This window comes from Artibeus jamaicensis, unplaced genomic scaffold, assembly GCF_021234435.1.
Source record: "Artibeus jamaicensis isolate MK-2021 breed Jamaican fruit bat unplaced genomic scaffold, CSHL_Jam_final contig_444, whole genome shotgun sequence".
In the NCBI taxonomy this organism is placed as follows: domain Eukaryota; kingdom Metazoa; phylum Chordata; class Mammalia; order Chiroptera; family Phyllostomidae; genus Artibeus; species Artibeus jamaicensis.
Window position 1 is genome coordinate 4,653,273 of NW_026521831.1, and position 72,089 is coordinate 4,725,361.

The following is a 72,089-nucleotide window of genomic DNA, read 5'->3' on the forward strand; positions in this document are numbered from 1 at the left end:
CCTCATCTGTACAGCGCCTTGGGTGTCCACCACCCAAAGTCAGTCTTCATCTGTCACCATGGATTTGACCCCTTCACCCTTTACTCCCCTCCCTGCTCTTCTCTCTAGTAACTGCCGTACTGTTGTCTGTGTCTATGAGATTCTGTTTGTTTTTCTTGTCTGTTCATTTGTTGCTTTCAGTTTTATATTCCACATATGACTGAAATCATATGGTTAACTTTGTCTCTCTGACTTATTTCACTTAGTGTGAGAGTCTCAAGGTCCACCCATGTTGTCACATGTGGCAGTAGTCTACCTCTTCTTCTGTCTGGGTAGGATTCCATTCACCGTATGAACCACATCTTTATCCAGTCACCTAACAAAGGACACGTGGCTTGTCTCCATGCCTTGGCCACCACGAATAATGCTGCAATGAACATAGGGGTACATATGTCTTCGCGAGTAAGTGTTTTCAAATGTTTCAGGTAGATGCCAAGAGGAGGGCCTGCTGGGGTGCCTGGGAATTAACCAAGTGAAAGGATAGAGGGGAAAGCTGACCTTGACAGGAACGTTTTATCTTCATTGCACAAGCAGGCACACCAGGGCTGCTAGCAGTTGGAGTAAGTGTGCAAGCTGACCTCACACAGGGGAGAGCTTGGCACGTGAAGGCAGGTCTGCCCGAGCCCGAGGTCGGTGACCTCTACTGCAGCTGCCATCTTTCCCCTGGGAAGCATCTTCCTCCTTGTTGGAGGGGCCCGTGGTTTGGGTTCTCGATAACTCACCATGTGTGCATCTGAGAAGGCCTCTCTTCATGGGAAGGACAACGTGCACTGGAACAACATGGCCAGTTACTCTGTTCTAAAGTCAAACGCGGTTTGCAAACACCCCCAGTGCACTCAGAGGAAGTGGGTCTGCAAGATGAACTGCATTGCACGGGAACATGACCCCACCCCAGAGGGTCAGGTTAAAGCCATGCCTCCCCCACGGAGCTATCCACCCACCTAGAAATGGCTTTTGGCTTTGACTAATCCTAGCAAAAGTAGGTTTGTAACTGTATTTGACATTACCTGCTTAGTAATGGGGCCCTAACTCACCCAGTTCCTTCCAACCTCCTCTACAGCTTCTTCCATGGTGGCTGCTCCTTTACGAAGCCCAACCATGCTGCTTTGTCATTTCTTCCACTTCCCCGTCTCTTTGCTGCACTAGGGCATTTGCATTCCCTGCCTTGTTGCCCAGGATGCACTTCTGCCCTCTCCACACAGCTTCTTGTCCTCCTACAGGTTTCAGCCTAGCTCTTCCCTCCCAGCCCAGTCACCTGACCTGCCCATGAGCTTTCCATAGGCATGGTCAGTCTCTGCCACTGGTCCACATGCTCACACTCTCCTACCTGTGACCTTCCTGACATTTTAGGCTTATTTGTGTGTGTGTGTGTGTGTGCTGAGCTTCTATCTCCGAGTACAAGGAAGCATAGAGTTTGACTTATTTTTACTGGTTCTTCAGGGCCTAGAGCAGTCCCTGGCACGTACTAACTCTTTAATCAGTATTGATTGGGTGAAAGATCAAAAGAAGGATGATTATGACCTGGGGCAGTTGGGGATGAATGTCTTATCTGACTCTTGTCCCACGTGGTAAACCCCTGGAGGGCAGGGCCTTTTCCTAACATCCTGAACTCCCAACCAGGACTTACCTGGGTTGGGTTTGCCGCCAGGGACCGAATGACGCCAGACTTTGTGCATCTTCCTTCAGAGCAGGCTGCCTCTTGGCGCTGGAGATGAATTTCTTCTTGTCAATAGAATGAACACTCCTAGTTATTCTCCCCACAGAGTGCAGTTTTGACACCCAGACCCTTACTCTGGAGCAGTTGATAAGTATTTATGGTGGCGTTTTATGCTTTCATACCACTTTAGATATCATCGGTGCCACCCGATTTATTTTCCTCTGTTTCAGTGACATCTGTGTTGTCATCTGTCCCAATGCACAGGTGAGAACACTGAGTTTCACCCGGTAGAACTCTGTAGGGCTTCTCGTTCGAGTTTAGTTCCTTTCGGCTCAGCCCTGCAGGGCACAGGGGTTCCCAGGAAGGGGAAGGTAACCACCTTCAAGGGACTTACAGTTAGCATAGCTGACATCAGGTGAATATTTAATACATGACTGTAAGAAAGTGGTAAAATAACACAGCACTGATTTGTCTGCTATGTTTTTGTGAATCTCTAAAATGGCAATAGGAAAGGACAATGACAATGGAAGGACCAGTAATTAAAAGGTTTTAATAAAGATCAAAGACTAACATGGTGCTTTGGATGCCTTGATTGAGGTAATTCCAATGAGGTCAACACAGGAGGCACTTACCAAATGGAATCGTGTGCCTATGTGTAGTTGACCTTTAGAAATGTAGTGCTTGCTATTACAACAATGTCTGCTCCAAACCATTGTGAATGCTTTGGGAAATTTAGTTTGGCTCCAGTAAGGAGAGACGTGAGAAGAGAATATCATCCTCTTCACATCTTGTGTGTTTTTAGCAGATCTCTCCAAAGTTCCCTGTTCCTCTCTGCCCCGTAGAAAGATAAAAGTGCCTCATGACCTCACACCACCTTAATATTTAAGCTGTAGGACAAGATAGAAGCAGCGCTGGGGGCAGAGGACTTGGGTCAGCATACCGTGGGGGAAGGGAGAACGGGTATGATGTGCATGAAGCTGACTGGCCATTCTGGAAAATGAGCCAGATACCGTTTCGATTTGAAAGGCAGGAACCAGGCCATTTTCTATTCACTTAACTAATAAGTGGGTATCTTTGGACTAAATTATAGGCACTTTGATCCTGAATGAGTTATAATCGCTTTCCAAAAATAAGAACAAACAGGAAAGCCACAGTGCGTCGAGTGCTGTAAACGGTGAAGAGTTAAAGGGCTCATTTGCAATCAGCATTCATTTCACATTCTTTTTAGATTTTAGAGAACCCAGTGAAAGAGGCATATTTCTGCCCTGTGACAAGAGGATCCTCTGTTTAGAAGCTTTATCAAACACCCGATCTAGTCCTGCTGGCTCAGCAGACCCGTGGGAGGAGGGACATTCGGTCCCCCTTGGGTCCCGTAATTCATTACCTGGCAGAAGTAGCAAACACATTTCATCTGAGTTTATTCACATGTTGCAGGGCATCATAAAAAAACCCTTTTAACATATATTATTGAAAATCTCTATTATGGTGCTGCGACTTAGCGAATTTGATTAAATCTCTGCGACAGAAAATAAGGCATTGTCACCTCTGCGCCCGTGTGGTAAAGGTCCTATTACGGCGTAGGCCTGTGAGCCTTATTATATAAAAAATGAATGGTCCCGGGAAAATAATGTAGTGAGAGATGAACTTAGAAGAGCTAAAAGCATTTAGCGCTGAGCAAATTACCAAGTGAAATTGCTTTGCTATGAAACTTTGGGCTCATTGTCAGAGGCCTTTCGCCTGCCCGAAACGCTCAGTTGAGGAGAATGCCCGTATTCGGAGAGACAGTCAGCTTCTACGGCAGGGACAGGAGAGCCAGCTGACTCTGTGAGGGGACAGATCTGGGCCCCAGAGGACAGCGAGTCCGGACCCACCTCTGCAAAGCCCTGGCTCCAAGTGCAGGTCCCAGGTATGCAGAGTCCCATCCCCATTCACGGTAGATCACAGCTCACTGACCCTCACGATCACCGGCTGCGTGGACAGAGACTGGCCCTGCTGATGGGCATTTGCTGCAGCCTTCCGACACCATGCCCGGGATTGACCTCGGGACACCGGCAAGTCTAGGACCAGCAGCGGGTACAGAGCACGTGGCAGGATGACAGGTGTTTTCTCTAGCCTGCACTTTCCAGAGATTTCATGTCACTTACGCAGAGGAAGCATTAGTCCTTAATGAGGAAGAAATAGATAGGCTCACCCAGCTCTCTGGTAAGTCCTAGGCCTTGAGAGATCACCAAGGGCCAGACGGCACATGCTTTTAGATGGGAAACAGAGGCCCGGAGCAGTGAGACGGAGTTAAAAGGACACTTGGGCTCCTTGACTGGAACTGGGTCTCCTGACATCACAGTCAAGCCTGTTTACACCAAAGCCTCTTGGTCTCAGTGAAGAGGTTGTACACACATGACTCCACGTTGCTTCTCTGGGTTTTGCCCCCAGGAGGCAGTCAGACCAGGCATTGCGGGCGCCAGTGCACAAATGGAGAAAGGGAGGCTGGCCGGAATCCGCAGGTGGCAGAGTAGGGTGTTGGTATACAGTCCCCCAACTCCACAGTTGGGCTCATCACCGTACAAGTGCCCAGAATAGAAACACTTACAGTCAAGGATCAGGCTGACTGGTGTGCATTTCAGAATAGCCGTGACACGCTGTACGCCTCAAAGAGGTGAAGCTACCACCACCTTTGGTCAGGATGTCCTGTCTATTGCCTTTTTTGGTATGAGATGACATTGCCAAGGTCAACTGAAAACCAGAGGGCCTTGAATAGCCAGATGGCTAGCATGGGAGATGACATTCTGTAGCCTGGCCTGCGTCCCCGAGTGATGTGGCTTGATATGAACTGTAGTTTAAGAAGATTGAGTGTTAGAATTGAGTGATAACCATAGACATTGGGCGAGATCCAGAAAGGTCTAATCGAGACAACAGGAAAGCATTAGAAGTTGCTGCCTCACTGCGGTTCACCTGAGTGTTGAGGAACTGTCGAGTTCAAATTGCCTTGAACTAGAGGGAGCAACAGGGCACAGCACACCTTCCCAATTGGGCTCAGAGGCATCGCTCAGAGGCCTTTCCCAGTGGCCCCAAGCCGGGGTTGGTGCTCTCACCCCTCAGAGCCATTATGATACCCAGCACTTACCCCATCCCAGCATCATAGCACATGTGACACCTCACCTCGCCCTTTGTCCCACTTCGCAGATGGACCCTGAGCACCTAGAGGCAGGTCTCAAGTCTCATGCATGACTCAGTGGCTGGACTCAGCACCTGGACCCAATGCCTGGACCCAGTGCCTGGACCCAGCGCCTGGACCCAATGCCTGGTATGCAAGGCTAAGACCCAGGCCTCTGAGTGCTTGTTGAGGGAAGGAAGCTAAAAACAGGCCGCGTTACCATTTTTGTCTCAGTAAATATTGACAGAGGCACTCTCCCTCGTCGCAGTCTGGTGGCACTGTGTCTGCTGTCGCTGTATAAATGTGTGTTAAGCTGGCAAAGTCTCACTGGCTGCCGTTGTGTGCGGTGTGTGTCTGTGCGTGCCTGTGTTTCCTCTTTAGCTGTATAAAAAGCAAGCATCTCCATAAATCTCCATACTGATCATGTGCATAAACACACACACATACACAACTCAACTTCTGTCCAAATTCTGAAGGGAGTGTGTGCAAAGCATCGGGGTGTGGAAAGAGTTGGAGAAAGGAGCCAGCCAACCCCTGCTTCTTGCAGATGAAGGAGGAAAAGCCCACACAGCACAGGGTCTCCCTGAAGCTCCCGTTGTTAATTAGGAGCAAAGCATTTACTGCAACCCGGGTATCCTTATCCCGGTCTATTATTCACCCTCCAGGAGCTCCCAACTTAATTGATTTAATTTGTCACTGAGATGTCATACTTAGGATGAGACCAAAAACTGAAGCTGGCTATGTCCACAGCAAGGAAGAGCAATTAGCAGATTCACGCGTTGTGCTGATTTTTATCCTTTTAATCTTGGGGCCAATTATTACTTTAAGTAAAGCCAGAGGTGGAAGGAGAGATACAGAGATGTGGACCCTTTTCCTGATTCTAACAAGGTGTAATTGGCACCTTTTCTTAGAGGCCTTCTGGGTGATCTATGTTGGAGGGAAAGCTTGGAGTCAACTACTTCTTTCTCCGTCCCGTTGCTGTGCCCTCTCTCCCTTCTGGACACTGTGGTTGAGTATTCAAGGCAGCATGCAATATGCTGTTTACAGATATATTACATCATCAACCGTGAAGTAATATTTCCCACCAGAATATTAATGCATCATGATGGGTTGTGCTCTATCCCCTCCAAAAAATAGGTACAAGTCCTAACCCTGGTATCTGCAAACATGACCTTCTTTAGAAATGAGGTTCAATTGGATCTCAAATCAACTCACACTCCTAAACCAATATCTGCAAACATGACCTTCTTTAGAAATGAGGTCTTGCAGATGGAATTAGGATCTCAAGATCAACTCATTCTGGATTTACAGTGGGACCTAAATCCAATGACAGATGTTCTTATGAAAAAAAGAGAGATTTGAGACATGAAGACACAGGGGGAAAGTCCACATGAGGATGAAGGCAGAGATGGGTGGGATGCGTCTACAAACCAAACAATGGATGGATAGATGGCAGCCACCAGACACTAGAAGGGGGCTGTTGTGAGCAGGGTTGGTTCTCCTGAGGCCTGTAAGGGAGAGTCTGTCCATGCATCTCTGAGCTTCTGACAAACTTAGGTGTCCCTTGGCTTGTAGATGGCATGGTCCCTGTGTCTTCATACTCTTGTCCTTCTATGCATGTTCATTCCTTTGTCCAAATTTCCCCTATTTATAAGGAACAGTCATATTTCACTGTGGTCTGCCCTGATGACCTCATTTTATCTTGATCATCTGTAGAAGTCCTTTTTCCAAATAAGGTCACATTCACAGGTACTAGTGGTCGGGAATTGATAACTTTGGGGGGAACACACAGTCCAACCCATGACAAAAGGTATGGAACAGATTCCTCTCTAAACTCAGCTGACACTTTGGCTTTGTAATTCTGGCCTCTGGAACTGGGAGAGAGTAAATTCCAGTTATGTTAAGTCGCTCAGTTAGTGGCAGTTTGTTCTGGAAGTCCAAGGCAATAAAGGCACACCTAACAAGGTCATCCTTGTGGGTCTTTGCTTCCTTCCTGCTTCTCCTTTGCTGTAGACTCATTGCTTCTATATACCAGCATTCAGTCTGTGAGTTGATTTTATTTTAGTGTTAGTTACAAGAAATTTATACTCCATTTTATTATGTCATAGTTACTCATAGTTACTGGGGAGGAAAAACCTCTTAGCAGAATGATAGCTTTGACAATAGATGTATGGCTGGAAATGCATTCTTGATCTTCCATACCGAGAATACACCATTGAAGTTCAGTTGTTTCCAGTGGTGCTGCTGTTCCAGGCTGGTGTCTTTGTGGTTCTCTTGACTGTCTCTTCTTGGTTGCAAGATGACTTTAGAATGAGCAGCATCGGATCCTTGCACGCTGCATTCAAAGTCGGGAGCAGAAGCTGACACAGGCATGGAGTGTGTCTGTGTGCCTTTTTTCTGATTAGGAAAGAAATATCTTTCCAAAATTCCCAATAGATCCACACACACATCTCACTGGCAAGAATTCAGTCTCATGACCACCTCTAATTGCAAGACTGGCAAAGAGAACAGCTAGCTCTCTGAGTCTGTGTATGGAGGACAGATGAGAGAGAAGGGGTAAGTAGCCCACAAACAACCTCTGCTGTGGACCCCAGTGGTGTCAGTGACAGCTATGGGGACTTTCACATGCATCAGGAAACTGACGGCCTTGGTCTGGTTAGTGATCCTCGAATGTGACACATAAGCCCTGTTCAGAATAAGTCCAACCAGTGTTAATACAACAAGAATGGTTTGCATGGCATCAACATAACCTGGCAGCCAAGGAGAGTGGACTGGAATGCACATATGTGAACAGTGGCAACTTCACTGTACTAGCCAGTGGGGGTGGTAGACATCCGTGAGTGAGCATGTGTTTGTGGGTCTGTCACATTCAAAATTGCTGAGCAAGTAGAGCAAAAAATCTTCATCAGATTTCGCATGAAGCTTGAACAGTCTTCCACAGAAACAATTTGGATGATTCAGAAGGCCACAGCTAGGGGCAAGTGGTGATTGGCAGCTTCATCGTGACAAGGTGCCTGCTCATGCATCACATCTTGTGCAGTTTTTTTGTGAAACATCAAATCACACAGGTGACTCAGCCCCTCTAAAGCTCAGATTTGGCACCCTGAGACTTCTGTTTTTTCCCCAAACTAAAATAACCTTTGAAAGGGAAGAGTGTTCAGACTTTTGATAAGATCCAGAAAAGTAGGATGGGGCAGCTGATGGCGATTGGGAGAACTGTGTGAGGTCCTAATGTGCTTACTTTGAAGGGGACTAAGGTGTCATTATCCTATGTACAATATTTATTATAGCTTGTGTCTTCTTCAATAAATGTCTCTATTTTTTGTATTCCTTGGCTGGATACCTTCTGGACAGACCTCATGCCTCAGAATAGCCCAGAGTATTTGTTAAAGTACAGATCCCTGGACCCAACCCCTAGAGAGTCTGATAGACCACCAAAGGGTGCTGAGGATGCTGGTCCACATTTGGTACTCTTAGCTGGACTGGTCCAGCATCATGCTTGGAATCAATGACATCATTAATTCTCAAGGATTATAGGAAAATTAAGAGTGGTCAAAAAGCTACATATTTCATGCTATTATTGCTACTACTGCTAAAATTTTTTTAAAAAGAAGAGACAGAGTAGGGTTCCCAATTGTCTTTTGGTGGGCAGTGACTTCATCTGTTGACCTGTAGTCAAAAGTCTTGCCCAAATCCTGTTCTGCCATGACATGGCCATGTGACTGAGGACCAGTTACTGCTCCCATGTGGGTCCCATCCTCAATGAAGTAGGAGTGATAAACTGTATTTACTATCACTTTTTTCTTCTCTCATTCCTATGATTCACTGTTTTGTTCACTTAGCAAAGCTTGTTCTCTTTAACAGATATTTTCAAGCACCTACCCTGGGTCAGGTCTTGTGCTGGGAGCATCATGTCCCTGTGTTTGCTCCATGAAAGGGATTTTCAATTCTCCATTTTGCAGAACTAGGCATCAAGGTTAAATTATCAGTCTCTCTGTGTTCAATGGCAGAGAAGTTATTGAATAGAACACTCAGTTTGTCTTGACAGCTGATTAGATCACCCTTCAACTTGATGTACCTTGAAGGACCTGAGTGGAAAGACTCCATGTTCCTGAGCTCAGATGCAAGAAAAGACATGCTTCTTCTGCCCAGAGGATATGTTTGTTGTCTTTTGTAAATCAAAGTATGAATAGTTTAATGGATTTGGCTTTCCAGTTTTAGAATCTTCATACACACATACACACACACAGCAGAAAAAAGGTGGAGAGAAAAGAAACTGAAAACCATTGAGTGTGGTAGCTGTCCACAGACTGTCTCCCACAGAGACATGAGTAATATCAGCTCTGAGCACAACAGTTTGCTCTGACTTCAGCTCTGACCAGAATGAACAAACTTCCCTCCCAACGACTTTTGGGTCCTTCTTCACTCCAGGGAGGTAGCTGTCCTGTATAAGAGCGAAAAAGCTGACTTGCTGTGGACTACCAGTCCAGCGCCTCATGCCAACTCTCTGCATTCCAGAAGAATTGAATAATTACTGGGGCGGAGGCCCTGCTGTCACAAACAATTTTGAATGCATTCTGTTAGAAAGCAAAGGTCTCTTCATGACATCAGAATAGGGTGCCAGAGGCTCTTTCCAAACCCGGACTGTTGACCAATTGGAGTGGGAGCACAGACAGTGACGCCCCCACATGATGCCACACTCAGCTGCTCTGTCAGCGCCTGCCGGCTGGAGTTCAGGCTGGAAGAGAGGCATTCTGGAAAGCCTGAAGTTCCTGTCGATCCAAGGACCGTCCTTCTTTCATTTCCCCTTCACGCTCTTTCATCAGGCCTTTGCACGCTCTCACTTGACCAGGGATTAATGAGATTGTTTGCCTGAGCCAAGTGGGAAAGGCCCTGGGAGAGGCACAGCCCATGGATGCCACTGAGCCTGGGTCCAGCTTTGAGGATGAACTGGCACCCTACAGGACCACCAAGGTCGCATTTACATGCTAAGTCTTAACTTGGGGAGCTGCCCCCAACCAGCTGGTGTCCCTTCAGCTCTCCTGGCTCTTCCTGAGAGAGGAAATTGGGTTTCTCGTGTCAGGCACACCAATTGGTGTTTCTTAGGACTTTTGGGCAGGGGACCCTGTGAACACTGCTGTAATTTTAGATCTGATTACCGTTCAGTTGGCACTGAGTCATGGGAGCACCTTTAAAAATTTGCTTTTTGACCCATTGTCAGTTGATCTGATTATTTCCTGACTTTGCCCTGGGTTGCTAAAACTATGGCTGTGTCTATAACTGGAGATAATAAAACAAATTAAAAGAATATGTGAGATATCTTAACCAACAGCCTAATAGTTACCACCACTTTAATGCCTATTAGTACTACTATCTTTAATGCTCTTATTATTATTAATTCTACTGTAATGACTACTATTTCTACCACTCTTGTTATTTCCAAGGCTATTGCTGTTGTTGCTACTTCTGACCCTGAAGAGGAGGACAACTACTATTGCTATTATTATTACTGCCACTGCTGCTGCTGTTGGTAATACTACTGTTGCTATGACGACTACTACTGCCATCACTAATATTACTACCATGGCTACTATTGTTACTGCTGCTGCTGCTACCACAGGTCTGTTATAAATGATCGGCATCCGTGACCTCATTCATGCTTCATACTAATCCACTTTACAGATAAGGTTTAGGTCAATTAAAGAACCAAAAGCCTCAGCTAGTTAGTAGTCAAGTAGGGCTTTTCTGTAGGGCAGTTACATTTGATAGCAAAAGCTGTGTTTTTAATGATGCTGTTATACTGCTCCTGATCTCAGTGATGTGAAACAGAGATCATGGTCTAGCTGGGTCTACCAGCCTCCCATAAACTCAGTGATCATATTACAAGCATTCCTTCACTCATGTATTAATTAGTACAAAAATATGTGTAAACCGGAATCCTGACCCAGGCCCTGGGTGGGGACCACAAAGTGATGAGAACACCCCATGGAGACTGGAGATGCTTGTCAAGAGCTAGAGGGTGGGACAGGCACTTTCCCAGAGGCCTTTCAAAGGCCAGTAGATGTGGAGGGACAGATAAAGCAGCTTAGTTCATCTGTGTCCTAGCAACTTTGGGGGGAGCAACATGGGAGCTACGTGGTGAAGCAAGGAAGAAAGAGAGCTGGTGGGGTAGATGAAAGGGCAAGAGTGTCCAGGTGGGGGGCACAGCATGGGCAAAGATGCAGAGGGACCGAAGCAAGGGGGGCTTTAGAAGCTGGTGTCGAGTGTCTGGAAGGTGAACACAGTGGGCCCTGAACACCTGGCTCTCCCACAGGGCTTGTGCCTGGCCTGTATGCACAGGGGCAGGGCTGCTGGAGCTCCCTGGCCTGCCCAAGCCCACCCCCCTTCCTGGTCTCTGTCCTTTCCCAAACTTACTGTGCCGAGCAGCAAACTCATCACTGCACCTGGCTGCGTTCAGAATCTCCCCTTGCAATCTTCTGTACGGCTTGTTGGTTTGATCACTCAATTTCACCCTTTCTCCTGGGGTGGATAGGTCTTCCAGACACTGTTTCTCCAGAAATGGTATTTGGTCCATAGAGCTGTTGATACTCTTCCACCCTCACCCTGAAGCCAGAATACAGTCTATGCTGGGAGCCCAAGAAGGGGTTGTGGGTGGACAGACCAGGGGAGGGGGAGCCATTCCTCATTGGTCTTTTGTCTTTCAATACGTAGGGTAGAGATGCTGAGAGTCTACCCCAACTATATCACAGTGTAGCAGGCAAGGTTTAAAATAAATGTGATGTTATTGTCGAAGCTGTTATTACTGTTGATTAACCATCCACCATGGTCATTTTGTTTTTTGTTTGTTTATTTGCTTCTTTTTTTATTAAAGATTTTGCTTATTTTTAGAAAGAGGAGAAGGAAGGGAGGAAGAGAAGGAGAGAAGCATCGAGGGGAGAGAGAAACATCAGTCTGGTGCCTCCCATATGCTCCCTGACCAGGAACTGAACCGTGACCCTGCACACACTCTAGGTATGTGGGAAAATGCCCAACCCACTGACCCACACAGGTCAGGGTCCCATAGCCACTTTGTAGGAGATAAGCAAGTCACCTGATCACCCTGACTCTGACCCTGGCCCTAACCCCTCCCCTTCTTAGTAGGTAGTGACAAAAATGTCTGTTTTCCCAGCCTTTGGAATTGTCTCTCTTTGGCTGCTAGAGATTTCATGGGTCCTGCAGCCACAAGGTGGCTTTTCTTTGGGGTTGCTGTCTGCCCTTTTGCTTTACAGGTAGCTGGATGTATCTTCTACAGTCAGATTACTACTTCAATCTCAATAAGTCGTGTCAACCTGACGTTTAGGCCACTCCGATTGCTCCCTAGAGAGTGGGGGTGGGTGAGAGACCAGGGTACACTGGCAAAAGAGCTGACCAGCCAGCAGATCTGGACAGGAAGCAGCATTTGAAGGAAGAGTTCAAGGTTGCTGGTCCCCATCCCCTTGGCCTCTTTAATTACACTCCTGCTCCTCACTCAGTGTGATGCCGAACCCGTGGGTCACCCCCTCCCCCGACTTGTACCATATGTGAGTGCCTGGCCCACTTGGTTCCCGAGGGGAGCGCGTGCTCTTTGCCTCAGTGAAACTCGTGTGCAGGGCAGAGGCCGGTTCATGGTGGACCCTGAATAAATATCCGTTGACTGAGTAAGTAAATCCTTAAATATGTTCTGTCCAAGTGTTTACAAGGAGCCTAGCACAGTGGCATCCTGGGTAGAGAGTAGATTTCTCTTCAAACTTAGTAAAAATGCATTTCCTGAAATAATACTTGTTCCTTAAAAATTTTTTTTCAAAGAAGAAAGAAATGCTGGTTTTCATCTATCATTTAAATGCCAAGAATGTTGAACACACCTACTTAGCTGCCTAATATTAATCACACTTATGAATGACTTATTTTTAATTAAGTGCTTGATTGTTAACTGCTAAAATCTATTCACTGCATGGTGAGCATGTTACCCGTTGGGTTGACTTCGCTGAGTCTGGCGGAGGAACAAGGGGTTAGTTATATTGTGCACATCTCCAAGCGCTGTGCTAGGCCTTGATTCTGCTGACCAGCCTTTCTCAGATTGGGCCGCCCCCTCGCAGAGGGGTCCCCGCGGTCGGTGCATAGGCACAGGTCCCGGGGCCTCCTGGAGTCAGGGAACCAGCTAGCCCTGGAATTTCCTAAAGGAATTTTGGGTGCAGCTCTTTCCTCTCCACAGGTAATGCCTGTTATTCAAGGTGTGGTCTGTGGCCCAGCATCATGTCCTTAGGAATCTCAGACTAATCAGAATGAAGGTTTTAACAAGATCTTGACACCACTCATGTCCACATTAAAGACCAAAAAGCGCTTCTTTGAGCAACAGAGAGATCGTGTGACCGCCTGGGACCTTCCCAAGGAGCCTTTGCAGTCAGTATTATCATTCTTCTTAGAAAGACAGAAAAACTGGGGTGCAGAGAGGTGAGGAGACTCGCTCCGTTTCTCTCATCTAATGAGCAGAAGATGAGGCAAGAAGATTCTCCCTCTCTGCTTCCCAATCCTTCCACTGTAACCTAAAGCAAGAATATTAGGTCAGAATGAAACAGCGAACAAGCATCGATATTTCAGGTTCCCAAATAAAACATGTGATCAAGAATCAGAACAAGGGATAGCCAAAACCATTCCGACGAAAGAGGACTGGGGAAGGAGGAAAAGAGACAATGGAAGTGGAGAAGGGAACTCTACCAAGTGTTATGAAAAAAAATCTGGCTTTGTCTCTACCACATAACCCCCTCTCCAGTCAGGTCACGGTGGTCCAGGTCTCCTTCACTAACCACACCCACCTCCAGCACTGTGCTTCGATAATTCCTCCCAAGGCTGATCAATCACGCTCAGACAAACAAAGAAATAAAAAATAAAAGCAAAACAAATGTGTCAGGTGTCCCAGACTCGATGCCCCACAAATCCTCCTGATTTCAGGGTGCCGTCTGTTCTCTGCTGGAACTCTAGCAGGGGTGCGCACCCGGCAATCACATTTTTATATGTTCACATGCAATCCCCAAATGATGTACTTGCATGTGCTCTGTGTACATTCGGACATGCAGATAAATGGGAGGGTTCTAAGTATGCTGGTGGACCACAAGCTTTTTTTCACAAGGTGTTACATTGTCATCTGGATTTTTCCTTAAAGGCTATTTCATTCCACATGGATGCCATATTTTATTTAACCATTTCCATGTTGATAGACTTTGAGGTCATCTCAAATCCCTTGGTTTTGCAAACAACGAGGTCTGTCCAGAAGGCATCCAGCCATGTACTATGAAAAAGAGAGACATTTACTGAAGAAGATACAAGGTGCAGGAAACATTGTACACAGGACAATGTTTCCCTCAAACACTGAACTGAAGGAGAACCTCAGTTTCCCTCAAAGTAGGCACCTTGGGACCTCACAGTTCTCCCAGTCGCCATCAGCTGTCTGGTTATATTTTCCTGAATCTCATCGAACACCTGAGATCTCTTCCCTTTAAAAGGTGTTTTTAGTTTTGGGAAAAGCCAGAAGTTGCAGGGCACCAAATCTGGGCTGTAGCAATCTGAGTCATCTGGGTGATTTGATGTTTCACCAAACAACCGTGCACAAGACATGATGCATGAGCAGGCACATTGTCATGATGAAGCTGCCAATCACCAGTTGCCCATAGCTGTGGCCTCTGAATCAACCCAGTAGTTTCTGTGGAGGACTGTTCAAACTTAATTCAAAATCTGATGCAGATTCTTTGCTCTACTCGCTCAGTCATTTTGAATGTGACAGCTACACAGTACGTGCTCATTCAGTGGTGACTACCACCCCTGCTGACTAGTACAGTGAAGTCATCATTGTTCACACACGTGCATTCCAGACCCCTCTCCTTGGCTGCCAGGTTCCATTGATGTCGTGCAAACTGTTCTTGTTACATTAACAATGGCTGGGCGTTTTCCAGACAGACCTTCGTATGATGCATCAAGCGCCTTGCACAATTCGGCTGTGCACACAGGTCAGTGTGGGTCTGGGCAGCACTTACAACTGGTCTTGCAGCTGTCATCACATGGCTGGCCCAGGTCGTGTGAAACTGTGCTCCCAGATGCCACCAGGACTGTACCCTCCCGACACTGTGGGTGACTTCTCCAACACCAGCGTTATCAGATGGTTTAGTCTTTGCTGGTCTGACACAAGACGAATGGTATCTCATTCTTGTTTAATTTGCATTTCCTGATTATTAGAGAAGATGAGCATCTTTCCCTAAACACACAAGTCATTTGCCTTTCCTCTCCCACTCATAAATTTCACTTATTTCTATTTTCACAGCTTGACTTTTCCACATTGATTTGGAGATATACTTTATGTATTTCGAATAGCAATCCTGTGTTATGTTGCATTGCTTTCTCTCCTAGTCTTGTGTCTGGTGCCCTGATCACTGAGTTGTTTGGGATGAGATTTTTATTTAGGGTTTTGATATATTTAAATGTTACCTTTTCTCTGAGTCTTGTTTTATTCGGCTGTGCATTTTGTTAAGGAAGCCCTCTTAATCCCAAATGTCACAGGCCTTCTCTGGTGTACTTTTAAGTATCTTTTTAAATGATTGGCTATTTATTTCTCCTTGAATTTTTTTCTCTGTTATGAAGCAGAGTCCTATTATATTGCAGGTCTTTTTCTTTATAATAGATAGCCCTTTCTCCCAAGCTACACGTTAAGCAGTTATTTCCTCTACTGTAATGATTAGGGGTTAAGTGCTAACTATTGTAATAACCCTTGTTTCTCTTTGATTTACACAATTCAGTTTCTACTCACTATTCAATGTAGATTATTAGCTTTCTCACCTGGGACACTCCCCCCGTGCAAAGCTTCAGAGATCCGGTTCAACACAACTTGAACTTCCACCATCAGGGGGTCCTTCACTTCCAATCACACTGGGGAAAGGAAATGGGGAATGACCACTCGGGGCAGTTGGGGGCCAGGACTGGAAATGCCAAATGTCACTTCCATGTACATTCATGGGCTCATTCTCAACTCAAGAAGGGGTAGGAGGTGCTGGCTCCCCCGGGTGCCCAGGAGAAAAATGAGCCATTTCTGTCACACCTATCAGTCAACCATCCTTCCTCCATCACGTTCCACAGTCCAGGGAGGCTCCGTCTTATGTGCTCACTGTCATGCTTCAGTGATCTGTTTATCAGTTATCAAAAAACGCCACTTATCAACAATTTTGTCATGTAAGTTTTTAGAACAGGTAGTGCATTCATATCTGCTAAAGAAAATTTATCCATTAATTTTTTCAATTGATAATGTCTTTTTTTGAATATTTGCTCATCCATGTGAAATTTTAAATCAATTTTTTATATACCCTAAAGAATGTTACTTGGCTTTTGACTGGATTACATTAAACTATACATTTATAGATTAAATGTAAGATCACTAACATCTTTTAAATGTTGAATCTTCCATGTTTAATATCATGTTTTTGCTAACGGCTACCCAATTAGATGTAGGTTTCTTAAAACTTGCCCGATTTACTGTTAAATGGTGGATTCTGAGAAAGCCAGCCCTAAAATCTGGTGGGGGTTGGACAGTCAGCTCCTCACACTCAGTCTTCCTTGTGTTCTAGTAAATGCTTCACGACTCTCAGCTCCTCCCATCACCACTTGAGCTGAGGCCCTCAAGGCTTTTCTTAGAGAAAATAGTAAAACAGACCAATAGCAGGTGATAGTGTAATAAACTTCTAGTGTCCCCATCACCCAAGTTCAACAATCGCCAGGATTTTCCCATATTTACTTCCTCTAGTCCTTTAGTCTCAATTGAAATAATTTAAAGCCAACCGCAGACATCATTCCCTATATAATTCAGTAGGCATTTCTTTAAAATACAGAGCATTTTTACATAACTACAAGGCTATTATGAACTGTAAGAATAGTTTCCTTAAATAAAAATCAAATCTTAGTCTCTTTTTCTAAATACATGCATGTAACCTATTTTTATTAATAGTGCTTAGTCTGCATTTAGACATGTGGGGGTGGTACTATTTTGCTTTATTTCTTATTAGTATGCTATGACTTTTTCCCAATTTTGTATTAGAGGCATTTTTTTTCTTTTGTAGGTATAGAAATTATGGATCCACTCTCCACACTTTGTATGGCTGCTCCTGTGTTTTAATACCCACATTTAACTTCTCTTCCTGAAAAAGCCTAAATTCATCCTGGCCATCTCCGGTCCTTTCTGAATGCAGACTCGAATCGCCTTTGACTTGTCTTTGTTCTCTATCTCCACGTTATTTTTTCCCCTAAAATGTATTTGCAGCTTGTTACTGGATGCATAACATTGCAATTTAACGATCATTACTAGGACTTAGTACCACTACGGGAGGACCGCAGACGCTGTCTCCGCAGACTTGGCCAGAGCCCACTCTCCCGCAGCCCCCTGCCTTCCCTGCAGAAGCCCTAGCCGGCGCCCACCGCGGCTGAGAGAGGCTGCGCTGCCTGGGCCCGGCTCTGCACCCGGCGCGCACAGGCAGCAAGGCAAGCGCCAGTCATGTTTGTCTTCAAAACTGATTATCCCAGGTGTAAATTATGAGGTTTAATTAAAAATTAGACCACTCAATGAAACCTGGTGCAAAAGAAAAGAGAGTTGTTTCCATGAAAACCACATTGAATGCTTTGAATGATTCGAAAAAGGTGAGTCACATAAAACTGCTAATTAAATGTAGGTAAGCTAAAGACAAAAGCATGGAAACGTTCATAAAATATTAGGAAGATCCTACACTCAGATTTCTTGTCAAATTAATTTCTTATGCTAATTAAAATAAATTAAAGGGGAAAACACTGGCAATGTAAACTGGGTGTGATTTGTTTAAGAAACAATTTCCGGGATGCCTTTAGCTAAGGCAGACTTAGGTGAAAAAGCCTCCATCCTACCCCAAAATGTTAACAAAGTATCCAACTTAGGAAGAAATTTTATGTAAGAATAAATGTATTTTTGTGGCATCGACCCATCATTGTTATAACCATTTTTCTCGTATAATCTCAAATTTGTAGATAGGAGAGCTTCTGCTGTATTATGTTGTCCTTGCTGCCAATAATTAACATTTGTTTCAGACTCCTTGCACTCTAGTATCTCTTGTCTTTTGATATATTTTTATTTTACTTCAAGCATCTTTTTTTATTACGTCCATTAAGATATTTTTTGGGGGTGAGATTCTGGGGCTGGTCAGTTCTCTAAGACCTTATATGCCAGACAAATGCCCTTACTTCCCCATTGTTCTTCACCTATACTGTGGCTAAGTGTGCAATTCTAGGTTCAAAGCAAAATTTTCTCACTATTTTCTAAGTAGTAGCCTCATAGCCTCTGGTATCCGTTGCTGTAAATGGAAAACCTGATGTCAATTTGACTATCACAACATTTCAGGCGACCTGTCTGTAACTTCACAGTCTTTGCACTTTCTCTTCCCCATCATGCCCGGAACCGTCACTCTCTGTGAATTTTGTAATTCCTCTGGTCACTTGGAAGCCTTCTCATCCCGGTGGGCGGTATTTGTTTCAAGGTTTGTGCTGTGTCTGAACGTTGAGAGATCTCATCCATCGTCATTCAAAATACCAGTCTCCATCATTCCCTTTCCGGTCTCCGTCCACAAGTTCTGCCTGACCAGACTGAGAGTGGCGGGGTGTGCGTGGCACACCTCTGGAATGTCCTTCTGTGTTTTCCATCCCCCCCGACTCAGCTTCCCAGAAGCTACTCCCCATCCAGGGGGCTTCCAAGCGGCTGTTCCTGCCGTCTGTGGAGAGTGTGTTGGCACCGATCCTCTTTTCACTTTTAACACTCTAACTGGTTCTCCCCCGTGAAGTCACTCCAGCTTCATGACACGACCCTCTTGTTTTGTGGCCATTAACCTGTCCTTGTCTTTATGTGAGAAGATGCTCGCTGACTGTCTGTCTTACATGGTTTTGGTCGTCCGCAGCGACGTTTTGCTTTTAGTTGTGAAATCATGATGCGTTTACATCATGCAAATAAATGGGGTCTGGTGTTTAGTTAGTGCCTATTATGTGACATTCGTGGTGTGGTGGCCAACTGTCCTGGTTTGCTGACCGAAGAGTGTCCCAAAATGTGGGACTTCCGGTGCTAAAACCAGGGAAGTCCCGATGAAACTGGGATAAAAGTTGGCCACTATAATGTGATGTCCTGGGACCACCATGGTGGATGAGGCAGGCAAGGCCACATGGACCCAGCGTTCCCATGAAGAGAGAGAAATAATAAACAAACAAGTAAATAAATACAAAGGAAAGTAATGCCAGGACACCTGCTAGAAAGAAAGGAAAAACTGTGGTTTAATAGCAAATGCCTCTTGAGGGTGGGTCGGTCCAGAAGGACTTTCCTCTGAGGAAAGTCCTTCTTTCCATATGTGCCTTTTCCTCTGAGGCACATATGGAAGTATCTGAAGACTATAAGTTCTTATCAAAGGGAACAACAATTAAAAAAATTCTATGGAGGCATAGAAGTGGTGGAGAGAGAGGTTGGGAGGGGAGATGAAGGAGGAGGAAGAGGGAAGAGAGGAGAGGAGGGGTGAGGAGAGAGAGGTGCAGGGTGGCGATTATGAGCAGGTAGAAGGGACATTTAGAAAGAGAGGCAGACACCGGTCTCTCAGGGCCCTGCACAGCGTGGTGAGAACTTTACTACTACTCTCATCCCGACAGCAAGCTTCTTCAGGGTTTAAGTGGGACAGCCATGTCCTGTGCTTCGTGCCTTTAAAAAGACCCCTCTGGGTGCTGTCTGGAGAAAGGGAGGTAGGGGTATAAGTGGAAAGGGGAAGACCAGCTAGGAGCGGATTGCAGAAGTCCCAAGAAGAGGTCTCGGAGGCCAGGACTAGATTGATAACGGTAAGAACAAAGCAAAAAGAGCAGATTTGAAATACAATTTGAAGGTAGGATTGACAACATTTTCTCATGTTTAAAAGAGTTAGAAGGTGGAAGGAATGAAACATGAGTCCCAGACTTTGGTCTTGAGCAACTGAATGAATGCTAATGGCCCAGAGAGGAAGACTGGGGGAGGGGCAGACAGCGATGGGGGAGGGGCAGACAGTGACGGGGGTGGGAAATTATGAGTCTGCTTTGGCTGCTTATGTTTGAGATGTCTTTCAGACACCAAACTATAGATGCCAGGTTGGCAGTTGCATATGCAAATTTGGTGCTTAATGGCGTGGGCAGGCTTGAAATGCAAATTTGGGAATTATTAACAAATAGATGGCATGTAAAGCCGGGAGTCTGGATGCAATTACGGAATGAGCCAGCGTAGAGCGAGAAGCTGGGAACCTAGTTCTGGGGCCCCCAGCATCGCAGGATCTGCTGGAGAACGGTGCAGAGCCAGGCCCCCAACTCAAGTACTGTTCTGGGTCCCAGCTCCAGACGCAGACACGAGTGGTGTCCCCACTGTGGCCACTGTTCTTCATGAGCAACTCTTATCATAGCCCCATACTGCCATCCCCCATGAATGGGGTGATTCAAGGACTGAGACCTTGGAGGGAGAACGCAAAGGAGCCCTTGGCAATGACAAATAGCTCTTTGCAGTTTTCATGATCAGGAAGCACATCTTTGTCCTCTGGTTCCCTTGGAGAGCGCAGATGGGGGGTACAGCTTCAGCCCGGCCCTCCACCTTACCTGGGCCCAGACCCCCTGCCTGTCCCCCACCCCTCACATCCCACCCAGCCCTTCTCATCCCCAGTTCAGGCCCCATGCCTCTCTGTGTTTTTCTCATGACAGCGAGCCTTCGTCCACTAGGTTAGGTGTAAAGCTCAAACCCCACCGCAACTGAAATAGTTACCAAGAGCACTGGTTACCAAGAGTATTGAATTCAGTAGCATTCACAAGGATGAATCTTTAAAGGGAAGCTTAGCATTTCCATCCCCTGGTCCATCTCTCCGAGAGCAGTGCGGCTTGTGTCTGACACTGATGACCACCGATTGCCTGGGCGCTTGGCGTGAGTGAGGGCAGAACTGATGCCGGCGGAGGCCCTGTTTCTGTTCCCACGCTGCTCAGTCAGCGGAAGACTTCCTTCCTCCCGTGGCGGTCAGATCTGGGACTTAGTACTAAGTTTAGGTCACAGGAGACAAGGAAGCCATTCACACACATTTTATTCAGGTGTGTGTGTCCTGATCACACGTTCTGCTTTGGGCTAAACTGGCTCCTCAGGTTTGACACACATATTTAGGACAAAGCCATAGGCAGCTGTAAACCAACCTCTCAGGGCCCTCACTGTCTTCCGTGGGCACCGGCTCACATATGGGTAAATAATCCTGTGTTTCCAACACCCACGTGTCCTTTCCATTAGCCGGCAAAGAACTGGAGTCCCTACATTGTCCACCTGCGGATCTAATACACTTTTAGCAACAGCGGAGTCTTGATAGGAAGGAGGAACAGTGTGTATATACACAAGCGTGGGTGACTTTTCCTCCAAACTTACGGAATTGAAGCAACCTGATTCGTTCCATTGCCACACGCCCGCCCTATAGCAAAACGCAATTCTGGATTCTAGGGGAGAAGTCAGGCCTCATTTTTTTTTTTTAGCAAAAGTAGAAAGAACACCTCACATGCGACTTAACTGTGGGGATTCATCGAAATACTGCATGAAGGTAATTGTTTTCAGACTTAAAATACACACACATATGTCCACAAACTCACTACAGCAAATTGCAGGTACATATGTATAAACCTAAGTCTTAGTGGAATGTAGGAGACAATTTCCCATGGAAAATGGTAAGTCCTATAAAGCTACATAAAAGTGGCCTTCAAATATAAGAGGCTGATATAAAGAAGATGTGAAAAGATAACACCCCAAACTTTAAGGTTTGTTTTTAATGCAAATAAAAGTTAGGAGGATTCAGGGAGTTTCTAAAACATTTATATTCTTAGAAAACGAGTTATTGTCTCAAAGTCTATCACGCAGCTGTCCGTGTATGAATTATATAGTCTTGAAATCAGAGCCCCCTGAAAGATTATGGGGAAAAGAAGGAAGGTAAGAAGGAAGAAAGAAAAGAGGGAGAAAAGAAGGGAAGGTAGACTTTAAAACATTAAGCAAATGAAGAAATAAAATCATTCCATCGGTCATTGCACTTAGACTTGGACTAATCTGTCCCACTGAGGCAGTTTAAAGAGACAGGCACAGAACCAGTGTGTGGAAGGGACTTCACGCCCTTGTGTGATTTTTCTTCTTCAGTTTCACATTCTGACCCTTGTCTCCCATGCTGCTGCAAATTGGGCCCTCAAAGGGTCACTCAAATACCATTTTGTCAGTGCGGTATGCAGAACCAAGTCCTCCAGATTTGTCTGTCTATCAATTGCTGAATCTTGTAAACAAAGGTGCCACCGGCTACAGCAAAAGCGATTTTGCAGATGTGATGAAACTGAGGATCTCAGATGGGGTATTATCCTGGATTATGCAGTGGGCCCGAAATAATCACAAAATCTCTGTAGGAGAAGGTGGTGTGATGACAGAAGGAAGCGGAGGTCAGAGGTCAGGGTGAGGTTGGGGAGCCGGACAAGGCAAGGGGATGACTTAGTCCCAAGAATTTCCAGAAGGAATATGGTCCTTTGACACGGTGATGCTGGGCCTTCTCATCTCCAGAACCGTAAGGAAATGAATCCGGGCTGTTTGGAGTTACTGGGTTTGTGGTAATGCATCCCCACAGGTAGAGGAATCTCACACAGCCACCTGCCAGGTGGCTGTCAGATGTGGGGTTTGCACAGGTGTGCCCCGAGGTTTCTCTCGAACCTCTCAGAACTTATCCCGGAAGTTTCTGGGCTTCTGAGACTCAGAAGGGGCCTGTCCTTGGCTACCCCACTTTCCTTGTCCGGTGCGCTGGAGCCATTACCTTTCACACAAGGCCGGTCCCGTGTAATAAGAAGACGGGCCCAGTGCCTGCCCCGGGGCCCTCCCAGAGCACAGTGACACACCCTCCAGTCCCAGCAGCATCCTGTTTCCTGCTCCGCCGCCATGGGGATCTTCTCCCAAACTGAACCTGGCCACGTGCACCCCTCAGGACTCTTTAGTGGCCTCTGACCTCCCTTCCCATTAAAGGGTTATAAGCACCAAGCTCATGACTCAGCATCGCCCTTTCCCCGCCAGCCCTCAGCCCACACTCTACACCCCAAACCCGCCCACTTGTCCAGGTCCCCATGTGCCCACATGGGCTGCTCCCTTTTGTTCTTGACGAGGCCATTTCCCTCCATCCAGAGCCTCCTCTTCATCCTCCTCCTCCTCTCCCCCTAAACTCCTCCCCAGCCCTTTCCTTTCCCAGGAAGCCTTCCCAGCATCCCCTCTTTCTGGGGCCCCCACCCACACCCCACACACTTCTGACACACAGCACGTGTCCCATTGTACAGAGTGACCCATTCTGCTCTCTTCTCTGTCGTTTCCTGGGGAAATGACTTCCAGAGGATGGTCCTGTCACCAGCAGCATCGGGATCATCAAGAAGTTACTTAGAAAAGTTAGTTTTTGGCTCACGCCCTGACCTGTGGAAGGAAAGAGTCTTGGGGGTGGGCGGATCGGGTGTCCTGGGAAGTGAATGCCATTTCTGTCTCATACACCCAGGAATATCCATCGGAGCACACGCTTAATGTTTAATGGGTATTTACGGAATAGAAGGACTCGTACCAGAGGGCAGACTGAGTGGCAGAGCACCGTGCACGCGCTACCCAGTAAAACCTCACAGAAACCTTAAGCAGGCAGCATCGTTATTCCAGTATTCCAGATGGAGAGACTGAAGCTCACACAGACTCACCTCATGTTTTTCAGCTGGTCCTCTTATACAACTACGTTGCAAAAAAATGTCTTTACGAGCGTGGGGCTTCCAGAGGGGTCTGGCCCACGGCACCTTTCCAGCTCCATGTTGGGCTGCTTCAGACACTTCCAGCTGGTGGGTTTCAACCTGGGTGCACATGAGCACCCCTGGGGGGCTTAGGGAACGGCCGAGCGGCACAAGGTCCGGGCTGAATGACCGAGGTTCTCGTCACGCTGGCCTGGGTGGGCCCAGCATCAGTGTCTTTTACAGTCACAGGTCACTGTGCAGCCAGGGCGACAGCTACTGCCTGCGGGGAGCTGCCCTGCCCTTGGCCACCAGTCCTGTCCACAGTGAACCTGGACCGCCACCCAGCTGCTCAGCGAGTTAGTCCACTGCAGCGTGGGCTTGCGCTCCATTTCTGTGGTGTCTGTTGATTGACAGCCCATCTCAGGCACCCTCTTCTGGAAACACTTTGGACTTCCTTCTGGCAACAGTGATTTGATACCTAACTGCACAGAGCAAGACCATGGGTAAGGGACACCATTCCTTCCTCCAGGCTCCAGACCCTGTCTTCACCTCCTCACTGGGCTTCTTCTGAGGAAGGGGATATGGGCAGAGACAAATGCTGACTAGCTCGTGAATATTCGTGTCATTCAGCACAGTTATGAGTACACACCAAGAGCTCACGGACAGGGTGCACACGGGGCCCGAAACACGAACCCTGGTGTGTGACGGAGCCTGGACTTCTGTGCAAGCGCGTCGGTCAAAGTTGAATACCCACATTCCATTAATGTCTCTTACAAATTACTTTTCTAATTAAGCTCCTGCTTATTAAAGATGCAATCTGTCACTGCCTGGGTGACGCCTGACTAGATTGCCATTTCTTCTTTGCTTCATCCAGATGTTGTTTACTAAGATGCATTTCTCCCAAATCCTACCTTGCCATCCATCCCCGAAGTTGGTAGCCGGCCGAGGATGGCTCCATCAGTAACCAAGGCCAGAGGAAGCTTTGGGGCTCATGTCCAAAGGGTGCGTTTGCTTTTCTAGGCTGGATCAGCCCAGAGCTGTTACCCAACAACTCTGAAAGGATTTCTCTTTCTATCAATTGATCTGCTTATTCTTGATTTGGACAAAAGACAAAAGAAAAACCACTGGCCTTTGACGCCTTCTCCATCCCTGGGCACAAAGCCAAGCACTTTCAGCGATTGTCACGGAGAGGGCTCCAGTCCCACAGTGATGGGCAGTAATGATGACCCTATTTGGACTGGCCACGCACAGTTCACTCATGGATCTTCTTACGTCCAAGAAGTTTAAAAGCCAAAAGGAATGAAATGGATTTCCATTCTCTACTCAATCTTCTTCCAACCTATGAAAAAAGATTTGATTGTGGTCACAGAGCCAGTAGTTGGCATGCCCTCATCTGCTGGTCCCCAGCCTCCCCTGACTTTCACACAGGCCCCTCTTCTTAAGCACATCTCCATATGATAACCCAACAGAAACATCCCGCCTTCTGGCCCCTGTCCATACGACTGTTTCCCATCTTTCCTTCCCTCCCAGATCTCTCAGCCCTTAACCTGCAGACCCACCTGCCCTTACCGCCAACTGGGAAGAGTCTTCCTGTCGGAAGAAAGAAAGTGGGGGAGGGGTTAGTTATTGGATGGCTTGCGCGTGTGACTGGAAAGGGGTGATATCTGTGAATATTATCTTGTTAATAATATGCATCCTATAAGATAATGATACAAGACAAGACTTAGCATATGCGACATTCGTGATAGCAAGCACTGCATTATTTTCACTAAGTTTTCCCAGGCCCATTTACAACATAGCAGACGATACCTTATGGAGGTTAATTAATTTGCCAAAAGCCACAGTGCTGAGCCTTGAAGACAGTTAAAGCTGGTATGCTCACCAGCCCTGTTGGCCTTTCAAAGAAGCCCTGCCTGCCCTCGATATGGTTAAAAAAAAAACAACAAAACAACCTTTGTAAAATCTGCCTCAGTTCCTCAGCTGGAAAACAATGAGATCAAATAAAGTCTTGGAGTTTGTTTCTGATAACAGTAATAGTTTTATCCACATTTTGCAAATATTGACTGCATGCTTTCTCAGAACCAGGCGCCATCCTTGCTCATGGGATGGAATTTGACACTGACAAGAAACTGGGAACAAGAGGATTCTGGGATTGGAAGGTGGGCTTCTCTGAGTTCATATCCTTCCCCCAACTGCTTTGTGACTTTGTATATCCCCTCACCTTTCTGAAGGACAGTCTCCACCTTCATAAACACTATGTAACATTTGTACTATAAATATATGTAGGGTTGTTACTGAGTCAGCAATAACACAGAAAGCATTTTGCCTGAGTCCAGGTCACATTCTGCGATTTCCACAGTGGGACTAGGTGGCAGTGAAAGGTGGCCCCAAGATAATCTGAGTCACAAACCTAATCCTGAAACTGCTCCAACAGCAGAGTAAGGGCCAGTGGACAGCCCGTGGAACTTCTCAGGTGTCCTCGGTGTCTGGGCAATGACTTGTCCATGGTCAAGGAGCAATTTACGGCTGAGTTGGAGCGACCATCCGACCATCCAATCTGTCTGATGCTTTAGTTCCTGCTCTGCGGTTTGGTGCTAAAGATTCAGCCTCACTCTCCGAGGAGAGCAACTCTGCTGAGCATGGGTAGTTCTGACATCGGCACACAAGCCAAAAACTTCCACGGAGCATTTAGAGGGGCAATGGGCTCTGCTGGAGACAAAAGCCGAGTGTGGACAACTGACCAGCTCAGCAAACCCAGTCACACTGGATCCAGAAAACAATCCAGAATGAACTCCCTTAGACAAGATGGGACACACACACACACACACACACACACACACACACACACACTCTACCCTAAAATTAAGACAGCTTTCAGAGGGAGAGGCAATGAGCATTTATTTGAGATCAAAGAATAGATATTTGGGAAGCACTCATTCACACAAAAGCCCCATTAGTGTTCTGATTAGGAGACAAAAGCAAGGCGTGTTGATGGGAAAGGGAGGGGACTATCACAGCCACAGGAGGAGGTGGTGTTATTGGTGCTGGTAAGCCCAGACAGCGATGCTGATTGCAAACAGTTCGTTTTGTCATCTTCAGTCTGGTGGCCACCAACCTGCTGGTCATAATATCTGTGTTCTTGTTATCTTTGCAAATAGTTCTTCGGGGTACAATGTCGCATTAGGTCCTGTCCAGAGAGAGGAATAGTTGTGGGTGGGGAGGGTATGGATATCAGCCACTCCCCTCCTCTGTTATTAAATTAAATAGTGTGTCAAAGCTGCAGCCAGGCTGCCTTCTTGTTGCTGCTGGAGAGAAGTGGAGAGAATGTGGATGAAGAGGGGGTCCACCTTCTACATGGCGACCCTCAGAGAGGCACCGTGCTAACACACTTTCCTGATGACGCACATTCATCAGCTCTGCAATCCCAGGAAGTCCGTGTTTTTTTTTTTTTTTGCCTCCATTTGGCTCAGGAACAAATAGCACAAAGTTACGGCAGGATGGTCAGCTTCCCCGGGCCACGCGGCTTGTCTGTGGAGACCCAGATCCAGCAGAGCCTCAAGCCCACGTTCTTTCTAACAACCCACCTCTCTGAAGTCCTCCATCAACCAAATCCCTGACAGGAGTGTGGGAGAGGGAGAAAGCCTGGTGCAAGTGTGGGGGTTGGTTTGTGAGCACTTTGACTTTCTCTTGTTTCAGCATTAAAGGAACCAAAGAAGGAAAGAAGAAAAGGAAAGGAAACAACAAGCCAGGCTGCGGGTTTTGATTCAGGACAGAAGCTAATTTCAGCAAAGGGACAGGGGACAGGTGTCCGGCACTCTGACCTGGTGCTCAGGACCCAGAAGGTGCAGCCCTTCCCGTTGCCACACGTCGGTCCCCTGCCCACCTCGTCTGTGGGTTGCGTGTTCCCCCTTCTCTTCCTTGGGAACCTGGACCCCCTCCTAGAACATCTCTGAACCACTTGCCTATTGTAGAGAACAAAGCAGGCTCAGACTCAACGGCAAATGCACTGCAATGTCAAAGGCGTAATTACTGAAACCAAATAGAAACAAAAAAAAATGACAATTCTTGTGAGGCACCCAAGTCACTCGGCCGTCCTTCTCAGTGTCTGAATAGCTTCCACCGCAACTGGGGCAGCAAAGGGTTCTTCCCAAGTTACCCCCAGGCAGGGAGCACGGCGGGAAGGGAGGGGAGGGCTGCCTGGGGGCCAAAGCTCAGGGCCTCAACCCTGCCCCTGCCCCTGCCTATGTGCACCAAGGACAGGGGCTCATTCATCTTTTGTGTCTCCTTCACTTTCAAAGTATACTTTTGTGCAGCCAGGACCCGTTAAAAAGTGTGTCTGAGTGGCTCTTTGAGAGGCAGGCAGTGGCAGGTGGGTCAGTGTGAAAAAGTGATCTGTCTGCGGTCTCACACTGTGCCGCGTGCACAGAACACCACTGGAGTTGCAGCTTCCTGGGGGAGCAGGGACGTGCATTTTATGGCCAGAGACTGGCACTGGAATTTGGCTTTTGGAACCGAATGGACAGGATATCTAAGAGATGAGGGGAATTATCCTCCTTTGCAGAATAACCCCCTCACCCCAAACGCACTCATTTACGTTCTCTTGAAAAATGTAGGCAGCAGACAAATGCACTCATATTCACTGTAAATTTTCATGCCCACAACAGTGTTTGGATGTAAAATGTTGGGGAGGCAATCATAGTCTTTTTTACCCCAAATGGTATCTGTAGTTAATATCTGGCTCAGATGCCCGGTTACAAACAAAACCACCCAAGAAAACAAACAAAAGCAGAGTCAATTTGAAGATACACAAATATTAAAAAATAGTTTAAAATATGAATCAATGCAGACCATGTGGCAGGCAGTACTCCATTCTGGAGGAAGGAAAAGGGGACAGAGTTCCCCGCACAGGGACCGGAGCTAAGAGAGAGAACATGGGGCTGGGGGTGACCCTGGATCGTCCTTGGTGCACAGAGGGGCCTCGTGGTGGTTCCTCAGAGCCTGTCCTGGGCCCTTCCCCAGCTCCTAACACAGCCCCTGTCCCCAGGGAAGAAGAGTGAATGGAAAGTACCAACCCCATTCAGAGAAGGGGGTGTTCATGCTGGATCTTGATGGATGGATTGAAGTTTGCCAAGTACGAAAAGACAAAAGCACTTCCAGGTGGGCAAAAGAATTCCGAAGGTCAGTAGGTATGCAAAGAGGGCCGGAGTTTCAGCGTGTGGCTTCGTCTGTCCCGGCTGCTCCAGCAGAACACCCCAGACTGGCTGACACAAACAGCAGACGCTCATTCATCTCCGTTCTGAAGGCCTGAAGGCGGGAGGTCCCACATCAGGGTGCCAGTTGGGCAGCCTCTTCTGGATTGCAGCCTGGCAACTTCTCCTTGTGTCTTTGCTTGGGAGAAAGCTCCAGGAGCCCTTTCACAAGGGCAAGAATCCCACTCAATAGGGCTCCACTCCCATGACCTAAGCACCTCCCAAGGCCCCATCCCTAAGGCCATCACATGGTGGGGGTCGAGTTTCAACAACTGAATGCTGGAGGGACACACACATTCAGTCCATAACAATATGGAAACAGCAGGGCAGCTTCCTTAGGGGAGAGTGGGACCCAGGTTGGAGGGATGGAAGGCTGGTCCTCTGTGGGGAGCAGAAGTGTGCTTTCCATCATCACCTTTCCTGGATAAGTCACTGTTTTAAAAATTAAAGCCACCATGCTTCCTGAAGGTCTGCACTCAGTTACTCATACCCTTATGTTTTCGCGCTTTCAACCAGCTAATCCTGTACCCCCAGAATTTTGCATTAGGATGAAAGACATATACAAAGACATTATTTGCTTTCTACATGACAAAATGGCTTCCTGTAGTTCTAACACCACTTCCTTTAGAACATTCTAACACGGCAATAATTGTTTTCTTGGTTTTGGAACTCAGCATGGCATGTTTCTCTCTTTTTTTATATTAGTGAAAATAAATTATATCTTATTCTTGTGACAAGATTGTTGGTGAGCATCACTTTTCCCAATAGACACCTGACTAAATGGTGGATCAAAAATCTGCCTGAGCTCATGGAGGAAGTTTCCCAAGAGAGGAGGTGGCTGGAGCACTGTCCTGCCCTTTGTCCTGAAGCCCTCCTGGGGTTTGAAATTTTAAAGGCAGGTTCTGTGACCCCGTTCAAGAAAGAATAAGTGAATAGACCTTTCCCAGTTTGTTTCTAGAAGGTTTATGGTAGGCCATTTCCTCACCTATGTCCCTGGTTTCTGAGACCATAAAGAAGAACGAAAAAATATTATTCTTTCAGCTTCCTCCTCTGCCACACTCTGCTTTGGAGGTGGCTGAACATGGAGGCTAGTGAGACTGTGGAGGAAACTTGGTCCCACAGTGATTTAAGGGTCATCCTGTGCCAGGAGACAAGAGAACAGGTGACCACAGAACTCTCCCAGACAGGGCATCCTGAGGCATGGGTCATCCAGGAGAAATTAATCCTGAAAACAGCTACTTTATAACTGGGCGTGTACAAGAAATGGGCGTGTGCATGGGGAAGGAATGGATTGTGCTAACTTTTCTCATTAGCCATAAAATCTGCTCCAGTAACTCATCAGCCACACAAAGGAACGGTCCGGAAGAATCCTAGACGTCATCACAGCAGACCCCGGAGCACAGGTTGTGAGGCTGTCTTGGGTCCTTGGCTGGACCACCAGCCCAAGACAGGGATGGGAAGTCCATCTTTCTCAGGTGAGACCACCAGAGCTAACTTCCCTCTCCAGAACTGACTGCTCCTTGGTGTGCGTGAGTTATTGTTCATATCCACAACTGAGAGTAGAAAAAACCCTATTTTCCAACACCTCAGTTTGGAAAAGAGCCGCCCCTTCAGAGGCAGCTCTGGATTGGATGCTCAGCTCTGACATGCGTTCTCTCTGAAATCGATAAAGTCATCTAACCTCTTTGGGCCTCACTCTTCACACTTACAAAATGATCATTATTTACCTCTCAGGGCAGTTGCAAGAACAAATCTGCAAGTGGCATGTGTACAGCAGGACACATCACCTCTCCCTTCCGATTCTGTGGGAGGACATGCCTTATTGTGACTTCAGCCTTTCGTGGGTCATCCACAGACGAGGAGCCCAAGTCCCAGGGGGCAGAAGTCACCTTCCCAAACTTGCCCCTGGTGTTTGTGATACATCAGGCTAGTGGTTAAGTTCCTGAATCCTCAACTGGAGGTCTTCCAGCTATGACCCACTGACTTCCAACTTCAGGTCCACTTCCAACCGTAGTTTCTTACTATCAACTTTTCTCAAGACTGGAATAAAATTTCTACACCTTCACTGCAATAGTCAGTCCACATCCTGGGCTGCGTACCTTCACCCAGCTAAAATAGTCAGTGGAGTTAATGTCCAAAGACCATTTCACGCGGGACTTTAAAAACCCTTGGTGCTTTGATGTCCTCTACAGAAATGGCAATGACCAATCCTTGGGCAAGGTTCTGCTGGTGTTTGCTATTAATTTTGTTGTTATTACAAGCAGCTTTCACCATTTTTGTCTGTCTCCCTCACTCCCGATGTGTACTTAATTTCATTTCCCCAGAATGGACATTGCTTGCTCCTTTTAGTCCCACTCCGAGGCTGCCAGATGACATCAGCCAGCTAAGGACACTGCTAGACTGTTGGCAGCTTTTAGGGCTTCTAAGGGAAAGGGAGGTGGATATTTTATTTTCATGCCCAACCCCTTTACACATCCTAGAGACTTTGGGTTTGCAGGCCCTTGGCTCCTCTTCCTGCGATGTAGCATCTCAGAGTGTCATTCCTTGAGTCCAGGGGAAGATTTTTCTCGAACATCCTCGAAACCAGAGTGAGGCTGCAAGAGGCTGAACATGCAGCTGAGAGAGCAGGGGACAGGGCAGGGCTGTGTTCTGAGCTCAGACCCCAGCCGGACCCTTCAGTGGGTTCGTGACATAAAGAATTCATTTTTCCCTTCCGGCCTCGCTCTCCCCCAGTGAAAACAGAGATGACAGTTCTTGTCTCCCGTGGTACCTGTGAGGATTGTTTGATTCTGTGGGTATCTCATGTGCCTGGTGCAGTGTCTGGCAGAGGGAGATGCTTAATTCAAGCACACGGCTTCCTCTGGCCCCATGCTTTTTCCACCGCTCCGGCCACCCCCCTTTCCTCTCTGGTCCTTGATGTCCCATCAGCCTGGCATGTTTTCCAAGCTTAGAAGACCAGGGCTGGACACAGGACCAACAAAGCTGGTGACCAAATCATTCGGAGAGGTTGTTGTGTTATTTTGGGGGTGTTTTTCTCTATTGTTTCATTGTTGTGACATCAGCATAAAACTGCATATGTTTACATTCTGACTTCAGAAGGCAGGAGAGGTAAGGGGCTCACTTAAATTTAATTACAGGCCATGGAGTGTGATTAAAACAGAGGATTTTAGAAAAATATGTTCTCTGTGGTCTTCCTTTATCTAGAAAAAAAGGAAAATTGGCTATATTATTTTGCTGTCCTTCTTTCTCTGAGCTTTTTCTTTCCACTTGAATTTATTTCTGTTTCCTCTTCTCTTTTCTTAATTCTTTTCCGCCTTTCTTATTTTCTAAAAGGCTCTGGATGGCTGCCAGTTATTATTATAAGCTGAATGCTTTGGCTAGGAGCCAAGATGCTGATAGGTAAGCACGCAGCCAGATGCACGGCTTCTCTCCTCGTCCTGCACACCAGCCGCCTCCCCCACCCCGGGCCCGTGCAGCTGTGGGAGGGGCCAGTGCTTCTGCTGTCCAGATTTTGCAAATGTGGTCTCACCACTGGGAGAGCAGGGTCACGTTAGTGATATAAATGGCAAGATGATTGTCCAACGTGAGTGTGGGGAATTTTTACTGCCCTTTCCTACTTGTCAGTTATTTTAGTATCAAGTTAATCCTTGTCATCAAAGTCCGACAGAAGTGTAGACGGGTCTGGGCTGCAGGGGTTTCAAAGTGGGAGGTGCTACGTGAAGGCCAACCAACTTCAGAAAAATGGAGATTGAAATGTCAAGAGAGAGCGTCACTAATGTTTGGCACTCACTGAACTTTTTCAGCTCTTGTGTCCACAGACATGGGCCTGGAAAAGGCATGGGGGCAGCTCTTGTCCGCTTCCTTGGCTTCTTCCAAACTTCTTTCCTCTTTCCATCTGCCGGCACTGTGAAGTAAGTAGCCACATTCCAGCACAAATACCTGGAATGACCTCAGGCCCCAAAAGAAATGCTCAGGGTCTAGTCCAAGTCGCCCCTGGACCCCTCAAATTTGCTCTTCCCTGTAACACCTCCACTGAGACAGGAGAGAAGAATAGTGAAGAGAGAGCCCACCAGCTCAGCTCCCCCCACATTCCTTTTCCCTCTGCTGCTGTGTCAACAATCACCGCAGACAGGGGATCCTCAAACTCAGTTGCCTTTACTGGATAATTTCAGAAAAATCTTAACACGCACCTGTAACCAAATCACACACACAAAGCCAGAACATCATCTATGTTGAATGTTAATAGTTCAAACCCATTTGAAACACAAGACATGCAGAATCTCAATCAACCCTGGATATTTAAACAGCAAGTTTTTCTTTAATGAGAAAATTCATATATTAGCAATTCAAAAAAAAGATAATCAAGTCAGGGTTAAAAAAAGAAGAAACATTACGTCTCATGGGAGACAGAGGATCTCTGGTACTAAAAAATAGAGCACACACAGCAGACTGTTCATATACAAACTTGATATGAGGCCTTGGCAATAACTTTGCTCAATGCGGATATTAAAACTTCATGGTTTTACCATGTTTTTGCACTACTGAATAAACAAAAGAGTGTTATTTATAGTACTCCCTCGAGGAAAGGATTAATATCTCTTCATTATTAGGAAGGTGTGGCTTGAATTATTTTTTCAGGTCTCTGAGAGAACAAGATTCCTAGTCTTTCTGGCAGAAGCTCTAACTTGCTTGTGGAAAAAGGATGCAACTTTTCTCAAAGATGGGCATTTGTGGTAAGAGAAATCCTGAGAGCACTCTGTAGCATCCTCTTAGTCTCCATTTTTGTTCACTGTGTCTTCAAAGGGAGCAAAGGGGTTTATGAGGCTCTCCTTAAGGGCAACAAAGGAGGGGGATGGAGGTGCTTGTCCCAGCTTGGAAGCCAGGGTTGGGGGAAGGATCCACCAAGGTCAGACATCAGACATGAGAAAGAGAAGGAAGGAAGCACATGGTGCTACTGGCCTGGCTCAGGGAGTGGGCACATAGCAAGATGGGGTTTCCTGAGTACCTGCCATGTTCCCTTTGCCCTCCCTGTAGCACTGATCACTCCTCGGACGAGATGGTCCTCCAGTACTAGCTTGTCCTGCATTACTGGGAGCCTTTTGTGGGCCAGGATTATGGACCGTCTTCAGTTCCATCCAATATGGCAGATGCAAGTTAAGCTCCAAGTTGCTGAAGAATGAGTGAATAATAAGTATTCCTTGGTATACATTTCTCTGATTACATTCATAGTGTCTGGCCTAAAACATGTAATATATATTAGTTACTAATATATATAACTTGTCTGCACAAAGTTTGCTTTCCTGTGCATTGTTGAGGGTGCATTGCTAAGCCTATAAATTGATGAACTATGGTTTATAAGGAATACTAAGTGACTCCTGGGGCATTTTTAAAATAATGCACTGAAATGGCCATTTGGGTGTTAATTAAACTCACCCTTCCTCAGCTCTTAAAGAAAAAAAAAACTGGCAGCCAAGATGAAAGCTTCCTAACTTATCAATTGCTCATGATTGCTCAAACTATTCAATTTAATCGATTATGAAGACATGTACTTTCTCCCTGACATGTATAATCTATACTTCAGATACTCTCAGTTCTTAAATAGAGACATACATTTTTTTGTCTCTGTTTTGTCTTAAAAAATCTTGGGACAATTCACTTCATGTTCTGGTTAGATTTGAATTTGTTCTCTGTTTGTCTCTGGGCACACCCACAGTCTTTGTGTGAACGCCTGCCCTCAGACCGAGGTAAGTAAGCGAAGTAGGGCTCCTTACTGCTGTTACTGATACTGCCTTGTCTTCAGTTTTCTCTGATGTTATTTTCTTACGTAACACGGTTGAGTCATAATTTATCAACCTTTGGTCTTTACCTGAAATCTCCTTCTAGTAACAAAGGAGAAAAACTGGCAAGGATACCTGAACTTGGAATAAAGACATCCACATTCTAGATATAACTTGGCCTCATTGCTTCTTCCCTCTGAGCCTGGCATTGGCTTTTGTGTGAGTGAGGAGGCTAGATCACATCATGCCCAAGATTCTGGTCTACTCCATTCTCATCATCTGGACAAGCTTTGCAGAAGAGGTTGCTTATTTTGTGGGTTTTCTATCCAAACTTCTCAACAGAGTCTTTTCTGTCACTTTTTTGTCGGGGGCGGGGGGAACACAACATCTTTCTTGGCAATCCAGAAAAGCATCTCAATGACAACCCTAATTATGTCTTTGCCCTCCTGTTGGGATGGCAACTGTTGGGAGAGGAAACAGACTGTTGCCTGGATCCTGTCAGAGGACCTGAATTTGCTTGTTCTCTCTTTCCCACTCCGAGTAGGTTATGTGACCTTAACAATCTGATTTTTCTCCTCTCAAGTTGTAGAAATAGTGTTTGTCCTGGCCTACTTCAGAGTCATTTTTGGAAGATCTACAGGGAGAATGTGTGTAGAAAGAGTTTGCCACCCAAAGGCTCACGTGTAACAAGAGCTGCCCAGGATCCATCAATTATTTGGCTGCCAGCAGCGTCGTTAGAAGTCACAAATTTGATCTTGTCATTTCCTGAGTGCCCACCCCCTTCAGGATGGTAGCTTCTTCCATTTCCTTTCCAGACTCATCGCCTGCCATCTTCCCCAGCCAACAAGAAGTCTGTCCCTGGCCATACAGCCATTCTGTCATTTTTGATCAGATCCATCTCATATGTGTAAGATAATTTTATTCTTTTCTCTCCACCTGGAGAATTCATTTCCTCATTTTATTTCCCATCTGATGAAATACTTCTGTTCCTTTTAGTGACAGTGATGTCGTTTGTAAGAAGACAGCCCCCCCCTTCATCTTCTATTTAAACAATAATAATGTCAACAATAAGACATTAAAAATACAGTGAAACTCTCCTGGTCCTCTTCACTAATCTCGTTTACTTTCCTTCCCAGAAGGAGACACTCTCCTCAACTTGGCAAATATCAGTCCCTTGAGTATTTTTAATAAAAGGCTAAGTATGCATGTTGCCATAAAATACATTATGTTAAGCATGCTTTAAAGTTTATATACATGCTATCATACTGTGTGCATGTTTTTGCAACTTTCTTTTAAAAAAAAAAGTCAAAGTCCAGAATCTTTTAACTAAATACCAAAATCTCTAAACACCAAAATAATTTTTGTAATGCATTTGACTTCAAAACCTAATCTTACCCGAACCCATGAGGCTACAAAACATGACCAAAGTTGATCAGAGGCTATTCTTAGCTCTTAGTTAATTCCATTTTAGTTAATCTTTGTACCTTTTTATTTCTATAGAAATATGAGTATTTTTGATTCTGTAGTGCTGACCCAGGTTCGGCTGGGGGTTGTTACCAAAATATAGACATATATCTCTCTGCAGTAAAAGTAATAAATGTATTCTGAAATTCACCATAAATTTATATTTTTTGTTTATTTAATGTTTAGAAAGTATTAAGTTTCTATTTCACTTGACTTTGAATTCATAAACTATTTATGTGGTTCCAAAGTAAAGACTACAAAACAAAGTTGTCACGTGCTGACTTGTATGCCCTTACAATGCACATGTGGAAGCCCTCACCTCCAGGACCTCGGAACATGGCTGTATGTGGAGACAGCCTTTGAAGAGGTGACAGAGTGAAGATTAGGTCATTAGTGTCCTGGAGCCCACCCTGACCGCTGCCCTCAAGAGGAGGTGTGGACACAGAGAGGTACCAGGAATGTGCATACTCAGAGGAAACGTGGTGTGAAGAAGGCCATCCCCAAGCCAAGGAGAGAAGCCTCGGAAGAAACCTGCCCTGCTGCCGTCTTGACCTTGGACTTCCAAACTGCAGAGCTGTGATGCCATAGCGGGGGGCTGTGGGGCCAGCCCCCCCATCCGTGTTGCTCTGGGTGGCAGCCCCAGCCAACTGATTCAGAAAAGTGTGCTCCATCCTCTCTCCTTCTCCTGCCCACTCTCCCTTTGCTCCATGCTTACTCTTTACCTTTCTGTACGCCATCATCTTCCCCAAGATTTGTCTCTTCTTTATTGGCAGCAACTTCTTTAAGTTTCCCGATTTCATGTCTATTTTTATAGATAAAGAAACTGAGACAGCTGGTGAGCAGGGTAGCCGGCCGCCAACACGTGGCTGCCAGCCCAAACATCTCCAGCCATGCTGCACTGCTGAGCGAAACTCGCCTGCAAACCCAGAGAAGAAGGGAAATGCTAAATGCCCAGGCACGAGAGTCCCTAGGTTCTCTCTTCACTGCAGCTCAAACGCTAAAGAGTAATGAAAAAATGTCATTTTAATCCTCCCATCTTTCTCCACCTCCCCAAACTATTGTTTGAGTAGTCAGTGGGGGGGGGCAGATCCCTTCCTGAAAATTTTAGACAACCTCCAAGCACCATTCAGAAACCTGAGGGGCTCTCAGCGGGACCCTGTTATTCCGAACATTAACACAAAGCCCTCCCCTACAATACAATGCAACTTGATTTTGTATGGTGCCTTATTCACGCAGGAACCCCATCGGAAGCTCACGCACCCTGTTTTCAATCACGCTGGAGTGATTTAATTTCAAACACACCACCACTTTCGCCCGATGCAACCTGTATTTGAAGAAAGGCTCCTTCGTGACAACTGAGTGAGAGGGTGACAAGCGTTTTATTCTGACTCCAACTCAATAGGCCACCTTTTGCCTCTGATGAAGGAATAGAAATGCCACCTGGGGGAGGGTGACTGATGGGTGGCATGGGATTTTCCATTCTTCTCCCCTGTCTAAAGTACTTACGTGCTAAAATTACAGTATTGAATAACGATAGAACACCAAAAATTGTCTCGGATATTTTTTTCCTATCCCTTGAAAAGAAAACTGTTTACCCACCAAGGATGAAAAAATAGCTTGGTAAAGTGGAGTGAACAGTGGGTTTGTTGAGAGTCCTGGCTTTTGCTCCAGGCCCTGCAGACTAACTACCCAACTTAACGTCCTTGGACAAGTCGCTTCTCTTCCCTCACAACGGTTCCATGCCATGGAGAAGCAGGTAGTCAGGCCTCTCTGCGCCGTGCATTAGCACAGATCTTGGGCTTGGGCTTTGAGTACTAGGAGAGTCCACTGCCCCATAACCATGCAGGTTACAGATGCTCGGAGGAAAGCTCCTGCGTGGAACGACAGTGTGACTGCATAAAGGATAGAATTCGAACAGGGTTGAAACTGGTGCCAAGAATCAAGAACAGAGCTTCCTTACTCTGATAATCTGGCTTTATTTACAGGTGACCGGCAAAGACTTCATGGATAACAGTGAGGCAGCCCCTGAGCAGGCAGACGTTCCTGCCAGCCCAAAGCATGAGCCACAGACAGGAAGTAGCAGAGCCAGCCTGGGACCTTGGTGGGTCTTGCTCTAACACCAGGCTGCTGAGCCATAGTGCTACTCCACCTCCCAGGGTCAGATGGAAGCTTTCTGCCTCCAGATGGCTTCCTTAGCCACTCTTAGCACCACGGGCCATGGAGTTCCTCTGGGGACTCTGTGCCATGGGACCAGAGGGGCAGCAGACCCCCTTCTGGATGGTTCAACCCAATGCAGCCATGGCACTGCCCTCTGCTGTGTGCACTGGTCCAGCCAGTTCAGGGGACAAGAACTGTTGGTTGCATTTATCCTACAGGAAGTCCATTACTGCTGTTTGATTATCCACTTGGTCTTCTACGTTCCTACAATACTAATTTTCTCCAATACTGTGGGGTAGGACACAATGTACCTGTTTAAACACCCCGATTCCTTGGGTTAAACTGGTTATCATTTGCCTTAATTAACAGATAAAAAGGACATAAAGTCTCTGCAGGGCCTGTTGGCACCATTGCCCTTGCCCGGTCCTCACTCAGCCCCAGGTCGGGCCTGCTGGTTTGAGTCCTGGACTAAATCTTGACCCTTGGATTTAGCAACCTCGCATGGCTCACACATGCTGGATTCTGTTTCACAGGCTTTCATCCTGAGCACTTTCTATGGCCTTTGGCTCGATCTTGGTTCTGCCTCACTTTGTTTCTGGCTGCTTGGAGCCAAACACACAACAAAGGCCCAGCTGCTTGAACTCAACCCTGGCCAGTGCCCCATTTTGCTCTGCTTCTCATCCCCGGAGATAGGCTTGCCCTAAATAATAACTTCCCTGCTGTCCTCTGAATAATCTTCCAAGAATCAATCCTGCATTTTTGACCGGGGAAAGTTAAGAACACTGAGCTGATAAGCTAGTTTTTGAGAACTGTGTGGTTTTGCCAAGGCCAAAAACCAGTACTTTAGTTCCCCAGCACCAACTGGATGTCCAATGATTCAATTTGACTCCAACACCAACTATCTAAAGTTAATTCAGGCCCATAGGTCAGACTGCCCTCAGTTCAGATGCCAGCTGCAAGTAGGGTCCCCAGAGAAACCTTACTTCTACCTAGTTGACTTACAAGTTTAGGAGTTCCTGCAACTCCCCACCCAGGTTCCATGATTCACAAGAACAATTCATGGCATGCAGGAGAGCACTCATGGTTATTGGTTTATTATAGAGAATACACTCAAAAACAGCCATGTAGAACATCAGGGGTATAACATAGGGTTTCCCGGCTTTACTCGGGGCACACTACCCTCCTGGCACAGCCATGTGTTCACCGACTCAGAAGATCCGCAAACCTCATTCTTTGCGAGTTTCTATGGTGGTTTTCATATCTGTGCTCAGTGGAGTAAATCTTTGGCTACCGGTGCTCTAACTCAGTCTCTAGTTCCTTTTCCTCTCAGGGGAGGTCAAGATGTAGGGCTGAAAATTCCAATTCTCTGGTCATGACTTGGTCTTTCTGGTAACCAGCCCTCATCTTGCAACCCTCACCCCCTGCCTCAGGAGTCCTCTCGTTAGAATACAAAAGACACTTGCCACTTAAGAGGGTATTTAGGAATATTAAATCAGGGACCAAGGACAAAGACCAATGATTTTTATTATATCACAGAAACCTAATAATAATTTAGACTCATGGTGGATTCCACCTTGTTAATATTTCAGAGAGTGACCTATGTCAGTGGGCAAAGGAGAAACCCTTATCCAACTTGCAGGCCCTGGTGTTGCAAGGACTGACAAGGGACTCAGCTGAGGGGCAAAATGGTCCTGCTGAGGATGGAGACACTGTCAGCCACCCAGGTTCCCTGGGGACCAGTTGGTTACACGTCAGGTGGTAGTTGAAGGTGTGATATTATATCTGGGTGCTCTAACAGGTTTGTTCTCATTGCAGGAGGCATGCGATAGTCATGTTATGTGTTCAGGTTGCCTCAGTAGGCGTCTTCTGGCTGCAGAGTAAGATATCTCGAATGGAAAGGGGGGCAGAACGAGTGAAATAAGAGCCTTCGAGAGGAATGAGGAACTGAAGGAGAAAGCACTGAATTCATTAGTGGGGCCTCATGGACAGAAATGGGTAAGAAATCTTACTCTGTGTGACTTGGAAGTCGAGACACGGATCTCAGTTCTCTGGACCTGAAGGGCTGAGCCGCAGGACAGCCAACAGACCCATTTGGAGGAAAACTGCTGTCTTTTGAGGCTACAGTGGAGGGAAGGGAGATGACGGCTCCACCACCTGCCCAAACCGCCCACATTTTCCTTTCTCACATCACTGTCACTGCACCGGCTTATGGGGTGGTCTTCAACAAGCCACGTGCACTGTTGTCACAGAGCATTTCCCCCAGAGGTTCCCCTCCAATACTTCTCCTCCCAGCATCCAAGTGTTTGCCCCGCAGTGCATTTGGAGCCTAACTTAAACTCAACACAGAGTGCACTCCTTGCCTGCCACGTGAGAACCACACCCCCCTCCCAGACACACCGTATCGTGTCTGTCCTCTCACCTTGGGCTTCCTTTTCTTTTACAAATTTGTTTCCATCTATTTGCATATGTTTCCTCATTTCTAAGAAAAAAATATATGATTATTTTATTCATGACCTGAGTTTCAAATAATATCAAGCACCAGGGACATACTTAACAATTAGATAAATGGCCTTGGTTTCCATGAAAATGGAGGGTCAGGCCATATGCTTTGTGACTGAGGAACTCTGACCGAAGAAAACTGAACTAAAGAGAAAACAATGGCTTATTGCCATCCAGTCTATCAGGTGACTTGTGGTCTAAGAGCTTTGCCTCATTGGAGGCATGTACCCATCATTCCTTTTGTCTTCTGCATTGAATTGGGAGTCGCTAAGACGGAGGCAATGGTACAAGGGGGCTTTGTAGAAAGATCATTGCTAGGACTCGGTAGAGTCTGTGTGTACAAATTTCTTCTGCTGAGGGTATAGGAAGAATAGCCAGTCTTTGGAAAACCATTAGAACAAAAGCCCCAGAAGTACTGTTCTTTCCAGCTCTTGTGAAACCTTCCAGAGCTTGCATAGGTGACTGAGAGGCCACCAAGGAGGCCAGTTCTCTTTTTGTACATGTGTATTTTGACAGTGAACCCTCCATGCTTTGAGAAAATTGAGGTCTCTTGTTTCTCAGAAATCAAGAAAGTCTAACATCTTCATGATTTCTGTGGGTTTTTAGTCCTGGCAGCACCAAGATATGTTTGTGTCACAAAGAAGAATCAATGGAAAAGGATTGGAATTTAAACAGAGCAAAGGGAATGAAGAAACTTCTCTCGAGGAGCTGACATGTACTGTTAACTGTAGGAGTGTAAATGATCACATTCGATTTTCAGATACATGCAGTTAGGATATATTTTGGATATTGCAACAGCAACAACAACCCCCCTGCAAACAGGCTTAAAGAATATTAAAGAAATTTATCTCACGTATAGGAAGTCCACATCTCATGTATGTCTGGTGTGGACGTACAGCTTGATCGGCAACAGACTTCATTTCTCTCCTGTTGCTTTGTGTCCTTTTGCTGTGACAGTGTCATCCTCAGCGTGACTGCCCCTACAGAGCCCTGTGAGCCAGCATGTCCCCAGGGCTCTGACTAAGAAGACTATACCTACCCCTGTGTCACAGTCAACCTAGAATTGACCCTGTGTTCTGATAAGCGGTACCCTGGGTTCCCGAAGTCTTTGTTTTCCATATGGACAGGAAGACCCTTAGGGACTATGACCATTCACTTTCCACTCTTAAATACGTGGGGGGTGTCTTTTACACCTTTCTGAGTCACAAGAGCTGCATCAGGTAGAGTTGGACAGTGGAATCAAAGATAGATTCTTGGAAGAAGGAAGAAGGGAGCAATGAGTGTATCATTACCATTTCACAGATGAGAACACTAAGATTCAGTGAGATTAAGTACCACATTCACACAATGCTAATGACCACACAACTAGGTGGCTGATTACAATTTGTACCCAGATCAGTCTAGACCAGAGCCTGTATTTATTGCATAATGGGGAAAGGAGAGGGAGGCAAGGGGGGAGGAGCAATAAAAAAGGAAAACTGGGAAGAGGCAGAAAGCAAACAGCAAGGAAGTCCCACGTCTGCTCCCCCAGCAGGCCTCACTAACGCACCAGGGCCATTGAAAGACCCAACTGTCACTGTGTGGTTTTCCAGTTCATTACTCCTTGGCACCAGCACGTTATCATTTGTGAGAAGAAAACAATGACTTTCAAAGGCTTATAAAAATTCTTGGACATCAACAGAGGCTTCCCCAAATGTGATTTCATTGCTTTTGGAGGAAAGAGAATCTGCTTTCTTCAGAGACAATCTTCACTCCCAGATATATTAATGTACAAATGAATGGAAAATAAGCGTCCTGCAGTTGGCTGAACTCCAGATATTGGAGGGAGAAAATAGCTGGAGTCCTTCAACTAAAGTCAAACGTAACAGAGACCCATGCCTGACTTTTGAAGGAGCTTCCAGATTTATAATTTGAGTCTTAATTTGAACCTGTTAGTACCTGAGGATAGTAATATTCATGAGAGCAAAGTTTCATTCTGTCTTTTTTTCCTCTTACCGGAGGACATTTTTTCATTGCTTTTAAAGAGAGAAGAAGGGAGAGAAACAGTGAAGAGAGAGAGAGAAACATCGATTGGATGCCTCTTGTGTCTACCTGGACTAGGGCTGATATGCGCTTGGACCACGGATCACATCCCACAACCTTTCAGTTATGTGACAACGCTCTAACCAACTGAGCCACACCGGCCAGGACAAGTTTCCTTCTGTCTTATGAGACAAACTGGCCTGGTCCTTTCTGCCATGACACCCTCATTACCTTGGTGTCATGGGGAGGATGAAGCAGAACAGATGGTGCCCTCAGAAATGGCAGAAGGCTCTTCCTTTGGTAACCCATGCACATTGCCCAGCAATTGCCTTGAGTGACTTCCAGGCTTAAATTGCTCTCTCTGCCTCATTGTATTGGCCAGAGAGTTAGACTCACTCAGAGTAGAAAGGGAGAGTTGTCATTTGTTGTGGAAACCAATCCCTCCCAGGGCCCTTACCATTTCCTTTCTATCTTCTATTATTTCAATTAATAAATTATTTTCTTTAAGGAAGAATGATCTATTTCCAATTTATCATAGTAACTTGTATTCACAATTCCAACTTTGGTATCTGCAGTAAACATTATCAATATTTCACACAAAATACTTTCCACTGAAACCTAAAGAAGCCTCAACATTGTTTAACACAGAGCTGCACAGAAAATACTGCCAATCAACATTTACACATGAGTATGAAACTAGTTTCCCAGGTATGTTCAGGACCTCCTAGGGGGGCGGGAGGGATGGAAAAATTCACATCTTTGATATGGTGAAATCTCAGAGAGTTTTGAAACTCTGAGTGAGTGAATGACCAATGGAAAGATTATAGATGTTAGAATTAGATAATGACATCGATCTTGGTTATCTCAAATTTAAACTCTATAGCTTTGAGTAATTCAAGACAATCCTTTTTTAAAAAAAATTATTTATTTATTTTTAGAGAGAGGGGAAGGGAAGGAGAAAGAGTGGGAGAGAAACATTAATGTGTGGTTGCCTCTTACGTGGCCCCCACTGGGGACCTGGGCTGCAACCCAGGCATGCGCCCTGACTGGGAATTGAACCGGCAACCCTGCGTTTCACAGGTCCGCGCTCAATCCACTGAGCTACACCAGCCAGGGCTCAAGACAATTCTTTATGACACAATTGTCTTATATGAAGGTAGGAAAATCTATTACCTACCTACAGGTGTAGCTTTTCTTAAGTGATATTGTTTGCCAAACCTTGGTACAAGATGGGGTCTCAATAAATATTAGTCCTTTTCCATCAGAAGGTGCTCTTGTCTCCTGCGTGGGCCAAGTTTGCATCCCTGAGCAGTAGTTTAGTCTCTTAGACTAAACCTAAGAGAAACATACCCAAACAAATTTTCCAGTTAGTATTAATATTTCGAAGTGGGGTCTGATTCTGGTCATATTCGAGTAACTTGTATTGGAATTACCCCAATGCCAATAGCGATTGCAATTCTGAAAAAATACTTTAAAATATTTCGAAGGGTTGGGAAGCTGACAAAAGCAGGTAAATGGGTGTGTCCAACATTTAAGTGGCATTTACTAGATAGGGATGGGGAGAAGTAACTCAAACACAAAAGAGAAGAATTACTGGGCGGAGGAAAGGGGTGTGAGTTTAAGGCTGGAGATTGATGGGAAATAAAATGAAATGCAACAAGGCACATTTGGGAAGCCCCAAATTCTGTGTACCAGTTACTTCTAAATCTTTGATTGATTCCTAAACTTCATATTCATGATAAAGGCACCCAAGAATCACCAAGGAACCAGCAGAAACCAACAGCTAAGAGCTAAGTAACTGAGAAGTTTGAGCAGTTGTTCTTGCAAAAACATAATTTATAGAGGATATTCCATCACATGACAGGGGTTTGTTAAAAACTATGAGTTTTTCACTAAAAACACAGAAGTACTATATCATAAAAAAGGACAAAACCCAGTAATTAATCAATTAAGTAACAAACAACAAAATAAACTGGTCCTAGAGAGGCATAAACTTAATACAAGACGACCTTCTAGTAATTGAATTGCCCACCAGTAGAAAAAAGATAAACAGCTCAACATTATTTTGAGGAAGATAACGTTTGGAGGATCTACACATATGCACAATATCATGTATATACTGATGCCTGAAACATACCAAGAAGCAGGAAATATGTCTATAACCAAGAAAAGGTATACAGTCAAGAGAACCAGGCAAATGACTAAGGTATTAGATGAGTAGAAAATGACCTTAATACAGCTACTAAAACTTTCTAAAATAAATCACAACTTAAATTTAAAAAATTGGTAAACAGTTAAACACTATCAGGGAAATAGATAATATATAAGAAAAAAGCCTAGAGAAAAGTTGAACAAAAAATGGGAATACATGAAATAAATAGCGCAGTGATAGGATTAAAAGAAGTTTTAACACACCAGGGAACAAATCAATACAAAGTGAAGCCCAGGGTGGAACAAACATACTGGAAACATTCAGAGCTTCAGTAACATTTAAAACAGTACGAAACTGTTTACCGTGCATGTAAGTGAAGTCCCAGAAAGAAAGGAAATTTAAAAATAGCTTAGAAAAATAAATAAACATTTGCGACAATGTCTACATTGGGGGAAAAATATTGGTTCACAGGTTTAGAAAGTTCAGATAATCAGAAACAGACGATATAATGCAAACAATAAATACAGAGAAAACCTTAAGAATAACCACAGATGAATGTATATTTTACAGGGGGTCCTTTCACTGGGGAATACTAATGAGGACTGATATTTTTTCAGTGAGTGGCACTGGTTAAAAACATTGTACGGTTTTCAGGTGCACGAACCCACAGCACACTATCTGTACACTGTATTCTGTGCTTACCACCCCAAGTCAAGTCTCTGTCCATCACTGTTTCACCTCCCTGTACGCTTCTCTGACTTCTAATAAGACCTGCTGAAGGTCAGGGGCCAGTGGAGGGCATCCTCCAAGTGCTGGAAACAAATCTGTTGACTCAGAATTCCACCTCCAGGAGAAATATACATCAAAAGTAAATATATAATTAAGATATTTTATAGTTTTTGAAATGGGAGTGAATCCATGTCTCGCAAATTCACACACATAAGCGCTAAAGGAAGCTCATCAGGCAGAGTACAAAAAATGAGTTGAAATTTTGATTTATACAAAATAGAAAAGAATTCCAGAGATTGTATACATGTGGCACGAGAAAACTGAAAAAAATTTAAATCAATTTTTAATATCATCAATAATTAATAGCATGCCTAAAGCAAAAACAGTGACATTTCTAGCCCAGGTAAAGTGTGCAAAAACAACAGCACAGAAAAACGGGAAAATGAATAGGAAGTTTGCCATTATGTGGTTCTTACCTTATTATTAAAGTAATATAACATTTAAAATAGACTGGAAGATGTTATTGCAAGTATAGATACATAATAGGACAGTAGAATAAAAATGTAGAGCTAGTAGGTTCTACCTAAGAAAAAGAACTAATGCAAAAAAGAAGTCAGACAAACGAAAAAAGAACAAAGGACAGAAAGGACCAAGGGAAGACAAACAGCAAGACAGTATATTTAAATGTAACCATGCCGGTCATTACATTAAATATAAATGGTCCAAACATGCCAAACAAAAGTAGGTATTCTCATAACACCTACTTTGACTTAAAAAGTCAAATCCAGGAATATGCAAAAAAGTACAATGCAATATGAGTAAGAGGAGTTTATCTTAAGAATGCAAAGTTAGCCTGACGTCTGAAAATAAATGAAAGGAAGTTATATTCCTAGACTTAAAGTATTATTTGATCATCCTCAATACATGCAGAAGAGGGATTTAATTAAATTCAACAGCCAGCTATAACTAAAATGATAATAATCTCTCAACAAACTAGATTAAGAAAACTTCCTTAATGTATAAAGGACATCTATAAAATCCTTTTATACTAAATAAGTGTGTAAGATAAGTTCTACTTGATAGTAGGTATTGGTCGGTTGGACGCTAAAATTAGAGCTACAATAAGAATGTTTGTTTTCAGTACTTCTTTTCCATATTATACTGTGTAGTTTTGCAAGTACAAGGCCTGAAAACTAAATAAGTGAAATGAAGCTTGATACAAAAGAATTGAAACTGTCTTATTCATAAATGACCAGGTTGTTCGCATAAATAACCCTAAGAAATTAAGACAAATTAAAATAAAAAACATATGAACAAATAAGTGACTTTAGCAAGTTTTCAGGGTACACAGTCAAAATATTTCTTAAAAAATCCAATGTATTAGAAATATACCATTGAAAAATAAAATTTAAAGTCACCATTTATAACATCAAAGTCACAAAATGCCTAAAATATATTTTGTGATAATCTGCAAACTGCCATATATTGCTGAGAGTAATTTTTTAGACTTAAATAGAGATATACTATGTTCATAAATGAGAAGACCCAAAATATCATCCAAAATTGGCATATGGATCTAGTACAAACCCAATTAAATTTCCAGAATATCTTATTATAAAAATGGATAAACCGATTGTAAAATTTATGTAGAAATTTAAGTGACTTAATAAAAATGAAGTTAGAAAACTTACACTCTCTGCCTGAAAGTCCCTCTAAGGTACCATATTCTATCATGTTAATAGATTGAGAATAAACAAAAACATCATTAGAATTTATGGGCAATCCAGAAACAGGCCCACAGACATATGGCGAATTGAGATTTGGCCAAGTCACCTGCAGTACAGTGGGGGAAAAAGCCTTTCCAACAAATGGTGCTGAAATAACCAGCTTATGGGATGAAAAAGCACTTAAAGGACCTGACCTCATGTAACACACACAAAATATTTTGGGTTGAACCAGACAACTAAAGGTGAGCCCAAACTCTAAAGATTCTAGAACAAAACCAAAGAACAGTGCTGTGACCTTAGTTCTCCATACCGTAATTACAGTACGGAATGAAATAGCACTAGACATAGGAAAACACCGACAAATTTGTCTTTATCTACATGTTACTTCTAGTCATCAAAAGACACCACTAAGAAAATAAAAAGTAAACCACAGAATGGGAATAAAGCATTTGCAATACATATACCTGACAAGAGACTTATATCTAGAATATACAAAAAATGTCCACACATCAAACAAAAAGATCACAGTCCATTAAAATGAGCAAGAGAGTTAAATGGATAGTTCACAAAAGAAGGTAAACAGTGAACTAAAAGGACTTTAAAGGGTGCTTAGAAATATTTGTTATGCAAAAAACAAATGAAAACCACAATAAAATCCACTACACACCCACTAGAATGACTCAAATTAAAAATTTCTGACAACTCCAAATAGGAATAAAGTTGTGTAGTTACTGCATTTTGTGTATTTCAGAGGAATGTAAGATGGTACAATCATTTTGGGAAAATTTTAAGCCATGTTTTGAGTGTGAAACATGTGTTTGTCCTCTGACCCAGCCACTCTATTCCCGGGGATTTGTGGGAGAGGAATGATAGCATGTGCTCGCAATCGGATGGGCATTAGAATGTTCAATTTTCACTATTTATTGTAGTGAAAACTAGATACAAATGTTTATTATCAGGACAATAGATGAGCAGCTATGGGCACATTCATAGAATATTATGCAATAATAAAAAATAACAAATGCTAAGAAAAAAGCACGTATGAACACCAGGAACATTATAGTCAGAGAAAGAAACCAGACAAAGAACAAATGTTGCATCCTTTCCTTCATGTAAAAGTCCCCTTGAAGTCTTAAGTTCATTTAAAGTTGAAGAATGGACACACCTTGGCTAGAGTGATAGAGGGCTGAGTGACTGCCAATGACCACGAGGACATGCTCTGTGGTCATGAAATGGTCTGCATCTTCTTTGGCACATCAAGTATCTTTTGCTAAGAAACAAAATGCCACAGGAATTAGTGTCCTAAACTGCTGGTGCAATTCGGCCATGTGTGCGGGGCTTGGTTCTGTGGTTCTCCGACTCCCTGTGATGTGTCCAGGGGTTGGTTCCCAGTTGTCTGGACTGGTATTTCACAGCATGATAGTTACAGATGCAGGTTCCCTAGCGACTAAGTCTGGAGCTCAAAGAGCCTTCCTTCTGCCACATTCCATCAATCAGATTAAGTCACAAGGCCAGCTCAGGTTCAAAGGAAAGAAAAACCGATTCCATCTCAAGATGGGAGGAAGAAGAGGCACTTTCAGAGAGTGGAAGGAGCGTTGGCAGCTCACCAAAGACCATTTAGCACAGTTTACATGTTGGTGACATGGGTGTGCAGCGGTCAAAATTCATCCAACAAGACTCTTACAATCTATGTGTCTCACCGTGGGTAAACTAAAGCAAATCTCCATGGAGTGGCTGCGACCAGTTAGGCTTCTCACCTCAACCCTTTTTGGCTCAGGATGGGACATAAAGCCAAGGGAGAGAACAGGTTCTGATGGATGCACATCCAAGTTCATTCGCTCCCTGAAGTTTTCTTTCGTTGAACTCTCTTTCCAGAATGAGTTTAAAGGATGAACGACAGTCTGAAGACCACAAGGAGAAGTTAAAATTGCTCTCTGAGTCTTTCATAAAGGTCTGGTTTTGAAGAGCTATAATGTATAACTTAGCTACTTGCACAAACTAGTCAACATGAGCAGTGACTGCTTTGCCTTCTGCGGGGTGAGGGGCCTCCTGTGGTCTGTACCTTCCCCCTCTCTCTGTTTCATGGATGTGGAAGAGGAGGTCATGTTTAGTGTGGAAAACACAGGCTTTGGGGAGAGACTGCTTGGGTTGAACTCCACCACTCACTCACTGCTCGAGCAACCTTGGAGAAGTGGATTAACTTCTCTGGGTTTCATTTCCCCCAACAGTAAAAGAGAAATAATGCCACCCAACTGTTAGAGTTTTTATAAGGATTAGAAGAGCTCATATAAAGTGTTGAGCATGGTGTTGGACATATACTAGGGAGTTGATGGGAAACAGCAAGAATGTGGAAAAGACAAAACACTACCCCCCCACCGCAGAAATTCTGTAAATCAGCAGCTCGAGACCTCCTCAAGTTAACCACACTCTCAGCACCCCCTCCCTCCAACTGAAGACCCCACAGACGCACACACATACCCGCCCTGCCCTTGACCTCCTCTGTCTCTGCAAGGCTCCACTAGTTGTAACTAGACTCTAAACATCAGGATTCTTGTCATCACAGGATTATGTGAGGGAATGCAAAACCCCTAAGGAAAAACCTTGTAATTATTAGGGCTGTGGGTGAGGGAATGGATTCCCCAGTAAAAAAGTCACTTTCTAATCACTGGAGGCATGAAATGAGAGAAGGCTTAATAACTTTTCAAGGGTCGCTCCTTAAGGTTGCCAGAAGGAAACGTGTTTGATTTCTGGTTCACACGTACCACGTGTGTTTGCATGGGTCAGCCTTGCTGAACCTCAATTTCCTCACCTATAAAATGAGGATAATAATACAGTCCGTTTAGGAAGTGTTGTCAATATGAGTGGTGATGTGCGTCAGGTACCTCACCCACGCAGTTGCCAGCACCGCACACACTGCTGGAATCCGGAGTCCAGTGGGAATGCGGACATCGCAGGACGTAATTACAGTGCGGAATGAAAAAAGTTGTGTGAAATATGAAAACAATTCTACAAACGTAATGAGGAAAAACTAACTGCCTGGGTAGTTATAAAGTAAAGCCAAAATTAAAAACAAACACAGTTCAATTGTATTTGATTATCAAATTTAAAAGAATACAGTGTAGCTTGAAGGGCACTCTGAGATATTTATATTTGGTGTGATTGGAAATGCACACATGAGTTAGTAGGTCTAGTGAAGATTTTAATAGGAAGATAACAGACTTTGTTGCCCTAAAGGTTATGGGTCTAACATTGATTGCAACTCCATGTGTCCTGTGCCTCAGTTACATAAGCTGTCAAGTGGGAATAAAACACAGTCCCTCACCACATCGGTTGAGTGGATTATATGCGATAATATAACATGAGGTCATACAGCCGTTCACCTAAAAATAAAAGGCCTTTCACAGTGAGAGGCAATGAGCATTTATTTGAGATCAAAGAATAGCTCTTTGGAAAGCACTGATTCAGGCAGAACCCCAAATAATGTTCAGTTAGAAGACCAAGGTAAAGGGTGTTTATGACAAAAGGAAAAGGGGTCAATGACATCAATAGCAGAGAAGCATTTCCATTGGTGCCGATGGCAACAGAGTGGTACTGATGCTAAACCCTGACTTTAATTTTCTGTCCTGGTAACCACCCATATGGCAGTCATATCTGTTTTCTGTTACCTTTCCAAAGAGTTACCTGGAACATAATGCTGCCTTAGGCCCAGTCCAATGGTATTTTGCCCTGTTTTTAAACATTCAAAAAGTTTGAGGCCTAAGGCAGGCAGGCCAGTCCCTTCGGTGTGGCAGCTCCAACTCCATTTGAAGATGGCTGTTAGTGATGTTTTTACGCGGTAGAGGGTCAATCACAGCTGGGTAAATACCTGGTCCCTCCTACTGACGATGACATGGGTCTTGTAACAGTTAAGATGTCTTGAGTTCAGTAACAGAATAACCCACCTACGAGTGTCTTGAACAATCGGGAATGTTTGTATGAGCTGACAGAATGGGAGCTAAGTCAACAAAGTTGATTGACTCCGCAGCTTGAAGATGTCAACAAGAGCCAGGCGTTTTCCTGGCTCTTCTCTGCCATCCTCAGCTGTTTGGCTTCACCTTTCATCTGCCCTTCAAGATGGTTATGGCATCTGCAGACATCATGGCCGTCTGGACGCAAAGACATCCAGGAAGAAGGGAATTTCCCCCAATGCATCTGAAATACGTCTTCCTATAATTTAATGGCTCCCAAATGTTTTCATCTCACGACCCCAGAGAACGTTTGTTCATGGGGTTCATTTGCTCTGATGGAAATTGACCCTAATAACTACAAAATATTTATTTACTTGAAAAGTAACAAACAAACCCATTTCAAGCCAATGGGAGTAATATTTTGATTAAAAAAAACATTTTCTAAACCAAGAGCTACGGTTGTTATTTTAATAAAAAGTTAGTGGGAAGTGACATTGTTTTTTTTTCAAGTATCTGTAATATCTGGCTCAATAGAGCACTGTCAGATTCTCACAGGAGCTCCTGTAGGCAAGCTGTTGGGGCGGGCTGTGTGCTGTTGGGGTTGAAGCGCGTGATGAAAATCTGCCATTACACAGATGTGGAGGTGAGAAAAGGAGAAGTATTTTGGTAGCCTTTTCAGATAATTGCAGATAATTATTTTCTTTTCTGCTACACCAAAACTTAACAAGTAGTAGTTTCTTAATGCAATATGAAACCATATTCATGAAGTATTTGTATTCAATTTTATTAGCTCTTTTGTACTTTGGTTCTTTTTCTAAAGATTCTATTTATTAATTTTTAGAGAGAGAGGAAGGGAAGGAGGAAGAGAGGGAGAGAAACATCAATGTGTGGTTGCCTCTCATGTGGCCCCTACACTGGACCACAACCCAGGCATGTGCCCTGACTGGGAATCAAATTGGCGACCCTTTGGTTCACAGGCTCATGCTCAACCCACTGAGTCACACCAGCCAGGGCAACTCTTTTGTATTTTGAATGAATATTTTCCCTATGTACAATCTTAAAACATCATACATTAGATGTTTGGAGAATATTGCTTTATGGGAATTGTGCAAAACCTTCAAATGTTAACCTGTTTCAGTATATAGTATTTAAAAGCAAATCATAGATGATCCTATCAAAAAAAGTGTCTAGTTATTACAAAGCTTCCAAGCTCATGGCAGAAGGTATACTCATATAAGTTCTTTTAAAAACTTCTATTTTTTGCTTAAAAGTTCAAATTTTGTTCTTAGCAACAAATACTCTTCATGATTTTCCTGTGAAGTGGGAGGCTTGCTTTGTTCACTTTCACAAAAAGGTCTACAGAACATCCAAGTTCAGTAACTGGAGTCTGCCACTTATCCTTGGAAGGACAAGTGGTGGCTCAGGGAAGTCACCCTGATGACAGTGGCACACGTGGTTTCCCAAGGACCAGGGTGTTCAGTGCAAGGCCCTGTACAGAGTGTCCCCTGCACAGCAGAGTCAGGGGACCCTGTTTTGACTTTACCATGGTGAGAAAATGAAATGCACCCGTGGTTTACGTTTTGATCACTTCTGGGCCAGTGGCATGGTCTGGTGACACCGTGGGGTGTCTGCAGTGAGCTGGTGACACTGTGGGGCTCCTGCAGTGAGCTGGTGACGCCGTGGGCTGCCTGCAGTGATCTGCAGCCCCAGCCAGCCACCCAGTGCTCTCCAGGCCCAGAGTGTCGATTGCATCTTCAACTGATGACATTTTTAACTCACAAAGGGTTCATCGGGATGTAACCCCACAGCAGGTCTAAGAGCATCTGTACAAACTTTCCATTTCTTATCACAGAATAGTAAAGAGATTGTACTTTAGGGTTGAGATGCAATATGATTAATATTTTTTTACCGCTTCATAAAAGATATGCTTAAGTGAAACTAACTTTTAAATTTTTTTCTTTACTGCGAGTGTGTGCCAGGAAACACGGTTACTCCTGGACAGCTTGGTGCCACCACCTGGTTACTGCTGAGGCACCACCACGGTGCACGCGTACCTGGTCCACATGCCACTGCACTGACAAACAGACCCAACACCTCGGTATTATGAAAATAAGCACACCATCCTCGAACCCAGGAAGATGCGGATGTTGAGAGCTGCTGTGTATTTTAATAGGTAAAAAAAAAAAAAAACAGCTTTAGTTAAACATGCCTCCTCACAGAGGAAATACAATTTTATAGTAAATGGTTGATTGAGTGAATCTCACCAAATCACGCTCTATTTGGTTTTGTTTATCATAAAACTAGATTTAAAAAATACAATTACTATACTGTATTTATTAAAATGTTAATACATTTTATTGTTGTAACTTAGACATATAAAAAAGTAAAGATAAAATAATTGAAGTGATAATTCCCCCAGCTAGAGATAAACCCTGCTAATATTTAAGCAAACAGTCTTTTCTTTGTTTCTGTGCATTTATGCTATTTTGCGATTGGCCTTTTTTTTAACTTAACATTGTCTCATGAACATTTTTTCATATCATAAAATATTTATGGGCAACATCACTCTAAATTATTCAGCTTCCCTTTGACAGGGCGTCACATTCCACCTGAAGTGCGCTGGGCCAGGCTGCTTGGTGAGACAGTTTTGATACTGGTGGCCCATCGGTTGAAGAATTCTTACCTGTGGTGGTGGTTAGCGAATGAGGAAGGGCCCGCTGTGTCCCTGCAGCCTTTTGACAACTACTAGTCACACAGCCACATCCCACATCCCAGCTGCTTGTTCTCCTCTGTGGTGTATTTTTCCCTGTAATTCCTACGCCCCCCCACCCTCCGTGCCCTTGCACCTGGCTGGCTGGGTGGGGCGTCTCCCAAACCTGACACCAGCTGTCCTGCTTCATGGCTGCCTCACAGCGGCACAAGACGTCCCCTTCCAATGGTGTTTTCTCCCCATCGCCCTTTGAATCTTAAATTTGTATGACTCCCCTTCGCTCCCATTGCAAACTTATGCACCATGACTACATCCAAGGGCTCTCCAACCTTGATTTTGCAATCTCTCTGGACCTGGACCTCAGACTCCATCTAGTCTTCTGAGGGACGACGCAGCCCCGGGTGGCAGATGGTGTTTTCCTCAAGCGGCCACAACAATCTTTTCAGTTTTACATGTTCTCGCACAAACTTCCTGTTTCCCCATCAAAAGCTGGAAAAAAGAATGTCCCTGTTCTTGAAAGCTTCTGTGGTTGCCCTGAACATGGTAGAGTGACATTGCCTGGCTTCCGAGGCTGAGTTTGAAAAGGAGGGACAGCGACCATCTGTCCTTCCCTCTTGGGACACGTGCCTTTGGAGCCCCAGGCCAATGTCTATGGCGGCTGGTGCCTTTGAGGCCACCGTGCTGGACAGACTGCAGGGAGGAAAAGAGAGTGAGAAGCCCTGGAAGCCCCAGCTGTGGCCGGCGCCGGCTGTCTGCGCATCTCAGTCCAGATGTGTAAGTGGGCTGGTGTCTGAAGATTCCAGTCCTGGACCCTGGGCGCCCGCTGCCACCAAGGGCAGTGGCCTCGGGCTGCCTCCGCGGAGCCCTGCCCTGATGGCACACTCAGGAGCAAAAAAAAATGCCGTTACTGCTTAAAGCACTAGATTTCGGTATATTTTTTCAATGTAGCAGTAGGTAAACAGAGCACACACCCTGCCCCTTCTTGCCATTTCTACAGCAGATAAACTTCCCTTCTTTATGGCAGTCTGAGCCCCACCCAGGCGTGGGTCCTCGGGCCCCACCAACCGGTGAAGCCGTTCCCGGTCCACCAGCTCTGCCTCCCATAGGTACTAATCTTCTGCTCATGCTCTTATCTCTTTGAAAACATATTGTTTGACGCATTCAAAATAATATATTTGATATGTGCCTAAGATTGAACACATAGTTAATGTATGCATACAAAATAATATATTTAATACGTGATATTAAGAAGCATAAAATGCATCTTCCTGAGCCAGCACAATATCAGTTACGCCTCACCTGGTCCTGTGAACAGCCCTTCCAGAGGATTTTGGGTGTATCACCCCAGATTAGAGGTTCATCAATGGTATTAATTATTATCAAAGAACTAGCTTATGGATTTACTTGCTTTCTCTATTGTTTTTCTGTTTTCTCTTTTATTAGCCCTATCAATTTTATTTTTATATATTTTGAAGCTCTCTTACAGGGTACATACAATTTAAAGTTTTTTTTTTCCTGCTAAATTGACCTTTTTACCATTATTTTATTCCTCTTCATATCTGGTATTTTTCTTGCTTTGAAGTCTACTTTGTCTTATATAGCCATTCCATCTTTCTTTAGAATATATATATATATATATACACTTTTAACTTTTAAACTTTTTATATGTATATATATATATATATATATATATATATATATATATATATATATATATAAACTTTTAACCTACTTATATTTCAAGTGAGTTGCTTGCGGCTAACACAGAGCTGAGTCTTTCTTTTCTTTCTTATCCTGTGTGATAGTCTCTGTCTTTCAGTTATCACGTTTAAATCATTTACATTCAATGTAATTGTTGAGTTAAGTTTATGGTTTCATTATTCATTATGTGTTACTTTTTATTCCCCTATTTTCCTTTTCTTGCCTTCTTTTGGATTATTTACATAAGATTTGTGTCCTGTTTTTATTCATCTGTTGAGTTTTTTGCTACACCTGTTTTAAAATTGTATAGGGGCTGCCCAAGGGATTATAACTTTTGTACTCAGCATTCCCTTCTTCACCTAGAATTAATGTTTCACCATTTCAGGTGGAACGTAGAAAACTTACTCACCTACTGCTTCTTCCTTACTCACCCTGTTGTTGTTGCCATGTACATCGTATCTAACAATGCTGAGCAACTCCATCAGAAAAGGTTATGATTTTTAATTGTCACATATATGTTAAAAATGTTAAGAGGTAAGAAGTAATTTATTATAGTTCCCAAGAATTTTAGTGTTTTTGTTGTTCTTCCTTTATTGCCTATGCTCTAAAACTTCCTTCTAGTATCATTTTCTTTTCATTAAGCTCGTTCCCTAGCAATTTTTAAAAAAATATGGTCAGCTATTGACAAATTTACTCAGCTTTCTTCCATCTGAAAATGTCTTTCTTTCACCCTCATTCCTGAAGGATATTTTCATTTACTGATTTCTTGGCTAATAGCTTTCTTCTTTCTGCACTTTAAAATATGGCCCAGTTTTTTTTTTGCCTCTGTGGCTTTAACGAGACTGGAGACTTTTGTATAATTGTTATCCTAGAAGTCATGTGTCATTTTTCTCTGGCTGCTTTTAGAATTTTTTCTTTGTCTTAAGTTTTCGACTGTTGGATTAGGATGTGTCTGAGAATGGATTTCTTAGGTTCCATCCCACTGGAGTTCATCCAGAAATTCATCAGCCAGAAATGCCTGGGAAGGAGGGAGTGGCTGGGGAAAGCCTTCGGATCTCGATGAAAATTTGATTCCTGTAGAAAAAGAGGGGAAACCAGGAGGGTTGGCTAGGAAGAGCCTGTGACTGTTCTAAGTGCCACGAAAGGTCTGGCCGAGCCCATGGTCATCCTTGAGCCAAAGCCACTGATTGGTGGAGTCCTACAGGTTTGGAGGATAGGCCTGTGTGACTGCCTCCACCAGGCGCGGCCCTGGGGGTGTGGCCCTGGTGAGAGTGGGAGGCAGAAGTGGCGGGACAGAAAGTCAAGGCGCAGATCGCTGGTGGACGTGCTCCCTGGGGCAGGACACCTGAGCATCCTCTTTCCACGGCCGACTGTCCGATTCACTTTGTAAAGTCCCGCCTTGCACCTGGGCAGAAGTTGCTCTGCAGGGCCCGGGCCAGAAGAGGGGTACCAGTTACCCTGCGGCATCACTCGGGGGAGGGCGCTGTGACAGCCTAGAGCTGCAGGAAGAGCTCAGGTTTTCAACGCAAGGCCAAGAGAATCTTTGGAAGGAGTAGTTTTGGTGCTCGGGATAAAAGACAAGAATAACCAGTTTGTTTGTTTGTTTTTAGCTTAAACAGCTCAGAAACAGTCATAGGGTGAAATGCTTAAGGCTCTATCACAGGAAGGGGACAGAATAGGAAAAATGGGAGAAATCGAATTACGGAATTCAGCATTTGTTTGTAAGCCATTCAGATTTAAAGAGTGAGACAGAAAGAAAAGCTCTCCAAAGAATACATGCGGCTTTGGAGAACTGACAGAGGGGAATTGCACATTAGCACAGATATGAAAGAGCAAGACCCAGGGGAGTGAGGATTCTGACGATGGACCGGTGGACCTTCATCCTGGAGGAGGCTGATGTTTTCCACGGTCTGGGGCAGCACGGCCACCCGAGATGAACGGGTGACATGTCACTTAATTGGCAGCTGAAGTTGAACCTAGCAGTGAAGTCTCTCCTGGAAATGAATCGTTAGCAGCTCAGACTGTTTGTAGTTGAAAGAGTCCTTAGAGATCCCTGGCCCATCCACTCAGTGTGCGGGTAGGGAAATTGAGGCCAGGCAGGGGTGGAACGTGATTTAAAAATCACAAAGCCTTTTCATCTCAAGAACAGCAATAACCCCAGGTATCTTGTCTCATCTCTCTCCTTCACTCCTGAATCCGACGCAGGCCCCTGAATGGCCGCCCGCTGTACACACATTCCACAGGAACCTGCTTGCGTGGTGTGAGGGTCTGTGCACCTGAGCACCTCTGCTCAGGTAGCTAGTGCCTCAGGGGTCCCGGCCCCCGCTCCTGAATGGGGTTGAAGCACAGCCCTGACCCTCTTACTCTAGAACAGACCCCTCTGTCTGGTCACACGCCTTGGAATCACCTAAGAGCTTTATCAGAATAAACGCTCCTGGCCTCAAAACTGTAACACATCTCAGAAACTGTCACACAGCAGGTGCCCCAGAGAGTTATTTAAAGAATTTCCAGTGTGACTTGGGTTGCACGGGGAAGGTGCTTCACTGCCCCGTGCATGATGGCATTGTCAGTGGACATCCATGCCTCGCCCACGGGCACCGGGCAACGTGCCCAGGCCTCCTTCCCTGCCCTTCCAGGAACCCACTCTCTCTGAGATCATGGCCCAGAGACTCCCACCTCACGAAAGAACGTGGGAGAGGAGATGGGATGTCACCCCAGGGATTAGGTTACAAAGGACTGTGACTGCCACCTCACTGACACTTTGGAGAGAAGATGGCCCCTGGCCTGTAGATTTCTGAGGCCCTCCGCCCAGAGGCCTGAGAGGAACTGACCCCTGCTGACAACCACGCGAGTGCTCTTGGAAGGAGCTCCTGTCCTGTGTAAACCTCGAGATGACAGTGGCCCCGAGGACACCTTTGTTGCAGACCCCTGAGGAAACCCTGGTCACACCTGCGCCACAGGCTCCTGGGAGGTCCTGAGCCGAGGACCCTCCAGCAAGGCCCTGCCCAGGTTCTAGATGCCGGGACAACACGTGCATTGTTGTTTCAGTCTCTCAGTTTGGGGCTACTTTGTTGCACAGCAACCCACTCCTGCCGTGGGTGAGTCGGGCATTTGTAGTATGTCCTGGGCCACCTCCCGTGGGGTCTGGGTGGGGACCCTGGCTTGAGACTCACGAGTACTTCCAAACCCAGACCTGTGCTTCTGTCACCTCCATGGTGTAAGTGGAGATCGTAAAGGACCTCACATTTTTCAGGTCAGCTTTTGCCGCAATAGAGCTTCTAGACTTGGGGACTTTAGATAAACAGTTGTGGACCTTGCATCCCTAGGGACACAGCCACAATCTAGAATCTACGATCCACGACAAGGCACTTGGGGAACATATTTTAAAAACTGCCAAGCCCTGTGATAGCCAGTTCCCGTTATGGCTGAGCGTGAACTACCAGGCTCTGAGTGAACACAGAGCCTCGGGCTCAGACCCCTGCCCTTCCTGGGCTGGCAGGAGCCACCAGGCTGGCGGCCACTCACAGGTGACACCGGGCCCAGGACACTGGTCACCAACCTGCAGCCATAAGAAGTGTCTGTTCGGTACCTGTTGCCTCAGCACCTGCCATGGAACCCGCAGGAAGGCACGGATGATTCACCAAAGCCAGCCAGGATCCAGGCCAGCGCCCAGCCAGCCCTCCCCCTTCCAAAGCCTGATTTCCAAGAACAAGATTCCGCCCTGCCAGACAGTCACCGGGAACCGAATTAGGAGATTCCTGAAGATGACGTCATGTGCAGGGAGTTGGGGGCCCCATGCCACTTTGTTCCTGTTGGGGCCACAGCCACCTCCGCCGACCAGTCCATCCCCTAATCATGAGGTTCCTTTAAAGGAGGTCCCAGCTCGCTCTACTCAGACCCCAGGCTGCAGGGAAGTGGGGCTGCACCTGGACACCTGGACACTGTGGTTCTTGGGGCCACACACTGACCCCACCTACAGCAGCAAAGGGGCCGAATAAGACAAGGCCATGTTTGCAGACTTCAATTGGACTTAAAGTATCTACATGTTAATGGTTTCAGCTCTGGGGAGAGGAAAAGCAGGAAACACCCTTCATTGGTTTCTATGCCCAGGATTCAGGCTGAGGTGTTGTTGTGTTTTGTTTTGTTTTAACTGAAATTAGATTTCGTGGCTGTCTCTGATGGGTCGGTGACTCCAGAGGAGTTTGAAACTCCTTTCCCCACCCGTGTGGACTGACCCGGGAAGACGCTCCAGGTTTTCCTGAAGTCGCCCCCCAAATTCACACACGGGCACACTGCCCGCCCCCCAGAATCTGCTTTGGTCTTGTCACCCACAGTGGCGGTGACGCCTCGCAAGGGCCGGTTTGGGTAGAGGCTTCATTGTGACGCTGGAACAGCCCTGCAGGCAATTTTCTTTGATTTAATTAGATGAACTGTGGTATTTTTTTTCCTTTTTGCAAAAAGGCTTTATTATGTAGAAATGAAATATGTATAAATTTAATTTTTAATCTTGTCACTACAGTGTGGGAAGGAGCAAGCTGATTCTTTTAATTTACCCTCTTTGTTTAAGAAAAAAAATTAAATTAATCTTATCACAAGTGTTTATAAGTAATTGATTTGAGTTTTGCACTCGAGTCAGAAATGAGAGTTGAGAGTGCCGGAGTCGTCCTTCCTCCAAAGCCCGGTGCGACCGCCTTTCCATGTATAAATACCAACAGAGTCAGCGCTGCGGCCTGTTCTCAGGGATGGCGGCCACCTTTGGGTGAGAGGCATGGAGCCACCCCTTCAGACGGAGGCTCTGTCTCCACCGAGGGGCAATGCGTGGGTGCCTGTCCATGTTGGGACTTAGGACAGACCCACTGCCCAGCCCTGGGGAGCAGACTGCACCCTCAGTTCTACTTAAGACATAAGAGTCGGAAAATTTTAGTTTAAGTTAAATAGTTATAAGCCTAGCAAGTGATGTATATGTGAAAGCTTTTGTTTCAGAAACTACAGATAAGGCCCATCCTGGTCCCTGGGAAAACAGCGGACCCCCTAGGGCACGGCCAGAGATCACCGCCTGGGGACAGGTGGAGGCATCCAGGCCATTGCGTTTCCGGGAGGGGCAAACAACCACCTGCCCCTGGGAACAGCGAACCGCCCAGGACAGGAATGTTGCCGTTTCATCTACCCGACCCTCCCTGAATTTCAATCCCCCTCACCACACCTTGTTTATTCCCTGCTGTAAAAACCTTGGCCTGGAGAGAAGAGACAAGATGGTCTGTTAGGGTGTGAACCCACCATCTTCTCAGATCGCCGGCCATCTGAATAAAGCGCCCATAAAGATTCAATTGCTGTCACTGCTTAGTGGGTTTGGTAGGTGACAGGCAGCACAAACTTCGATGTCTTTTCCAGTTTCAGTTGGACTTCTCCAGCCCACTGCTCAGAGCTAAGTCTGGAGTCAGCTTGGGTTACAGATAGGAGAACACTTTATTTGTCCAACTTTGGGGTACATGATGATCTCCCAAAGAATTTCTGTGGAATCTTGGGTTCCTGCCCCTATGGTTCGATGCAGCAGGTCCAGGGTGGGATCCAGTAGTGACAACCCAGGTGATTGGTGCCCATGGCAAAGAAGGCTAGATGCTCACTCTTCCCTCCAGGTACAACCTGCCTGTCTCACCCTTGCATTTTTGATGCACTGTTCTGCTACCCAAGCCTTCTTATTCCATTTAGCTGGAAATATAATGGTTACATAGCATGGTATCACCTTATCATTAACGATTATCCTATAATTACAATATATAATGGCATTAATAATTATAATTATAGGTCGTGTATTTTACATAAGATATATTTATAGCATAAATGCATGTAATTTTAGTGTATATATTCTATTATAGAGGTCAACATATAGAACAAGAAATCACCTGGGTTCCTTTTTTTGCATGAATTCTAAGTTTTTATTTGTTCACTTGACAAAATCGCTTTTAAGCTTTTGACAGGAGTAATCATGCCTGAGACAGGGTTTCCTCGACTTTGGAGACCGGCCAGTTTGGGCTGGTCACTTTGTCGTTGGGGTTGTGGGGTCCATCCTGTGTGCCACCCTTGGCTTCCCCAATCAGGTGCCAAAAGCCCCTCTTCCCACCTTGTGACAACAAAACCTGGCTCTAGCCCCTGCAGAACGCACTCAGTGGAGCGATGCTGCCCTTGGTGGACTCCCCCTGAGTCCCGCCTCGGCCCCAAATGCCCCCTAGGCCTCCAGAGCCCAACCATGCTTGGGGCAGAGGTGCTCGGCCTGCGGTGCTGGGTTAGGACTCCCTGCTCCCATGAGCAGACATCTCTTAAGTTCAGAAATGGATTTCCAGGATTACTAGTCTCTTTCCGCAGCAACAGGCATCCTTTAAGATTGGGGGGATAACGGGCATTGCCTGTGGGCCCCAAAGCCCCAATTGCCAAACCAAGAAGTCATGACTTCTTTCATTGAGCCGGAGGTGGGGGGGCCAGAGATGGCTTCACAGGCCGGGTGGGGCAGTGGTGGGTAGAGCGGAATGGCACGACGGCGTTGTGCCTGGTGCTTGCCCTTGGCCACCTAGCCGTTACGGTTCCTTTAGATAAATGCCAGCAGCTGCTGTTGATTCTGGGGTATGGAAGGCGCTCCCCCCATGTGGGCCAGTTACCAGGGGCTGTGCCAGAGTGGGAGACGTCTCAGTCACAGCCTGAACTGACCCAGCGAGTATGAGCAGGAAGGTCAGCTGGACGCATGGCAGCAGAGTCTGAGAGCTCAGCGGAGCCGCCTGCGTGAGGCTCGTGCTGTATCCGGGGGGGGGGGCAGCACCAGCTAACTCCAGGCAGCTGGGTGGGAGCTCCCTCTGTGACCTGGGGGCCAGGCCTGCAAGATCTCCGAACCTAGAAGTCTGCATGATAGCGTGCCAGGGTGACCCCGTGCCAAGTCAATAGACTAGTGTGTGCCTGCACATCGGTGCCTGGACGGGCTTTCTGGAAGCCGCATTTGTGGACATGGGTCTCTGGCTTCCCTGTCCGGTCTAGCATACCCTGCAGGTCAAGTTTCCACATCCCCCTTGAGCCCTCACTGCTCTTCAAGGGAAGGTGAAGTGCGCTTTCTCCACTGGACGTTCTTGGTTAAGGCAGGTTAGGGACTCACCTGACCTGTCCCCTGTGACAAGGCTGAAGGGACAGCAGGATGAGCACCAGCTTCCCGCCCACCCCTGCCTCATGCTGCCTCTCGCTTCCAGCTGCCAGGAGAGCCCTTGGAAGCCACGGGGTGGACGGAGGAGCCGCAGGCAGATAGACAGGTGCGGATGTGCCCTGTCCCTGCCACGGCCTCCTCACCTACACCCAGGAGGCCCTCGTCCTTCTCTGAAGGGCTCCCCATGAGGGCAGCTGCGTTTCATTATTGCAGGTATCGTCTTTTCCCGCATGGAACATGTATCTTTTCAAGACACGGCTGGGTGGTCACATACATGGAATTTCCCACTCGATGCATTTTCATCTCCCACCCTCTGGAAAATGCGATTACGGGATTTTGCTGTATTTGGCTAAATATTGGGTTTATTAAAATGCATCATCTCTCCCTGACATTCGGATCAGTGGTCAGAGCTGAATGGGCATATTTAGCCAGATTGAAAATATGCATTATTTACCTAATTCTTGCAAAGGTGGCTTCCCACACGTCAGAAGCAGAAGGTGAGGGGCACTGGGTGAACCCCTCGTGGTTTCGATGAAGCCGCAGGATTCCTGGGCGCCCTCTTTTATCCACATGGATGTTTGGAAGATGCAAACCTCATTTCAATTTTTTTTAACTTCCTCTACTTGCAATTACATTAAACTCTTTCTTGGTTTTGCCTCCAGAGTTCCAAGTGCCAACCAAAACATGTTTAAGTGACACATTTTACGAGCATACATGGGGTTTCTACTTAACCACGTTCATTTATAGAAATCTGGTCAAAGACCCTTCTCTCCTCCCGACACCCAAGACGCCAACCAGAGGGAGGAATGACAGGGACTGTGTAGCCTGTGGTTTTTGTCTCCAGCTGTTTGAGATGACGAGGAGGGACCAGCAGCCGAGTGGTTTCTATTGCCCCCAGAATGTTGCCACTCAGCCAGAAGGCAGAGGCAGGAGCAGGGGGGCTCTTGTTACTTGAAGGAGACTCAAGTGGAGACTGGAGAGCAGCAGCCGTGGACTGTGGGGAGGCAGAGGGCAGAGAGCCACAAAGGGGCAAGGTTCAGTCCTGCGTCTGCCAATGATTAGTGCGTGGCCCCTGCAAGTCAACTCGCCTTGAGTTCCTCAATCCACAGAGTGGCTTTTGTCAGATACCCAGGCATCTACTGGCTGTCCATGGGTCAGTAGGAGCGCACACTGGGGGTTCATGTGCTCTGACTCTTCTCACTGAGCTGCAGCCTTGATCAGATGCGGTGAACTCGACCCAGTCTTCTGCCTGTGTAAGGTGGAAATTCTAACGCCTACCTTAGTAGGTTGGGATGAGGTTTAAAAGATGCTTAAACTCCAGCCTTAGCCTCAAGCCCATGTGCTGTGTAGCATCCAAGAGGACTCTTGACAGACTGTACTGTGGTGTAGACCAGGTTTAACTGAATTACCATAAACTACCGCCAACTTTGAGATCCCACCACCCCCAGCCTCCTGAGGCTCTCCGCTGTTCAGATGGCAGGGCCACCCACTGGGTGCTCAGGAGAACGGTGGCAGTGTGAAAACGCCTTCATACCGCACACGGGGACTGATCGGGGAAGTCGGGGAGGCCTGGGAGCTGCCTGTGGGGGCAGCTGCTTTAGGCACGCATGGTCTGCAGCCCATCCACTTGAAACACGCTTCCAGAATAACGTGTCCGGACACGCTGGGTGGGAACCAAAGGCTCCGTGCCCTGTTCCCATGGTCCCTCTCACATCCAATGTGCCCACAGTTCCCTTCTCACTCAGCCCTGCGTTCACACTCAGAACAGGCTCCTGTCTTTCACGCTTATTGCTTCTGGACCTTCCTCAACACAATTCCTTCCGAAACCTGGCTGGATGGTCCCGTCGTCATTTAAACTTCTTGCCAGATATAATGGCTTGTTGGGAGTGTACACATTATGAATTCATCCCTCTGTTCAGGCTTCTCTCGTACCATGGACATTGGTCTTTTGTGATACATGTTCTACAGAACTGTGACCACCTGCAAGGGTGCAGGTGCTTGGTTTGGTTTCTATTTTTGGATCACCTTACCTTCGGCACTTGTTATAATTAAAGTACACTGTCTTATCTGCATCACACACCAAGGACTCTGGGGATGGAAGCAGCTTCGGGAGGCTAGCCTGAGAACCCACCTATCACTTGATATAATATCGCTCCCCTCGGAGGAAAGACAAAATGCACTTTGAGTCCTTTCAGGAAACACCGCTCCCCTTGTCCTCTGACCTTGGCAGTGGGCACCTCTCCCCGTTGCCTCACTGCTTCCACATCACGAGTGGCAGAGAGAAATGGTACTCTGGCTGCTGCAGCTATGCAGAGCACAGCTTTAGGGGACAGGGAGAGAGAGAGAGACAGAGCGAGGTAACCCTGGAGAGATTAGGAAGGTCTCCTTGGACCACTCAGTGTCTATTCCTGCACTGGAAGAGGAACCTCGTTCTATTAACTCCCCAGGTTCCTAAGAGGTTGAGACAGAAGTAAAGGTGACCCTATGGGGGATGGGAGATGAGTGCAAAAGGGTCCCCGTGTCTTCATGTCCGTGGTGTCGGAGTCACTGGACTGGAAGTTTCATAGTCACAAAAGGCCTTAGGTTAGGAGGTTGGCATTCTTCCTTCCATCTTGCAGGAGAGACAGAGTCACGGTGACAGGAAAATGAAGCTTCTCCCAGGCCCCCCCACGTGGATTCTGGCTTTGAAATTTTGTCCTGGCTTCCTCACATTGACACCCCTTGCTCTGACCTTGGAAGTAGGCACTCAAGAGGCGGCTGAGCTATGAACTGTGGTTTCCCACAACAGGACGACACAGTGTCTTTGAGAATAGGTATAGAAACCAGTCACGAACCAGGAATGACATCTGTGGGTTTTGTTTTTATTGTTTGGAAATGGAATGATGTTCTTAAAAGAATAAGAAACAGACTCTAAGGCAATGTTTTCTGTAAAACACATGTGCACATTTCAAAGTATGTATATCAAAAACTTAATAATGACATCACAGTACAAGCACACTGCCGAAATCTTGGTAGTATAATTATGGGGGGTTTTCCCCTTCTTGTCTTGGCTACCATTTTATTCGATGGCATAATGACTGTGTGTTCCCTTGTGAAAAAACACACAATTACGTAGGAAGCAATCGTACCAACAACTGGAATAACAATAGCACAACTCTTCAGGTTAAAATTTAAATCCCACCACAGCCACTACAACTGGCACCTTTACCATCGGCCCCAGCACTGACGCCTGCACCAAAGCCACCGCCACGGTCACCACCCACCCCAGTGTCCCCTCTGCCAGCAGCAGCAGCCACCGCCACCACCACCACCCCAGCACACACACCGGCACCGCCGCCCCCGCCATCAACCGGTACCAGACTGCACAGTAGCTGCAGAGGCTGAGACGGTCCCCCCCCCCCGTGCCCCCAGTGGCTCCGCTGCTGCTGCTGCTGTGGGGGGTGCTTGGGGCGCCCTGAAAGGCAGCTCTCTCTCCGTAGCATCCCCTGGAATGAGGATGGCTCTTGGCACTGGCAGTTGCTCAGTAAAAGTCTGACGAAGGGAGAATCAGTAGAGCAGCACCTGTAAAGCATGCTGGATGTCAAATGTCAAACTACGGCTTCAGCACGGCGGGCTGCGCAGATCAGTGGACTCGATGTGCAACGGTACGGAGACGCCCTTTTCCTCCCATCAGAGTATGCAGCTGCTGCCTCTGCAGCCTGCGTGACCTGCCACTTGTCACGCTAGGGTCCTAGAAGGGCCCCAGGACGCTGGTCCCATTCAGCTGACTCTGCCTCCCACAGGTGCACGTGCTGTGGCAAGAGGCAGTCAGAACCAGCCGGGCTCTTCAAATGGACGCTCGCCAAACTGCTCGCTGTATGACGTCTGGAGAAACTGAGGCTGGCGCACAGACTGAGATTTTTGCGTGCTCACACAGGCTCACCATCTTGCTGTCCACTCTTAGGTTTTTCCCTCCTATGTGTAATGGGGAACGAAAGGTATAATCTCCACAGGCAAAGGAAGGCAAAGCGGAGTCACCTACTTCTGTGTGGGGCACGGGGCTGGACATCCCCTGTGCATGGCACGGGCACGCTCACGACTCAAATTAGTGGCCTAACCCTCTCCAGGGCACAGGCCGGTGGAGTTCTCATCCCAATCATGCAACTGGAGTGGAACTCGGGTCTCTTCGGCTTCTCAGAACCTCCCACCGTCCACTCCCCTGCTTGTGGTCACCATCCAGCAGTCCTCCTAAAAGACAGAGCAGGGCGGACAATCTGTGGTTCCCCACTGGCCGTGGGGGAGAATCCAAACCCGAAGCGGACAGTCCAGGTGGTTTGCGTCAGCCGCTGCTGCCGATTCTGCCCGGCTCCACCGTCTCCATCCAGGCCGGTGTGCCACGGTTCAATGCAGGGTGCTCCCCCTGCACCCCGACCTGCAACCGAGCTCTTCCCTTCTCCCCCGAGGAGCATCCTTACCAGCTGCCTGGTCCTCCCTAAGTGTCATCTTCTCCTCCCTGTCATCGGCAGAGGGACCTCTCGCCCTGAGGCCCCTTCCAGAATGGCCAGTCCAACACCATCGCCTACCCTCAGGAGCCTTGCTGTGTACCTGCAGCGGTAGACTCCCCACTGGGGGACTCCCAACTCCTGTCCGTGTGTCTGTCACTCCGTGAGGCTGCAGGTTGCAGAACGTGGGGCCACGTACTACTTTTCCACAGAAGCTCCAGGACCCTGAGCCTGGAGCCCGGGGCCCAGGGAGCGTGTCTTTCTCACAAAGGCTACCTTTCTTGGCTCACTGCTCAGCTGCATCTTTCCAGCTCTTTGGGGGTTTACTTTCGGTAAAACAATACTGAGACTGGACACCTGGAGTGTGCTCACACTGGGTGAAACTGCTTTTCTTGGAGACTTTCTGGAAAATCAGGTGGGACAGACTTACTGCTCCCACTTTGCAGGTAAGTCAGCAGAGGCCCAGAGAGGCCACATGTCATTCAGGGTCACGAGAGCACAACGGGGACCCTGAGGACCCTGACTTGGATTTTCCGTGTTGACGTCAGCTCTTCTTCCAGAAATGCTGGGCTCCTGGAAGAGCACCCCCCTCCCTGCCTTTTTTGAGAGACGACAATTTATATTCACTACCGTCCTAAAGTGGTTTTCGTTTCTGATCACTTCATTTGCCCAGCGTTCGCTTTAAATGGTTTTGCGAGGCAGGTTGTAGAGGGTTGCGGCTGACTTTTTGACATTGTAACACTTTAGAACAAGGGAAGCTACTGAAAGCAACAACGAACACATTTACTAAGTATGTTTATAATCAAATATATTCCTCAGTAATTTAATTTGGAGGAAGCGGAGAGCCCAGCATTGCAAACAGAGGTCTTGTTAATAATTCATAAGACCTGAAATGGGAAAAGCAGGAATGAAGAGTTAGATGCAGGCCACAGGTGGGCACTGCTCAGAACCTCCTCTGCTCCTGAAAACGAGGTGTTTGGGGAATGGGAGCCCCCAAGGCTGAGGCGTGGTGGGTTTTTAAGGTGGTTCTAAAGGCTCAGGTTCTGAGGGGTCAGTTCAGGGATGAGGCCTGAGGGCCTGGGCCTCTCCCCACCTCTAAGCCACTGGGTCTCAGAGACGGGCCTCCCACCAACGAGGTGGGTCTGAGCAGCCGTCCAGCAGCCGGTGTCTCTTATGCAAGGTTTTTGCCTCACCGTTGGCTTTGAAGTTGAAAATGGGAGACAACTGATGAGTCCCGTGAAATGGAAATGAGGGGCACGTGTTCCATTCCACCCACGCTGCAGCCAGCCAGTGATCCGCCCAGAAACACACGCCGCACATGCAAAGGGCCTTCCCACTCACCCTCTGGCTGGAGTCTCAGCACCTCGGGGACAGAGCTCATCTCCTGGGCCATGTCCAGGGGGGCCCGGCTCCATCAGGCCCCTGCCCGGATCTGGCATGGGCGTGAGATGGCCACTCAGGATCCCGGCTGCGTGTGGCTGCGTCCACAGAAAAGAGAAGACGTGCCGGGGTCTCAGGTTTGCACACGTCCCAGCTCTTTTCAGGGTCTGAAAGTTGGGAGAGAGAAGTGTGCTCCAGTTCCTTGGAACTTGGTCATTGAAGGAGTTTGTGATTTTTAGGGGGGAATGGATGAAGGAGGAGAACAGGTAGTTTATAGAGAATGGGGATAAAAATGGCTTCTCAGCATATGAAAATCGGCAAGCTTTACTTCTGATAAGAGAAATGCAAACTGCAGCTATTACGAGATACTGGTTTTGATCCTTCGCTTTGCCAAAGACCAGCGTCTAGTAAACACTGTGTGGGCTGAGCACAGGCCGCTGTGCGGCGTGTCTCTGGTGGGAGGGGTGACCTCCTGGGGGGGCGGGGCAGTGCGTGTGGGCACAGGCATCCAGACACTTCGACACAGTGACTTCATGGCGAAGCGTGTGAAGGACAAAGTATGGAGACACTTGCTTTAACACTTGGCACAGGCTCAAAACATGGTGAGTGGCTGATCGTTCATGAGTGAAAAGTTGTCCCCACCGTTTTTATCACACACAGTAGTAGGCAGTCCTTTGAGAGAAGGGAGGGACCGTGCATTTCATCCTTCATATATGTTTGACATGCACACATGTACACATGTACTTGATTCCTTCATACGTAAATATATGTGTGGACGTGTGTTCACATGCACATTTACACACACACAAACACACCGCTCACTGTCACGGAAGGCTCTACCTGTTGAAAAGGGGATGAAAATTTGGTTCAGCCCTGGCTGGGTGGCTCGGTGGATTGGGGCACTGTCTCTTATGCCAAAAGGTTGTGGGTTCAATTCCTGCCCAGGGCACATGCCTAGGCTGCAGGTTCGATCCCCCTGCCCCCTGGTCATGTGCATGCAAGGAGCAGGAACCCTGATGTCGCTCCCTTGCACCGATGTCTCTCTCTCTCTAAAAGTCAGTAAACATGTCCTCAGGTGAGGGTTCGAAACACTGGTTCAGAAGTTCATGGGCACGGGAAATTCCCATGTGCATGAAGATAACTCACACAGACGCATATGCACGCCTGATTCCCGAGAACTCTAGAACAGTGAGGTATCCAGGGGAGAGAGATATATGTTCTTGTGGTATTAACTACTAAGTGCAGTAATCTATTAAACATTGATACTTAAACTATATCACATATTCCTGAATCCCAGATGAAAAGGGGTCAAACGAGGTTGTGGCCGTAACTGCTGGTACCTCTGGGACAACATGGCTGCCACCACCCCCCTTTCAACAATCAAGTCCCATTTTGCCCCTGCTTCCCCCAAGTGATTCTGGGAAGGCGGACTCCAGTGTCCCCTCTGGGGACCTCAGCACCGGGCAGTCCCTGCACTTCCCCACCTGATCCTCACTGTGTCCCCCCTTTTACCTAGTGCGGCGGCAGCACGGTGCTGGGGGCTGCAGACAGTGCAGGCGGTACTGAGCCCCCAAACCCACCAGCCCAGGAGTGGGCTGCCCCTGCACTTCTTGGGGAGCACACGCCTGGCCTCGCTGTTTAAGCCACTGTGGGTGGGATCTGTCATGAACTCCTGTGGAGAGCTTTCACCAAGCTCACGTGGCCCCATCACCATCTCCTCCTCTGACCGTGGGACCTTTGGTTCAACATTTTTCACAAGTGGTCTTGTTTTTTTTATGCTGAATCATCCCTGGAGACAGAGAAGCCCTGACCCTCCCGGGCAGGTGGCCTCTCTCTTAAAAGTTCAGCCTGTTAGAACGTACGTCCTTCCCTCCAAGAGAGAGCATCCGGTTTGGTTTTCCTTTCTGACGGTCCTGGTATTCACCCCTCACCTGTGTCTTGTCCTCCGTGTCCTCCCACCTACCCGTCCCTCTGTGCAAAAACTGACCACTGAGAGCCCCAAACGAGTGGTGGATTTTGAGGAAACCAATCTGAGGTCCCCCATTATCGTACCTCAGCTATTTAAAGACAAGTCATACCCCCAAAGTTGGTATTTTCTTTTCAAGTTGACTTTCATAGTCTTGTCATTTTCCTTCACCCACCATGGATTTTCCAGCTACCTGAGCCTCAGTCCCTCCTCCCCAGGACCCCCTCCTGCCCGTCCTCCGTGAAGCTCAGTGCTCAGGATTAAATATTCAACCCAGAATGCCAGGTGTGATCTGATAGGTGCCTGCCTATTCTGAGACACTCACTTTGGACACCGCCCCAAAGCACAGCAGTGTGGACAGTCTTAAGACCATGGGAATAAAGTCTGAGTGCAAACTAAGATCTCCAAAAATGTACTCGACTCTAGCTCCTAAGTTTTACCTCCCATCTCGTCTCTGTACAGTTGGTCCCCAGGACCCAAGAGTGGAAGCTGACTCGACTCATTGCTTTCAGCCTCCTCACGTTGCACCGCTTTACAGCCTCATTCTTGGCCCCCTCCCAGTCCCGCTGCACCCACAGCCCCTCACCACCCCTTCCTCACTTACAAAGCAGATGTTCGCTGGCTGAGCCTTGACTGGGACACATCCATAGATTTTTTTCACGTGTCACTAATCCTACATCGGGGCTCTTCTTTCAGTAAGATGCTGATGGGTCGAAAATGGCTTCCAGTAACTCAGCCTTTGTTTTGTAAAAACATTATTGCAACATTGTATAACACTTTAGAAATGTTTCAAATTTAGGCTGGCTGGCGAGTTAGCAGACTGGGGGCTAGCATATGGAGTCTGCTGTGTTCAGGAGGCTCTGGTTCTGTCGCCCGCACCACCAGGAAGCCAGACTTGGCAGCTAGGGGGGCCTCGCATCTGAGCGGGCCACACCGCCAGGTGTGGTTACCTCCCTTGGATCTGGGGCTGGGGACTGGTGGACTTACGGTGGTGATAAAATTTAGCTATACTACGGCATTCAGTTTCAACAAGCTTGATAGACATATACATATGTGTGTGTGTGTGCATATATATATATATATATATATATCACCTATATCATTCATTCACTCATTCATTCAGCGTTTACTTAGCATCTATAATAAGCCAGGGACAGAGATGTTCAGGTTACACAGGACCCAGATCCTGCCCTAACACATTCATAGTCTAATCCAGGGTCCAGGGATTATAGTTTATTTGCAGATCAGCTTAAGAATTATAATGTGTGGGCATTTGGGGACCCCTGGGGGA